The following is a 72,089-nucleotide window of genomic DNA, read 5'->3' on the forward strand; positions in this document are numbered from 1 at the left end:
TGCAGCGAAGCGTCCGCTGCTGGCGGCGCCGGCGGCGGCTGCGGCGGCGCGACGCCATGAGGCAAAATGGAAGGCATCGTCGGTAACACCTGGGGATGAGGCGAGCCAGTAGATGGGTCCCCAGGGCGCTGACCTGACGGCTCCGTCGCTGAAAGCAGACGGGGAGCGGCAGAACCCAGGCGACGACAGAGGCGCAGCTGATTGAGATGCCGACGCACCTCACCAGAGGCCCCCAAAACCAAATACATCGCGCGGCCGAGGCAGCGAAGAATGCGCCCTGCGAGCCAACGCCGTGAACCGCGATAGTTGCGATAATAGACAACGTCGCCAGGAGCAAAAGCAGGAGACTGCCGCTGCACAGGAACCTGATGTGGCGGATGCAGCAAAGACATCAGAGTTCGATGAGGACGACCATGGAGCAACTCAGCCGGCGAGCGACCATCGCGGGGCTGAGAGCGATATGAGGACAAAAAGAGCAACAAAGCGTCCTCCCGAGAATGCGACTCTTTCAACTTCAACATCTGCGACTTGAAAGTCCGGACCAATCGTTCCGCGGCACCGTGTGACTGAGGCGAAAACGGCGCGGATGTCAGATGTTGAATACCATTGGCTTTGCAGAATGACTGAAATTCTGCGGACATGAATTGTGGGCCATTGTCGGAAACAATAGTCTGCGGAAGACCTTCAATGCAAAAGATAGCAGACAAGGCTTGGATTGTGGCAGAAGACGTCGTGGAAGACATCCGGACAACAAAAGGAAAATTACTGAAAGCATCGACCACAACCAACCATCGAGCATTCCAGAATGGACCAGCAAAATCGATGTGCAAGCGTTGCCAAGGGGAAGCGGCTTTCGGCCATGCAAAGAATTTCCGCGGCGGTGCGGATTGTTGTTCGGCACACGCCACGCAAGAGGAGCACATATTCGTAATCGCAGCATCGATTCCGAACCAAGTACAGTGCTGTCGAGCAAGTTGTTTCGTTCGCACTATACCCCAATGTCCTTGGTGAAGAAGCTTTAAGACAGAGGACTGTAACGAACGTGGGACCACGACTCGGGATTGATCATTATCGGAACGCAACAACAAAACACCACGTCGTACAAAAAGTCTCTCCTTGTGAGCAAAAAATCTGCGAACCAAAGGATCCTCGATCCGTGACTTTGACAAGGACCATTGCGTAGCAACAAAACGCAAAACAGGAGCAAGGACAGGGTCAGCAGCTGTGGCTGTAGCTACACGACGAAAATCAATCGGAAACGATGCGACCACGTCATCGGCTTCCGAATCAATGAACATGCAAGCAAGTTCGGAAGAATCGAATGCTTTATCCTCAGCAACAGGCAAACGGGACAACGCATCAGCGTTGCCGTGCTTAGCAGTGGACCGATACAAGATATCGTAGCGGTACTGCGAGAGAAAAAGTGACCAGCGAATGAATTTCTGCGCTGTACGTGGAGGTACAGGCTTGTTCGGATGAAAAAGCGATGTCAAAGGCTTGTGGTCCGTGATGATTGTAAAGTGACGACCATACAAGAAATCGTGAAACTTTGTTACACCAAACACAAGAGCCAAAGCTTCCTTCTCTATTTGTGAATAATTTCTTTGCGCAGATGAGAGCAATTTGGACGCAAAGGCAATAGGGCGATCATGCGAGCCATCCTTGTGCGCAAGCACAGCACCGATCCCGAAATCCGATGCATCTACCATCAACAAAAGGGGTTTTCGGGGATCGAATGGCGTAAGGCAAGTATTTGAAAGTAACGCCGATTTCAACTGACGAAAGGCGCGTTCGCATTCCGTCGTCCAGACGAACGGAACACCTTTACGGCGTAAGCGATGAAGCGGAGCTGAAATGGAAGAAGCATTGCGCACAAATCGATGATAATAATTTACCTTACCCAGCACACTCTGTAGCTGTTTTAAGTTCTGCGGTGACGGCAAGTCCTGAATGGCACGAAGGTGCTCTGGACTCGGATGTATACCTTGGGCGTTAAGGACATGGCCCAGGTACGGTAAGTCACGAGCAAAAAACACACACTTGTCCTTTCTCAAGCGAAGACCATTCTGACGCAATACCTGAAATAATGTTCGGAGATTCTGCAAATGTTCGGCTTCTGTCTTTCCTGAGATCACAATATCGTCCAGATAGTTCGCAGCAGTAGGGACCGACGCACAAACAGTTTGTAAATATTGCTGAAACAAAGCAGGGGCGGATGCACACCCGAATGGCAGTCTTTTGAAGCGATACAAGCCAAGATGCGTGTTGACCACCAAGACGCGCTGGGATTCGTCGTCCACAGGTATTTGCAAGTACGCATCTGCTAGGTCCAATTTGGAAAAATATTTTCCCGGGCACAGTTTGTCAAAAAGATCTTCCGGGCGGGGCAAAGGAAAAGTAGCAGTCACAAGTTGTGGATTCACAGTGGCCTTGAAGTCCACACAAAGTCTCAATTTTCCGGAAGGTTTTGGCAAAATGACTAAGGGTGAGGCCCAGAGAGAAGCCTGCACACGTTCAATTACACCTTGAGATTCTAACGCGGCTAATGTTTTTGCGACCTCATCACGCAATGCGTGGGGAACATTGCGCGCTCTGAAAAATTTTGGTTGCGCGTTGTCTTTCAATTCCAAATGTGCAGCATAGTTCTTAGCGCAACCAAGGCCCGGTGCAAAAATGTCTGCAAATTCTTCACAAAGACTAGAAACACTGGCGGAAGGCACAGTCTGATTCACTGATAGGACCTGATTTACAATAGACATATTAAACAATTGAAACAAATCTAAACCAAACAAGTTCACTGCACTAGAGGAACGAAGAACATAAAATGATACAAGTTTTGTCTGTCCCTTGTATGTGGCAAGAAGGCTGCACTGTCCTAACACAGGTATATGCTGTCCTGAGTAACTAGTTAACGTAACATTTGCGGCACGCAATGGCGGTTTGCCCAGTTGTTTGTACGTGTCGTGATTGAGCAATGAAACAGCAGCTCCGGTATCGAGCTGGAATGGTATCACTTTTCCTGCAAAGTCTAAGTCCACAAAAAGTTTATTGTCTTGTTGACGACAAGAGCGACTGTCTCGTGCAATTTGAACTGATACAGGTCCAGAAGCACTTGCAACTTTACGGGATTTCCGGCGACGTCGACGCACACTTTGGGTGGGACGAACACAGTCACTGTTAGCTAAAGTGTCACTGGACGGGTGGGAATGAACTACATGAATGTCCATGGGCGAAGGTCCACGAGCCTGATTGTCCTGGGTTCGATTCCGGCGCGAAGCAAAGGGCCTGGAAGTTGTGTGATTGTCTGATCTGAACTTTTTCTGGCAAACACTTTGTACATGTCCTTTCTTGTGACAGTAAAAGCAAATAGCTTGGCGTGACGGGCAATTTTCACGCGAATGTCTAGTTGCACACCTCGGGCAAGATTTCACTGCATTTGCTTGCTTACGCGGCGCACGTGGTTGCAAGCGAGGCGGCCGCTGTGAAGTCGGGCGCGAGGGCCGCTTAGCGTCCCGTGCAGCGGGCCCGGCGGGCCGATTAATGTGACACACTGCTGGCGAAGTTTCAAATGATGCCCGAGCAAAGTCAAGTGTGTCTTGCCTGTCCAATATGTCTATCACTTGTTGCAGGGAGGGATTAACTAGCTTCAAAATCTGTTCCCTTATGCGAACATCAGAAACGTTCTGTGCAATTGCATCACGCACCATAGTATCTGAATATGGGAGGCCACATTCACAGGCAAACGCGCAGTCTCTAGTAAGTCCTTGCAAAGTTGCTACCCACTCCCTATTAGTCTGACCGGCCGTACGTTTTGTACGAAAAAACGTATACCGTTTTGCAACTACATTTACTGTTTCTTTGAAATAGGCATCTAAAGCCGACAAAATTTCCTCGTAGGACAGAGTTGCTACGTCGCGTCGGGGAAACAATTTCACTATCACCCGGTAGGTAGACACACCGACACAAGAAAGCAAAAACGGCTGCCGCTCTTTACCTTGAATTCCATAAGCAGTGAGGTGGAAGTTGAACTGATCGGCCCACTCAGTCCAGCTCTCGTTATGGGCCTCAAAGGGCCTAAATGGCGGTGCGACAGCGGTGTGTGGCTGCGGTAGCGATGAAACGGCTGCCGCCGCATCGGTTTGCAGCGCACGTTGACCCTGGACGAGCTGTCCAAGGGCTTCCAATAACGCCTGCGTCTGCTGATTCTGCAAGCGAAAAAATTCGGACAGTACATCTGGAGAATGCGGCGAAGCCATGACACAAGCAAATTAGAGCAAGTATAACACAAAGACTGCAACGTGGGCGCGGCACCACTCCTCGGCGCCAAAATATTGTTGTGTCGATTCCCTAAGGTCTCGACACAATGAGTGGCTAGGTGCACGCGAAACTAACGCAGACGGGCGTAAATTCTGAAACAGGAGACTGGATGAAAACTATAAAGAAAAGAACGTATTGGGTAGATTACTTAACTTTTAATGATGTTCTTCTTGTTGAAATACATCTCGTGAGTAGTAGTAAGCAATTAGCACTAATACAATTGGCGCCTTGCTAGGTAGTAGCGATGGACTAGCTGAAGGCTATTTAATCTGTCTCTCGGCAAATGAGAGGAAGACGTGATACGTCTTGTCGCAAGCTATGTCGTCCGTACAACTGGGGCGAGGTCAAGTCCGTGTCTTGTGACCTGCCCTGTGGTGGCGCTAGGTTTGCGAATACACAGTGGCGACACGCGGGTCCGACATGTACTACAGGACCGCGGCCGATTTAAGTTACCACCTAGCAAGTGTGGTGTCTAGCGGTGACACCACAAATAGTTTCTCGACAACGTCTCTGTTTACAAAAGTAACAGTTTTTATGTGAAAATGAAAGGTGCCGGCGATTACTGGAGGTATTCTCTATTAGTTGTTTCATTTTCACACTTACGTTCAGTTTTTACTCAAAGACTACACAAAGCCATGTTCTGAAATGGTATTTTGTTTCTCCACTAGGCAGTGCCACAGGTTACCGGCGAAGTCGTAACAAAACACACACATGTAATTTTAACACATATAAGAGGTTTAAGGTTTTGTGGATACGAATAAAGCATAACTGGCAGCGGTAAACCTGTTATTTTCTTCGTCAGTTTAATATATTGTACACTGACATTCTTTTATAAAAATGTGTGCAAAAATTCAGTTTTAGTAGTAATTTTGGTAAAATAATCTGTTATATATTTTACTTATGCATTTACGTGTGAAGGTTAATCACTTACACACAACTGACCGGATGGCAATATCTTTAAGATTTTGAAATATCTTATGCTACTGTACAAATAACACCATTTAAAACAAGTAGTACTACTGAATTTTGGGTAAACTGCTATAAATAAACCAAATTACGAAGAGTATTCGGATTCAGAAAACGAAGGTTCCAGGTTCGAGTCCCCGTCCAGCATACAGTTTTGATCTGCCAGGAAAATTCAAATCAGGGCACACTCCGCTGCAGAGTGAAGATTTCCTTCTGCTCTTTTAGTCGGTTGACTAATATTCCGTCTCGTGTGCTTAGGTACTTGCGACATTACACATTAACTGTAAATACAATAAGCTATAATTGAAACATTACGCAGTATAAGTGTTATTTGGCTGTGTATATACACTTGGTGTGGTGACACCTCTTAGAAATAACAGTCGTGCTAACCGTTGCGAAAAGCAGATAATTAATGAACCATGAGCGTCGATTCGATGAGTTTCCTTCTCGTTACTCGGAACACGCACTCACTTTTCTTGTGCTAATGATTACTCAAGAGATCGATATTGTCTGCGGGCAGCACGCCTCACAGATAAAAAGTGAACGTCACCTCGCTGTTACTAATGGAGCTGAGGAAGACATTCACTTAACCGATTAGTTCACGTAGTGACGAAGTTACTGTTTGTAGTTCAGATGTGACGCTAAGCAAGCGGTAAGGCAACAGCTTAGGACACAAGAGCACGCACTGTTACTTTAAATCTGTCCCAAGCTCCCAGTAGTTTTGCGGAATCGAAATCAACAGTGCGAAACAACATCATGAAATCACAGAAGTGTGGTCTGTGAAGTCAGTTAAGGCGGACAATCCCCTGTCGTTGGTTCCCAAGGACAGTCGCGTCCACTCGGCAGTTGTTGTTTAAAGTTATTAACTGGACACTCTGAGAGCGCTCTGCAGGAGACGTAAGCAGACCTCTTGATGAATGAAGGCTCTCTGCAGCCGGCGGTCATTTGGCAATCCTCTCAGAAGAAGCGGGAGTAAGTGCCCGGCGTGGGACATCTGGGACTCCGACAGAAAGGGGTCTCCCACGGCCTTTAGTGCAACCAGATTGTCGAGTTATGTCCGCAGGCGCAATGAGATCTCATTACAGAAAGGAAATTAAGGAGAAGAGTATTCGTCATGGCAGACGAGAGAACGAAATAGTTACTGTAGTGTTACGTAACTACAAGAACGTTCTAAAACTTCGCTTATAAACAGTAACAATGCCCACATAGTAATACGGACAGAAAACTCGCTGTAACTAAATGTTAATAGTTATTAAACACTTAATCCCGATGGAAATTTATATCACAAAGATTGGTTCAACGCCGGTGGTAGAGGTGTCTTTATAAGGGCAAAAAATAGGATAATATTTTGAGGGATAAATACAGCTTCCGAAAGCAAAATAAATTTTTTAGTGCTAGATATGGAGCAAACATGGAAAACGGATGCTTTTATGGACCCCTCCTCCCCTAGTGTGGAATATTTCACGAGGAACTTGGAGAAAAGTTTGTGTAAATATCCTTGTCGTGTTACAGCATTAGGTGTAGATCTCATCTGACCAGTAACAGTCTGGGAACCTCGAGTGATTTATGCGGTTAACAGAGACAGGGAATTACGTGAAATTGGTCTAAATGCCACATCCGAAAATTATCTTGTGCAGCCAGTCAGAGAAACGTCTTGAGAAGATAAAATAGCGGATCTGGTCTTCAACAGGGCGGAAATTTTCGGCTCAGCATATAACACGGAATACGCAGTATTGTACAAAACGCATTAGATAGACATGGGCCACCGAAGTTGCGCGATATGGGAAAGAACCGTCACGCTTCGACAGTCTTGATCTAAAGCTGCTACGAAAGCAAAGCGTAGCCAGAACCTCATAGACAAACTAAAACTGAATGACATTGAAATTAGTGTAAGGAGAGTTTTGTGGGAAGCATTCAACCAATTCGAAAGTAAAATTGTATGTGTCGACTTGACAGAAAATTGAAAGAAGTTTTGGTCTTATATTAAATCAGTAAACTGATAGAACCCATCTGTCCTGATGACACTGAAATGGAGGATAACAGACAGAAGACAGAAATAATGAACGTCTTTTTCCTAAACTTTGTCACTGGGGACGATCACATTATAGTTCCTCCTTTACAACCTCGCACATATGTCAGAACGATAGGCACTGAAATAAGTGACCATCGCATAGAAAAGCTCAATAAAGGAAATAGAAGAAATCTGCACAGAGAAAAGGCTACTGGACCTGATGGATACCATTTCGATTCTAAACAGAGACTGCGACTTGCTCCCTCTCTAACAGCAGTATGCGGTAGATCGCTGGATGAGCAAAGAGTGTAGATCATTCCCCTTTTCAAAAAGGATCGGCGAACTGAAATAAGGTTTATTGTAGGGTTGGAACATGTTTCTCGCACACGTAATATATTTCTGGAGACCGAAAATTTCCTCTGTGGGATTCACTATCGTATATTACATTTCTGGAGACAGAAAATTTCCTCTGTGGATATCCCTATGGATTCCGAAAACGACGATCGTTTATACCCCAGCCCGATCTGTCCGTCCATGAGACCCAGAAATCAGTAGCTATCGGCCATAAGGTAGACGCGGTGTTCCTTGACTTCCGGAAGGCGTTCAATACAGTTCCGCGTTGCTGCCTACTGATCAAGATACGAGCGTACGGAGTATCAGACCAGATGAGTGACTGGACTGAAGAATTTCTGGTAAACATAACAGCATATCACACTCAATGGAGAGAAATGTCCAGACGAAAAAAAAACTTTGGGCTTAACCCAAGGAAGTGTTATTGGATGATAACTTTTCACCGTATGATATGTAAATGAATCCAGCTGCTAACGCCGGAAGTTCCACGCGGATCTTTAGCGGATGCTGCTGCTGTATGCAGAGACGTTGCAAGTCTAGAAAATCGTAGAGAAACGCTGCAAGACCTGCAGAAGACCTACCCGTGGTGCAGGGATTCTCAATTGACTCTCCAGATGAACAATGTAACTTACTGCGTGTAAATAGACAGAAAGGCATGGTTCAAATGGCTCTGAGCACTATGGGACTTAACATCTGTGGTCATCAGTCCCCTAGAACTTAGAACTACTCAAACCTAACTAACCTAAGGACATCACACACATCCATGCCCGAGGGGAAAGGCATGTTAATATATGAATAAACGATTGCAAAACAATCATTGGAAACAGATACATCCATAACGTATCTAGGAGAGAGTTTACGTGGAATGGCCACATAAAATTAATGGCAAGTAGGGCAGACGCCATACTGAGATTCATCGGAAGAAGCGTCAAGAAATGTACTCTATCACCAAATGAAGTAGCTTACAAAACACTCGTTCGACCAACACTGAATATTTGTCGTCAGTATAGGATCCGTGGCAGATGGGACTGTTAGAGGAAATTAGATCCAGCGAAGAGTACCACTGTAAGTAGGCTGTTTAGGTTTTTATTTTGGTAACGCCACATAGCGCTCTGTATGAAAATCACTGACTGTGCTGTGTGCACTCTGTGGCTGGTTTACACTGTTGGAATATTTTCTATTGTAGTGTTGGGTAGTTTTATGTGAACAGCGCGTATCGTTGCGCAGTTGGAGGTGATTCTGTCATATTGCACCTGAATATCGCTGAGCTTATCACCATTTATTATGTGGAGAAAGTATCAAGAAGACTAGAAAGAGGCGGTTAATCTAAATAGCACATGATACATGCACACCGCTCTCAGGCGCCCCACAGCCCCACTACCCGGTTTCTCGGAGCAAAATTAACGTTAGCAGTTACAAATCGAAAGTAACAGTACGGATCAGAATTATGTGCCGAAGTTTGCGCACTATTTTCAAAGCATCGTAGACAGTAGATTGTTCACATAAATTTGTGTGTGCTTTTGAAGGTCTTAAGAATAAATTCGTCGTAATTCTACTTTGTTAATCCACATTTTTACCTTTTACAAATTTCAATATATTTTTATTTGCAAGTTATGCTTTCATCAGAATATTATTCATAGAAATCTTTTGCTTCAATTATTCACAAAGCTCGCATAAAAATCGCTTGTTAATATATAATCTCATCCAAGACAAAGATTCTCGCTCCAGATGATGTAGGTCGAAAAGTGAAATAGTCGAACAACGATAATAATCCCAATGTCTGAGAGTTATACGTTCTGATTAAAGTTAGTGATAATCGAGCTCCCTTAGTTCTGTGTTTGTGATTTTATTACCGGCCGCGGTGGCCGTGCGGTTCTAGGCGCTTCAGTCCGGAACCCCGCGACTGCTACTGTCGCAGGTTCGAATCCTGCATAGGGCATGGATGTGTGTGATGTCCTTAGGTTAGTTAGGTTTAAGTAGTTAAGTTCTAGGGGACTCACGACCTCAGATGTTAAGTCCCATAGTGATCAGAGCCATTTGAACCATTTGTGATTTTATTTTGTGTTTCTGTCAATAACTGTTAAGTCCTGGCAAACTGTACCTTTACGATATGTACGAGTATGTATACCATGTTTCAAGGTATTACTTTGAAGTTTTCGTCTTCTTCTTCTTCTACGGTTCATGGATCAGGCATTCTTGCACGTTCAAGCTTTACAGTTGTCTATAGCGTGTCCTGGGTCACCGTCTATTTCTTTTTTCTTCGGCTTGTGATCTAACACTGCCTTGGCAGGTGTGGTGTTTTTCATTCTGTGTAAGTGGTCGGCCAAATTCTGTCTATTACTTAGTATTTCATTGAGTACTGATCCTATATTTAATTTTCTGCTAATATCTCTATTTCCTAGCCTAGCCATGCCCGTACATCCTTTAACACTTCACAAATATCTCGTTTCTGTCGACTGTATTTCTTTCAATTGTTTTTGAGTCGGCACCCAGGCTTCATTGCCATAAAACAATGTAGGTACATCCACAACTTCTAAAGTTTCATTTTCGTTTCTTTCCCAATTGTTTCAAAAGTTATCTGAATAGTCCCACAGGCACCCCGAAATTTGCTTTTTCCTCTATGTCCTTGTCGTTATAAAGACCGAGGTGGCTTAGTGGTTACCACCCTGAACTAACATTAGGGAGGGCGCCGTTCAAACCCGTGTCCGGCCGTCCTGACTCGAGTTCCCTATATCGTTTCAGGTAAATACCGGGATGGTTCCTTTGAAAGGGCATGGCTGATCTCCTTCCCCATCCTTCCCTAATCCATCCCTAATGACCTCATTATCGACGGGGCGTTAAACACTAATCCCAACCTTCATCGTCCTCCACCTCTCCTACGTCATTATAAAAACTTATATCGTAGCCAAGATATTTAAAATTCTATGCCTTTTCTAAAAAGTAGTTTTATAGCAGTATCTTTGATCTAACTGTATCCTTTTCACTAAGAGCCACAATTCTCATTTTAATAACTGAGATTTTAAATTTACGAGATTTTTAAAGATTATTTAAAAGATACATGGATTTCTTCAACTATGTCTCACTTACTTGAATCATTATTTGATTGTCTGTAAATACATGACTGGTTGAACAGAAATTCTTTGACAATTTAATTCCTGTTGTAGTGGGACGCAAAATTGAAGCGTCACCCATCCACCAGTGTCAGCCCTGTTTGCTGGTGAATATAAGTTTAATTTAGTGTTTTGCTTATGTATTTTGTAATATTTGTAATGTTTGTGAATTATCTAAAGTTTTGTATTTATTTTTATGTTTCATGTACGGAGAGGGCGGCACAACGAACGGAGACAACATCTTCACTGCCGGGACCAGAGAGAAAATTGCTGGCCACTATAAGTCGCGGGTCGACAGCCAAAGAGCAACAGAAGATCCAGAAACCGAGTTGTTGCGTCGTGCTTCTAAAAACTGAAAAAATAAGAATTTTTAATGTTTCTACAACAATGATGTCATAGAAAGTTTAATCATGTTGTAAATGATCAGTCCTATCTTATCAAGGCTCATGTTCGCGTCTATATGTAGTATATATGAAGATAATAAACTAGTGTATACTACAAAAGTTTAAATACGTGTACCGAGAATTTATTTATAAAGAATTATATTAAGGAAGAAGTATTACTGATTTATTTGACAAGATTATTAATTTTTGACAACGTTCATCGCGAGTTTGAGTCTTAAAAGTTTATTCAATGTGGTTTTAATATTTATTAAAGCACATAACTTGCATTAATATAATTTCTGAGAAGAAACAAACGACATCTAAATTGAAAAACGGTTGCGCAAACCAATTGGACTGAGAGACGTAATTCTGCGCATACGACTCAAATGATGATGTTTTAATTACAGTTTCGTTCAAGAACCATTCAGAGACCACTTTAAAAAGAATTTAAATAATTTAGAAGTGTTTTGTAACTGACGTAGGTGACGAAGTCTGCACATGGTCACACGTCAAAAGAAAATCATTTATACAAAACTTAGGTCGTTACACTACACTGTATCTAGTGGCAATTTCCCTTTCCTTAAAACATTGTCATTATACACACACACACACACACACACAGAGATATATATATATATATATATATATATATATATATATATATATATATATATATGACTTCTGGAAATGACTTCTGATCTATGACGTATGACCTATGACTTCTGGAAATCAGAAATGGAAAGGTGCAGCATATATATATATATATATATATATATAACTGTAACAGCATATATATGCTGCTCCTTTCCATTTCTGATTTCCAGAAGTCATAGGTGCTTCAAGCTGAAATAACTGTTTAACATTAATAATATGACAAAAAATTGACCCAATAATAGTACTATCATACTGTATTCAACTAAGAACGCTTATGTGAACCATTATTATTTTAATAATTATCATTGGGGCAATAGGAGGTTTAAATCAAACACCATTACGACAACTTCTGGCAGACATATATATATATATATATATATATATATATATATATATATATATATATATAACCCTAGATCTGTATTTTCTATTATTGGCTCACTGCTTTTAATCCCCTTGTTTGTAATAAAATGATTATTTCTATATAGACTGCTTATTAGCAAAATTAGGTATGGTGGATTTTCCGCGTGATGGAGCGATTTGCACCATAGAATATGTGATGCATGTATTCTCCGTACTGCGCCACCCTACAGACTCGACCATCCTCGCAGAAATAACAAAACGATTAGATACTACGTAGTGACACGTAAGGGGAGAGCAACGTCGCACATCTAAAACCAACATCTTAGTTTCACTCAACTGCACTTTCCGCAGACCCAATACTATTGAAATTATTTAAAACATAGCACTCGAACGACAGGAGAGACAATCAATGTGTCCTCAATTACAATGCTTCTTGTCGTTTTGGGTTTTATAAGAAAAGCTACTAAATTCGAGACCGAGCGTGCAGATCTGCTACCAATTTAGATTGGTTCTCAGTAAGTCACATACACTGATATCCGAAAACATTATTACCACTGCCTACCGCGACGCCTGATGGCGTTGCGTCCACGTGACGCGTTTACCAAATTACGTAAGCGGAGCAGACGCAGAGCGGGGGATCACCCTGGCGAAGATATGAGTTGCAAATGGGGACATCATTTGAGGTAAGCAACTTTGACAAAGGGCAGACTATTATTACGTGGAGACTGTGAACGAGTACTTTGAAAACGGCAAAGCTGTTACAATGTTTCAGGTGCTATAGTCGTGAGCACCTACGGAAAGTGGTAGAAGGATAGTAAAAGTCCACTAGGTTGGATGCCAACGACTCTTCCCAGAACTTGGGGTTCTGAGGATTGTCTGTTTAGTAAAGTAGTAAAGATGGGGATCTGTAACCTCTCTGCCGAAAGGACATAATACTGGTGTACGCACAAGTATTTCGGAGAACTCCGTTCATCGAACCTAGTCGAACGTGGAGCTCCGCAGCAGACCACCTCTACATGGTCACATGTTGACGATATAACATCGTCAATTACGACTGTAGTGGGCACGGAACCGTAGTATTCGACCGTCGATCAACGGAAACGTGTCGGCTCTTCGGTTGAACCACATTTTTGCTACAACAGGTCGATGGTCGTCTTCACAAACGTCATCATCGAAGTGAACGGCGGCTCGAAACGTGTAGGCTGGTGGGAGTAGTATTATGCTATGGGAGATATTCTTCTGCGCTTTGGTCGAGATCCAATGACTGTTAGCAGAATATGGAAGCGGTAGGTTCAGGAGAGTAATACGGAAGTCCGTGCTGGATCCCAACGGCCTCGTATCACTAGCAGTCGAGATGACAGGCATCTTATCTGCATCGCTGTAACGGGTCGTGTAGCCACGTCTCGATCCCTGAGTCAACAGATGGGGACGTTTGCAGGACAACAACCATCTGCACGAACAGTTCGACGAAGTTTGCAGCAGCATGGACTATGAGCTCGAAGACCATGCCTGCGGTTACCCTTGACGCTGCATCACAGGAGCGCCTGCGATGGTGTACTCAACGACGAACCTGGGTGCACGAATGGCAAAACGTCATTTTTTCGGATGAATCCAGGTTCTGTTTAGAGCATCATGATGGTCGCATCCGTGTTTGGCGACATCGCGGTGAACGCACATTGGAAGCGTGTACTCGTCATCGCCATACTGGCGTATCACCTGGCGTGATGGTATGGGGTGGCATTGGTTACACGTCTCGGTCACCTCTTGTTCCCACTGACGGCACTGTGAACGGTGGACGTTACGTTTCACATGTGTTATGACCTGTGGCTCTACCCTTCATTCGATCCCTGCGAAACCCTACATTTCAGCAGGTTAATGCACGACCGCATGTTGCAGGTCCTGTACGGGCCCTTCGGGTTACAGAAAATGTTCGACTGCTGCCCTGGCCAGCACATTCTCCAGATCTCTCACCAACTGAAAACGTCTGGTCAATGGTGGCCGAGGAACTGGCTCGCCACAATACGCCAGTCAATACTCTTGATGAACTGTGGTATCATGTTGAAGCTGCATAGGCAGCTGTACCTGTACACGTCATCCAAGTTCTGTTTCACTCAATGACCAGGCATATCAAGGCCGTTATTACGGGCAGAGGTGGTTGTTCCGGGTACTGATTTCTCAGGATCTATGCACCCAAATTGCGTGAAAATGTAGTCACATGTCAGTTCCAGTATAATATATTTGTCCAGTGAATCCCCTTTTGTCATCTGCATTTCTTCTTGCTGTAGCAATTTTGATGGCCAGTAGTGTAAATCGTATGGAACCCACCTGGGTCGCTATCGGGGGCCATCACCGCGTTAGCAAATCAGAGGCCCTTTATTTAGGCGAATAACGTGACCTAATTTCACATACCTCCACAAACTACCAACGAATTATTGAATCGCCGATAAGCAGAATCAGTGGTGTATTTCGTTACAAAGACGGACAAACAAGATATTAAGCTGTTGGTCACATCAGTATAGGACAGTAGGATGACCATTCTCCTAATTATAAAGATAACACAGCCTGTGTATCCGTATAGAGATTTCCAGCCATTAACAAAAACACATCCACGCTCACGCTGAAGTTGCAAAATAAGCTCTAACACAATATCTCAGAGTCAGTATTTCCGTAGTGCTTGCTTTCACCTTCACATCCACTAATACAAGAACGCAGAGGAACTATTTCCTTATTGCGTACTTTCTCCACATTCAAATTCAAATATAGGCTTGACTTGATAATGTCGCTTATCCCCCACAACAAAGTGGAAAAACTCTAATCTAACCGAGATACAGATCGCCTACACACGGGTGGCTTTGAAGCTACACTTCTTCAGCAGTTTCTTTGGCATAAAATAACCAGTCCTGAATTACAATATACCGTAGCCATCACTGCTACCGATCGAGGTGCCCCAGTAGCACACCGGACTCGCATTCTGGAGGACGACGGTTCAAACACGCGTCCGGCCGTCCTGATTTAGGTTTTCCATGATTTCACTAAATCACTTCAGGCAGAAGCCGGGTGGTTCCTTTGAAAGGGCACGGTCGACTTCCTTCCCCGTTCTTCCGTAATCCGAAGGGACCGATGACCTCGCTGCTTGGCCCCTTCCCCCAAATCAACCAACCAACCATTACTGCTTTCGTAAAAGTCTATGTTCCCATACAAATCACTTGACGCTCTTAGCCCCACAAAGTGCGATCAGATTTATCACAGATCGGCGTAAATATCTTTCAAACAAGTCGATAACAATCTCACGGAATTTTCCTAAACGAGTGTAGCGTTTGCCGGCCGTTGTGACCGAGTGGTTCTAGGCGCTTCAGTCCGGAACCGCGCTGCTGCTAGGGTCGCAGGTTCGAATCCTGCCTCGGGCATGGATGCGTGTGATGTCCTTGGGTTAGTTAGGTTTAAGTAGTTCTAAGTCTAGGGGACTGATTACCTCAGATGTTATGCCGCATAGTGCTTAGAGCCATTTTTTGACTGTAGCGTTTGACTCAAAACCTGCCGTGTCAGTCCGGTTATCAACCAACAACGACTAACTAGTTTCTCATTGGACAAATCAAGAATAATCATGAACAGACCTAGCAAGCTTATTCTCCATTTTAACAATAGTTGGTTTTCCTTTACGACTGTCGTTGGATCCTTGTGGTAGCAAGCCGCAACTCTGCAGTCTTTCGTGCGTAGTAAACTTGACGGCCTTTTACCGGATTCTGCTGCTCAGATATTTTCAGACGACATTTTCTACATTTTACAAAAGTACATATAAGAACATTTCTCAAACAACTCATTAAACAACCGTTTCCTCTAATAATAGCAATTTTCGATAATAAGACGAGGTGACACCTACTAGTAATGCAGATTTAACACAACATAAATTTTAGCGCATTACATCGTTTGAAGTCTTCTTACTGATATGATGCGACACGACATGATTTCCTATCTTGGGAAATCTCTTTATTTCTTAACACTTTCAATAAAGTTTCTCTCTTGTATGATGGATTTATTCTACATATACTTCGTACTCTCTCATGCTCCCTCTAACAGCAAGATAAAGTGGAAATTACTCCCTCATGACACTTGCCATTTTATCCTGTATTTTCTACTCATTAGTGTTATCCACTTTATATTTCATCATTTAATCGGAGGACCTCATGTCAACGTACCTGGTTCTCCCACACTCGACGATTCACTTATATACAATAAAATACTTCACATGTTTGTCCTCAGGAATTCTTTCCTCAAATTTAGGGCCATTTTTGATGCTAGCACACATAATTCAGGGTGAAATTCCGTCTTCGCCCATCCTAGTCTACTCCTTACATACATATTGCTTCTTTCTTCATGCGTCACTTTTCTTCCAAAATAGCAAGACACTCTCACTTCGTCTACTTCATTGTCCCAAATTTTTATTTTACATTCATCCCTAAACTCATTTCTGAATCGCCTCATTTCTTCCTACTTTTTTGGTTTATTCTCCATCCGCTGTCTGCACACTTTACCTGTTAATCAAGCTTAACAGGTTACATAATTCTTTCTCATTTTCGCAGAGTCTCTTCAGCGAATTTTTATGCAAACTTTATTCGATATCCCTCGATGATAGCTTGAACAATAATGGAGAAATACTGTACCATTATCGTATGACTTATTTAGTTAGAGCTTTTCTCTTCTACTGTCATTGTTCCTAGCACCTAAATATATTACTCCTCTTTCCCTGTAACTTGCACCTATTTCTTTCAAACATCATCCGCTATTCTACTTTGCCAATTGCTTTTCCTAGATAAATGGATCTTATGATGGTGTCTTGTTTTTTTTACGTCTTGCCTCAGTTTTCAAGTGTAATTTCAGAACTCACTCCCCGCTGCCTCCACTTCCCCTATAGTGATACTGATCACCTTCTAAGACTTATTCAGTTTTCTTTTCCGTTCTTCTGTAGGTTATTATTGCCGGCAACTTGGAAGCATGACCTGATAAGCAGACTGTGCGACAGTTCTCTCATTTATTTTTGGGACTGTATTGATTATATTCCTCCGTAATCGTATACCTAATGTGACAGACGCTCTACACATTAACCTGAATAATAATTTGTCACTTTCCTCATATTTTAGGACTACTGAAGGGCTGAATGTTATCAATAATTCCTGTAGTGTTACTCTCCTAGTTCGTTTGTCCGGTGGCGCTGACAAATAACTTAGGAGGGTGTTTCAAGATAACTTAGGAGCTACTTTATTTGCAACGTTCTATATATTAAAACATCGATGGTGTCCCTGATACCGTTTGCCCTCAACTTTTTTTTATGTGGCGCCTACTTGACGTGGGTAGCCAATTAGTGCACGAGACTAAATTATACTGCTTGGTTTAGCTACCATGAAAGCAAGCAATGAATCTCTTAGAGTTCCACCAGCTGTGGGAACCAGATGGGCAGAAGTGCTAGAAATAGCGGCACTTGGCTCCCGTCGACAGGAAGTGCTGAGCGGAGCAGCAACGTAACGCCGCTTTCACACTATACGGTTTTGACCGTACGGCAAAAAGCCGTACGGCTGTAGGTGTGAAGAAATGTATGGCGCCTTTCACATTATACGGCGACGGCAAAATGCCGCTGCCGTGCCGTGCTGCAGCCGTGTCTTGCCACTACAACAGACGGTCGCCGTACGGCAAGTTCGACAACAGTGGCCTACGTGACTAAGTGCATGCTTTCACACTGGACGGTTTTGAGCCGTACGGCGTCGACTAGTTCGTTGTAGTGTCGTTTTATTCATTTGTGTTTATTCTTGTTTACTGAAAAGTGTAGAAGAATGGATGAAATTGATACTGAACTTTTGATAACCTTGGTGGAAGTAAGACCTGTTCTGTGGGACAAAACTCTAGATGCGTATAGAGATCGTATTGCTACAAAGAATGCTTGGCGGGAAGTTTGCGTAGCACTGAAGCAAGATTTTGATGAGATGGAAGACAAAGATAAAAATGCGTTTGGTAAGTATTTATTTAATATATTAATATTACATTTAATACGTTTTAAACAGTTTTTATTTAACGTTATAAATTTTATTCTAAAAGTAAATCGTTTGTTTATAAGTAAATTACTGCTACCAGTCACGTTTTTTTTGTTTTGTTTATATTTTGCACGACGCGTTTCGGGAAATAATTCCCATCCTTAAGTGCGTTTTTCTCTAAGTTTTCATCATGTGTGGTGTCTTTTTATGTGTCAGGTCTTGCATTCTGTTTTCTTTACTGTAATTTATAAGAGAAACACGCACAAGACCTCACAAATAAAAAAACACTACACATAATGAAAACTTAGAGAAAAAAACGCACTTGAAGATCGGAATTATTTCCCGAAACGCGTCGTGCAAAATATAAACAAAACGATTAAAAACGTGAGTGGTAGCAGTAATTTATTTATAAAGAAAACTATTTACTATACAGTCGCAGGCTTTCACAAACAATCTACAAAAAGGAAAAGGCTTGTTAATTTATATCTTTGACATCTGCCATGACACGCTTCCAGCATTTGTCATAAAATATTTACAAAGAGTGTTCCTTATGGCGTTGGCTGTCAGTCCTCCTCTTATGTTGGCATCTTGGGCTAAGTCTTCCAAACCAGTGAAGGATGTGGTGTCTTCAATTATAAATCCATCTCTCTGACGTACAAAATTGTGTAAAACAATGCAAGCTTTAACCATTTTTACTGCAAAATCTGGATGAACATTTAAAGGTCGGTGAAACAACCGCCACTTATTGGTGAGGATGCCAAAAGCACATTCCACATACCTCCTTGCTCTGCACAAACGGTAATTAAATACACGTTTCTCAACTGTCAAGTTTGTTCCCCCAAAAGGCCGGAGCAAATGCGTGTGTAGGCCAAATGCTGCGTCTCCCACGAAGAAGTAGGGTACTTTTGGACCTTCCGTACCAGGCAGACATTGGACGTCTGGAAATTCCAGGGAATTACTTTCTATTGACTTCCATAAACTGGACCGTCTGAACACTGAAGAGTCACAGTCTTTGCCATAACTTCCTACGTCGACATAAATGAACCTGTAGTTGGAATCCGCTACAGCCATCAGAACCACAGAAAAGTATTCTTTGTAATTGAAGTACATTGATCCGCTATTAAATGGGGCAGTAAGACGGATATGTTTTCCATCCACCGCTCCTAAGCAGTGGGGGAAATTAGCAGTACGTTCAAATCCAGCCGCTATTGATTCCCATACCTCTTTGGTCGGTCTTTGTATACATTCTTCCCGCAGTGATGACCAAATTGCTGTGCATACATCATTAACCACTTTACTTGCTGTAGAAATCCCAATTCTGTACTGGAAATGTAAGTCAGTGAAGGAACAACCGCTTGCCAGATACCTGAACAAAACGAAAAAAAATCAGTGACATTTAGTTTGCAGTGGACATTTTTTGTTACAGTTTTGCTTTTTTCTATACAAAATTAAAATGTTTTCATACAGTTTTGTTTTCTTTTGATGTAGGTATAGAAGTAATACGGAGGTGGACCAATCTACGAGACTCCTTTGTGAAGTCAAACATAAAAATTCAAGCTGCGAAAAAAAGTGGCTCAGCAGCAAAGAAAATGAAAAAGTATGTATATTCTGATCAGCTGCAGTTTCTAAAAAAGCTGTATGATGCTCGAGAGACGGAGGACAGTTTTCAATCGGAACGCACCGCCAGACTGGAAGAAGATATAGAAACGCAGGGCTCCGTCGAAAATACTGAGAATGTTTCTGGGCCATTTGATACAGCACCCACACAACAAACATCCAAAAGCGAGTGCCATACAAACAGAAAACATAGAAAACCTGATGCAATCGAAATGAAAATATTACGAGCTCTGGAAGAAGACAAACCTTGCAGCAAAATGTCATTTTTACTTAGTCTGAAGCCTCATCTGGAAAAATTTGATGAACAGGATTATCTTCAGTTTCAGATGGGAGTCCTCAAAGTTATAGAAAATATATATGAAAGGAGAAATATATTGACAGCTCAACCTCCTCCATTTACCCATTACACACCTCCCATGCCCTATAATAATAGATTTCAAGCTTATTCTTATTCACCTATGGAAAATGCTGCTCCAATATCCTCTTACCATACGCATCAGATTCGTCCTCCTCCAGCTGCACCAAACCCAACTACTTTTCTCGAACAACCATTACAGACTTCTCAAGGTCGCAGTTCTTATCAACGAATTAATAAAGTGCCACCACCATACCCTTCGCCTTCCACAAGTAGCCATGAAGGCCCACCATCAACAACGCAGTTCTACAACGTTTTTGCAGAGAGCCTGTCGCCACAAAGTGACAGTACAGTCAGTCCTGCTACAAACTCTTTGGTTTCAACTGCTGATATTGATATTGACTTTTCTACTTCATAATCTGAGCGTAATAAAAATGTAAAACACAAATAAATAAGTAAATAAACAGAACTAGTTTTTATGTATTAAATTACCTTAACGTGATAGCCAGCATTTGAACAGGTTGGATGCAATTGCGGAATTGTGTGTTTTGTCGTTGTAACACATCCTTTAGTTTTCTATGTAATTCGTCAAACGAGGTAATAGACATTCGGAAATAGTTAAAGAATTTATTTCCGTCGTTCCTCAAATCTTCAAAGAGTGTATAAAATAAACCCACTTCGTCTCTTCTCTGGTTAATGGGGTGTACCCACAAAAGACGACCTTTTCTTTTGCGGCGACGATGAAGCAACCACAAAGCAACAACTCGTTTACGGTTCATCTTGATACACACATTAAGCAAACTGAATAGACACCAACAACTGGTCACGTCAAAAAGCCGTGTAATGTGAAAGCAACACAGGCACGGCTAAAACTCGTACGGCTTTTTGCCGTACGGTCAAAACCGTATAGTGTGAAAGCGGCCTAAGACTCGTATGAGAAGCAGCTGGGAGCATCTGCTGTCTGTTGGCTTGGGATAGCCGCCAATGGCCCCTCTGCCTGCCAAAGCAGCGTCAGAAGAGGCACGGTTCCTGTCGTGACGGCACCGCAGCCCACTAAGGAGCAGCTGAATGGGCCACTCACACAGTCGCAGAGTTCTTTACCGTGTGGCGGCGTCATCTACACCACTTACCTTATGTTTCTCACTGACCATAATTTACTACTATTATGGAGCATTACTGTTCAGCTTAAAAAACTTTTGTGTGATGGAGAAAGGCATACAGCCTACGTACCATGCTGTTGTTGTTGTTGTTGTTGTTGTTGTGGTCTTCAGTCCTGAGACTGGTTTGATGCAGCTCTCCATGCCACTCTATCCTGTGCAAGCTTCTTCATCTCCCAGTACCTACTGCAACCTACATTTCGAAAGCTTCTATTCTCTTCTTGTCCAAACTAGTTATCGTCCATGTTTCACTTCCATACATGGCTACACTCCATACAATTACTTTCAGAAACGACTTCCTGACACTTAAATCTATACTCGATGTTAACAAATTTCTCTTCTTCAGAAACGATTTCCTTGCCATTGCCAGTCTACATTTTATATCCTCTCTACATCGACCATCATCAGTTATTTTACTCCCTAAATAGCAAAACTCCTTTACTACTTTAAGTGTCTCATTTCCTAATCTAATTCCCTCAGCATCACCCAATTTAATTTGACTGCATTCCATTATCCTCGTTTTGCTTTTGTTGATGTTCATCTTATATCCTCCTTTCAAGACACTGTCCATTCCGTTCAACTGCTCTTCCAAGTCCTTTGCTGTCTCTGACAGAATTACAATGTCATCGGCGAACCTCAAAGTTTTTACTTCTTCTCCATGAATTTTAATACCTACTCCGAATTTTTCTTTTGTTTCCTTTACTGCTTGCTCAATATACAGATTGAATAACATCGGGGAGCGGCTACAACCCTGTCTCACTCCTTTCCCAACCACTGCTTCCCTTTCATACCCCTCGACTCTTATAACTGCCATCTGGTTTCTGTACAAATTGTAAATAGCCTTTCGCTCCCTGTATTTTACCCCCACCACCTTCAGAATTTGAAAGAGAGTATTCCAGTTAACATTGTCAAAAGCTTTCTCTAAGTCTACAAATGCTAGAAACGTAGGTTTGCCTTTTCTTAATCTTTCTTCTAAGATAAGTCGTAAGGTTAGTATTGCCTCCCGTGTTCCAACATTTCTACGGAATCCAAACTGATCTTCCCCGAGGTCCGCTTCTACCAGTTTTTCCATGCTATAAAACAGTTAATTCATAAAGACTTGCATTCTTATAGCTTTTATTACGAACTAGTGTGTATACACTTGAGGTGACGGAAGTCAAAAGATAGCGGTAGTATCTCGTACACAAGGTGTAAAATGGTAGCGCATTGGCGCAGCTGTTAATTGTACTCACAAGGGAACCTCCCCATCGCACCCCCCTCAGATTTAGTTATAAGTTGGCACAGTGGATAGGCGTTGATAAACTGAACACAGATCAATTGAGAAAACAGGAAGAAGTTGTGTGGAACTGTGAAAAAATAAGCAAAATATACAAACTGAGTAGTCCAGGGGTTGCATAGGCAACATCATGGACAAAATGAACTCAGGAGCGTCGTGGTCCCGTGGTAGCGTGAGCAGCTGCTGAACGAGAGGTCCTTGGTTCAAGTCTTCCCTCGAGTGAAAATTTTATTTTCTTTATTTTTGCATAGTTATTATCTGTCCGTTCATTCATTGACGTCTTTGTTCACTGTAGTAAGTTTAGTGTCTGTATTTTGCGACCGCACCGCAAAACCGTGCGATTAGTAGACGAAAGGACGTTCCTCTCCAATGGGAACCGAAAACATTTGATCGCAAGGTCATAGGTCAACCGATTCCTCCACAGGAAAACACATCTGATATATTCTATACGACACTGGTGACGGCATGTGCGTCACATGACTGGAATATGTTGTCGACCCACCTAACTTGTACACTTGGCGAAGGGGTAAAAAGATACTTCTACCTTGCCCGATTTAGGTTTTCTTGTGGATGTGATAATCACTCCCAAAAAAGTGATGAAAACATAAGAGTTTGTCACATAAACTGAAAATAAAAAATTAAATTTTTCACTCGATTGAAGATTTGAACCAAGGACCTTTCGTTCCGCAGCTGCTCACGTTACCACGATACCACGGCGCTCCTGCGTACCCGGTGTCCTTGACGTTGCCTATCTTCCCGTGAACTACTCAGTTTGTACATTTTGCTTATTTTTTCACAGTTCCATACAACTTCTTCGATTTTTCTCAATTCATCTGTTTTCAGTTTTTCAAGGCTTATCCACTCTGCCAACTTATAACTAAATCTGAGGGGGGTGCGATGGGGAGGTTCCCTTGTCAGGTGATTCGTGTGAAAGTGTTTCCGGCGTGATTAGAGCTGAACGACGAAAATTAATAGACTTTGAACGTGGAATGGTAGTTGGAGCAATATGCATGGGGCATTTCATTTCGCAAATCGTTAGGAAATTCAATATTCCGAGATCCATAGTTTCAAGAGTGTGCCAAGAAATCAAATTTCAGGCGTTACCTCTCACCACGGACAACGCAGTGGCCAACGGTCTTCACTTAACGAACGAGAGCAGGGGAGTTATCAGTGGCAACAAAAATTGTGGGACGTAAGACAAACGTATCCGTCAGGACAGTGCGGCAAAATTTTCTTTATGGTCTAAGGCAGTAGAGGATCATTGCGAGTGCCTTTGCTAACAGCAGTACATCGCCTGCAGCGCCTCTCCTGGTCTCGCGACCATATCGGTTGTACCCTAGACGGCTGGAAAACCGTGGTCCGGCCAGACGAGTCCCAATTTCGGTTGGTAAGAGCTGGAGAGTGGCGTAAACGAAACCACGGACCCACGTTGTCAAAAAGACAGTGTGCAAGCTGGTGGTCGCTCGATAATGGTGTGGGCCGTGTTTACATGGAAAGGGCTGCATACTCTCGTCCTACTGAACCGATCACTGATCGATAATGACCGTTTACAGTCATTCATGGACTTCATGTTCCCAAACAACGATAGACTTTTTATGGTTGGAATTCCGCCACGTCACCGGACCACAATTGTTAGCAATTGCTTTGAAGAACATTCTGGACAATTCGAGCGAATGATTTGGCCGTCCAGATCACCCGAAATGTATCCCATCGATTATTTACGAGACGTAGTCGAGAAGTCAGTTCGTGCGCAACATTCTACACTGGCAACACTGTTGCAATTACGGACGGATATAGAGGCAGCATGGCTAAGTATTTCTACAGTGGATTTCCCACGACCTGTTGAGTCCCTCCCACTTCGAGCTGTTTCACTACAACGGGAAATAAAGAGGTCCGACATAATATTAGGAGCTTTCCCATGACTTTTGTCACCGCAGTGTACATGGCACTACGATAAACTCTATATTACACAGTGCTGCGGTTTGTCGCCCCCAACAGTTGTAAACCATCTTTGAATGTGACAGAAATGTGGACGTGGCCCCATCTTGATGAGGACCACTTTGATAATACACCAACCTCGTGTGATATGCACAAATTAGAAATACTTACATTCAGCTTCTGCAGTGAGGTTGTTATGCCGTTACCACCCCAAATAAAGATATACGGGTGTAGCCGGATTTATATCTGTACTTAATTCGTATGCATGTATACAAAGACAGAAATTTAAGTCGAATAGTCCAGTCATACGATAACTGAGCACAAAAACAAGTGCCTAACATGTACTTTAATCAAAGAAAACTGAAAGAAACTGTGTGTAATTTGTTTCCCAAAATAACACCCTTTACGAACAGTTGGATGCTAATGTGTTAAGTTTACTGAACAAAAGTAAAACTCGTGCGCTACAAAACTCATTTATAACAAGTTCACAACCGTGAAATCTTCTTTAATAACGGTAGAATATGCCCTCTACCGTGTGCAACGGTTTTTACATAATGCAAAGTAATTTGTTAACATACTGTATTTTCAACAATCAGTATTTGCATTACTTTTCCAATTTAACAGTGAAACCACACTTCATGGTTATTTACATTCATTTCCGCTGACCTAACTATTGCTGCTTGAAAACTAGGTCTTTTTAAATTATGTCAGTAAACGCACTAAATCCGAAAAATAAAGTCGGCAACTCTCAATATGAAAAGCAAACACAATGCAATATATTTATCAAATCAGAAGTACAAATAAATAAAAATCGTCAAATGTATTTGATACCACGATGTATCTTTCAATTGGATATTGGGAAACGGTACACTGCAAAACCTATATCCCCCATTACTTTCAGGCAATAAGTCAATTAACTGTTTATTTTTTTAACAAAACATTGGTCATTAGGATACTATACAACATTCAGGAAAAGCGAGTGAAATTATTAATATTGCGTACAAATACACAGCACTACAAGTACAGAATACTCGGAAATCAGTAGAAACAGATTTATGACCCCGACCAGATATTAACATCCTGGGTTTATGACAAGTTCGAATTACAGGTGAAGTTACACAAAATTAACCTTCTAAAATCGGAACTGTTGGTATGAACTTTCTGTAGCTCAATCTACCTATGATATTTTGTCTTACTATATATGACGCCACTGGTATGATGGCGGAGGTACCTAATCCTAGAATAGTGAAGTGTTAAGAATATCATAAAATGTTAGTATGAAAGACAGAATGCAGAACTGACACTGTGCAAAAAATTACTAAACGACATTTAGTATGCAAAAATATAAACATATCTGTTTGCAGTGGGACATTGTGTTATACCAAATACTGGCAAATCTTTGGGTTTTGCAGCCAATAATGTTCTTTTTGTTTTCTTACTTATTTAAGCATACGTAATCTACAGCTACATTTACGTGATTACTCTGCTATTCACAATAAAGTGCCTGACAGAGGGTTCAATGAATCACGTTCAAGCTGTCTCTCTGCCGTTCCTCTCTCGAACGGCGCGAGGGAAAAACGAGCACTGTAAAATTTCATAAGAAGATCCCGTCGCAACGAAAAACGCCTTTGTTTTAATGATTGCCACTCTAGTTCAAGTATCAGTCTGTGGCACTATCTTCCCTATTACGCGATAGTACAAAAAGAGCCACCCTTCTTGTACTTATTCGATGTCATCCGTCAGTCCCACCTGACGCGGATCCCACACCGCACAGCAATACCCCAGAATAAGGCGGACAAGCGTAGTGTAAGCAGTCTTTTTGGTAGACCTGTTGCACCTTCTAAGTGTTCTGCCAATGAATCGCAGTTTTTGGTTTGCTCTACCCACAACATTATCTATGTGAGCGTTCCAATTTAGGTTATTTGTAATTGTAATACCTAAGTATTTAGTTGAATTTACAGCCTTAATACTTGTGTGACGTACTGCGTAATCGAAATATAGAGAATTTCTTTTAGTAATCATGTGAATAACTTCACACTTTTCTTTAGTCAAGGAAAACTTCAAATGGTTCAAATGGTTCTGAGCACTATGGGACTTAACATCTGTGGTCATCAGTCCCCTAGAACCTAGAACTACGTAAACCTAACTAACCTAAGGACATCACACACACCCATGCCCGAGGCAGGATTCGAACCTGCGACCGTAGCAGTCGCCAAGGATAACTGTCGCAATTCGCACCGTACAGATACCTTATCTAAATCATTTTGCAATTCATTTTGGTCATCTGATGATTTTACAAGACGGTAAATGACAGCATCACCTGCTAACAATCTAATACCACTACTCAGATTGTCTCCTATGTCGGCAATATATATCAGGACCAACAGAGGGCCTATAACACTTCCTTGGGGAACGCCGGATATTACTTCTGTTTTACCCGATGAATTTCTGTCTATTACTGCGAACTGCGACCTCTCTGACAGGAAATCGAGAATCCAGTCGCACAGTTGAGGCGATATTACATAGGCACGCAGTTTCGTTAGAAGACGCTTGTGAGGAACGGTGTGGAAAGCCTTCTGGAAATCTTAAAATATGGAATCAATTTGACATCCCCTGTCGATAGCACTCATTATTCACGAGTATAAAGAGCTAGTTGTGTTTCACAAGAACGATGTTTTCAAAAAATGGTTCAAATGGCTCTGAGCACTATGGGACTTAACTTCTAAGGTCATCAGTCCCCTAGAACTTAGAACTACTTAATCCTAACTTAACCTAAGGACATCACACACATCCAAGCCCGAGGCAGGACTCGAACCTGCGACAGTAGCGGTCGCGCCGTTACAGACTGTAGCGCCTAGAGCCGCTCGGCCACCCCGGCTCGCCGATGTTTTCAGAATCAGTGCTAACTATGTGTCAATAAATCGTTTTCTTCGAGGTAATTCATAATATTCGAATACAATATATGTTCCAAGACCCTACTGCAAATCGACGTTATTGATATGGGCCTGTAATTCAGCGGTTTACTCCCATTTGCCTTTTTGGGTATTCGTGTGACTTGAGCAATTTTCAAGTCTTTAGGAACGGAACTTTCTGTGAGTGAGTGAGCGGTTGTATATAACTGCTAAATGTGGAGGTAATGTATCAGCATACTCTGAAAGGAAACTGACTGGTATACAATGTAGACCGGAGGACTTGCCTTTATTATGTGATTTAAGCTGCTTTGCTTCACTGAGATTATCTACTTCTATGTTTCTCATCTTGGCAGTTGTTCTAGATTCGTCTTCTTTGGTGATGGAGTTTCGGAAAAACGAGTTTAATAACTCTGCTTTAGTGGCACTGTCATCAGTGACTTCACCGTTGTTATCGCGCAGTGAAGGCATTGATTGCGTCTTGCCACTAGCGTGCTTTATGTGTGACCACAATCTCTTTTGGTTTTCTGTCAGATTCGAGACAGTTTGGTTGTGGAAATTATTAAAAGCATCTCGATTGAAGTACGTGCTATATTTTGAACTTCTGCAAAACTTTGGCAATCTCGGGGTTTTGCGTTCTTTTAATGTAGGCATGCTTTTTTCGTTGCTTCTGCAACCAAGATCTGACCCGTTTTGTGTTCCATGAGAGATCAGTACCATCACTTATTAATCTATGTGGTATATATCTCTCAATTGCTGTCGATACTATCTCTTTGAAATCATTCCACGTCTTTTCTACGCTTATGTGATCAGATCGGAAGAAGTGTAGACTGTCTGTTAAAAAGGCGTTAAGAGCATTTTTATCAGCCTTTTTAGATAGATATACTTTTCTTTTCTTTTTGATGGTTGCAGGTGTGACGGTATTCAGCCTTGTTTTCGCTAATCCCTGTATTCACAATGATACTCCCTACTTGTCCAGGATTATTTGCTGCTAAGAGGTCAAGTATGCAATTTGCAATCATTTACGCTTCGAGTGGCCTCATGAACTAACTGCTGAAAATAATTTTCTGAGAAAACATTTAGTTCAATTTCGGATGGCGTTTTATTTCTGGCGCCGACTTTAAACGTATAATTTTTTCAGCACGTCGAGGGTAGATTGAAGTTACCACCGACTACAAATGTATGAGTGGGGTACCTATTTGAAATGAGACTCAAGTTTTCTTTGAACTGTTCAGCAACTATAGCTTCTGAGTCAGCATTCGGTAAAGCGATCCAATTAATCGTTTAGTCCGATTGTCAAGTATAACCTCTACCCATACTATTTCACAGAAACTATCAGTTTCACTTCAAGGTAAACCACTTCTGACAGCAATAAATACTCCACCACCAACTGTGTTAAATCTATCCTTTCTGAACACTGTTAGGTCGTTTGAAAAAAATTCGGTACAACTTATTTGCGGCTTTAGCCAGCTTTCCGTACCTATAACTATTTGAGCTTCGGTGTTTTCTATTAGGGCTTGGAGCTCTCTCTCTTTCTTTCCCAACACAGCTGCGACAACTTACAACTACAATACCGATCGCTTCTACAACTACCTTACTCTGTTTTACCGGCCGCCTTTTAGACGGACGCCGTTTCTGTGTTTTCCTGAGACCCTCTAACCTAAAAAACCGCCCAGTCCCTTCCACACAGTCCCCGCTACCCGTGTAGCCGCTTCCTGTGTGTGGTGGACTCTTGACCTATTAAGCGGAACCCGGAACCCCACCACTCGATGACGCAAGTCAAGGAATCTACAGCATACACTGTCACAGAACCGCCTGAGCCTCTGATTCAGACCCTTCCACTCAGCTCTGCACCATAGGACCACAGTAGGTTCTGTCGACGATGCTGCAAGATGGTGAGCTCCGCCTTAATTTTGCAAGCAAGACTTGCAGTATTTAGCATTTCCGCTAACCGCTCGAACTAGAGAGAATCTTCTCCGATCCAAAACGACACATGCCATTGGTACCAACATGGGCCACCACCTGCAGTTGGCTGCACCCTGGACTCTTCATGGCACGCAGAAGCACCATTTCCACATCTGTAATGACTTCCCCCGGTATGCACACAGAATACATGCTGGCTTCCTTCCCCTTCTAGGTAGCCATGTTGTTAAGGGGCCACATCATGCGCCTAACATTGGAGCTCCCAACTACCAGCAAACCCACCTTTGTTAATGCCCAGACCTTGTGGGTCGATAACTTCCTCTGGAACATGGTGGACGACTACATACGGCTCAGACTGCGTTAGCCACAGATAAGGCCCGTAACATGTTCGGCCCCTCTGAATGTCTTTCGCTGCCTGCCCGACTTTGGAAGCCAGACTGGCAGTCTTTACCATTTACGCTAACCGCTCGAACCAGAAAGAATCTCCTCCGATCTCTCGACCACAGGTGAGGGACCAACCTCAGTGCAGGCAGTATCCGGGGCGGTTACAGCAGTGGACCAATTGGGGGACACGTGGGATGTGCTCGACGTCCCTCACATACCTGCGTCCGAGCCCCCCCCCCCCCCGCACCCCCCCCCCACACACACACACAGTGATGCCCCTTGGCAGCACCCTCAAGCTGTGTGAGGAAGCCAACACAGCTTTGAGCTGTGAGCGTAGGGTCAACAATTCAGCTCGCATCTGTACACAGCAATCACATTTCCTATCCGTTACTGAAGTCGCTAATGTTTGAAGCTCGTAAAAATGTGTAATAAATGGTGAACTAGTCTTGTTAGCAGCAGGAACTCGCGGTGCGCTCTCACTGACTGCCTAACTGACTCTGCAGGTTATGTTTACAATGTTTTTGTAATGATGATTTATGTGGGATTTTGTGTATTTCAGTGTGTCTAGCCGAACCCCGTCGAACTTCCCGATGCATCGTTTGTTTCATAGTTATTTTTTTTTTTTAGATTTTTGTCTCATTGTTTAGCCAGATGTGTGTATATCTTTCCCATACCTAAAAAGTTCTAATATTCTACTTTTTCCGACATGTGAAGAAAATAATAGCAACAGTGAAGTTATAGTTTCGATAAATTTATTGTCTCTTTCACACAACTTCTTTAGGTGTTCCAAGGAAAAAAAAAAAAACCTGCCCCTTCGTGTAAAAAATGTGAAACACGTCGCACAGCACCATTACCTTCTCTTACTTTTTAGCCATAACCCGTACATGTTTAATATTCCGAGTAATATCGCTTCCCAACACAGTGTTGTCATCCGTACTACGTAATTCACCTGTTCCGCACCTGTACCATATGCTGAATTTACGATGTTCTCACAGGTCTGCTTTTCTGAAAACAAGTTCTTCGAGATGCCGATAAATTAATGCTCCCCAATTGTGGGATGGAATTTTGCTACGCAGTTTATCAATATCCAGCGGTTCCCCTCGTGCGGTAAAATATAAAAATATCTCGTACCTTAAACAGATTTACCTTTTACGTAAAGGATGCAAAAGCAAGCACATGCTTCAGTGAACGCTTCATAGAAAATTGCACCCATCAAAACTCCGTTCAGCTCGGTTTTGTGCGATGTGTGCCGTAATTTAAATATTACAACAGCAGATCTGCAAATTCTGCATAGCTGACCGCATGAAGCTAGCGTAGACGTAGTAATACATTATTCTCGTAAGTAGTATACGTTCAGTTGCATCGTATCGAAAGCAAATGTCTGGCAGCATCTAGACTCTATGCAATCACTGTACACAACACGTCTATGAAAAAAATGTATGTCACATGAAATCGAAACTCTGTACTCTCCTCCAAACAATAGTAAATACTCTGAATTAAACATGTTAAGAACTCAAATGCACTCGTTGTCTATGGCTAGCGTCATTGATTAGTAATCAAAACGTCGTCGGTCCCGAATTCGTCACCCACCAGCCATTAAATTTTGATAAGTAATCGGCATCGGTGGCATAAGACTTCCGGCGTAAGAAGTCACACTCATTCAGCCAACGGCATTGACAAAGAGGGCGGAGGAGCGGAGAGATGTTCAGGGTGACTCTCTTGTTCTTGGGCTGCGAAACTGGCCCTAGAGGTGGAAGAATCAGCAGTGATCGACTGAATGAGAATGCAGAAGACAATGGAAACCACTGCATTAAAGACAGATAACGTTTATTCACAGGACATGTGCCCTGTAATTGAAAAAGTGTGATGATGATCTCTTCTTGGCAAAAGATTCCGGAATAGTGCCCCATTCAGATCTCCTGGAGGGGACTGCCAAGGGGGAGGAGACAATGAGAAAAATATTGAATGACCAACGAAAGGATAATGTTCTACGAGCCGGTGCGTGGAATGTCAGAAACTTGAAAGTGGCAGGGAAGCTAGAATATCTGAAAAGGGAAATGCAAGGGCTAAATCTAGATATAGAATGGATCAGTGAAGTTAAATCGAAAGAAGACAAGGATTACTGACCAGATGAGTTTTGGGTAGTATCAACAGCATCACAAAATGGTATAGCACGAGTAGGATTAGTTGTGAATAGAAGGTAGGCAAAGAGTGTGTTACTGTGAACAGTTCAGTGATAGCGATGTTCTTGTCAGAATGGATAGCAAACCATCACCGACAACGATCGGGTATACATGACGATGTCGTCGTAAGTTGAAGATAAGATAGAGAAAGTGTATGAGGATACTGAAAGGGTAATACAGCATGTACAGGGAGATGAATATCTAGTAGTCATTGGGGAGTGGAATGAAGTTGTAGGGGAAGGAGTAGAAGAAAGGGTTACGGGAGAATAAGCGCTTGAGACAAGGAATGAGAGATGAGAAACACTAATTGAGTTCTGTAATAAATTTCAGGTAGTAATAACGAATACTCTGTTGAAGAATCACAGGAGGAGTAGGTATACAAGCATGGAAAATGTAATGAACAATCTACTGAGTGGAGATTATGGATAGATAGTAAATGTAAAAAAGGCGAAAGTAATGAGAAGTAGTAGAAATGAGGACAGTGAGAAACTTAACATCAGAACTGCTGGTCACGAAGTAGATGAAGTAAAGGAATTCTACTATTTAGGTGGTAAAATAACTAATGACGGACAGAGCAAGGAGCACATCAAAAGCACTGGCGAAAAGGGCATTCCTGGCCGAAAGAAGTCTACTAGCATCAAACATAGGCCTTAATCTGAGGAAGAAATTTCTGAGATCGTACGACTGGAACGCAGCATTGTGTGGTAGTGAAAAATGGACTGCGGGAAAACCGGAACAGAAGAGAATCGAAGGATGTGAGACGTCGTGTTACTGACGAATGTAGAACATTAGGTTGATTGATAAGATAAGGAATGAGGAGGTTCTGCGTAGGGCTGGAGAAGAAAGGAATATGTGGGAAACACTGGCAAGGAGAAGGGACAGGATGATAGGATATCTGTTAAGGTATCACGGAATGACTTCCATGGTACTAGAGGTAGTTGTAGAGGGCAAAAACTGTAGACGAAGACAGAGATTAGAATACATCCAGAAAATAATTGAGGGCGTACGTTGCAAGTGTTAGTGTGCTATGAAGAGGTTGACACAGGAGAGAATTTCGTGGCGGGTTGCATCAAACCAATCACAAGACTGATGACTCAAAAACAGAAAAAGTAAACTATATTATAAACGTAAGAACGCACAATTCACTAGCGACAGACATGTTTCTGGGAACAAACGAGTAGCCTACAACGACAAGAGTTCAATATTTGTCAGACCGCTTGCTAGTACTAATATTCGGTGTGAGACTTTTTAGGACCAAATCATCTTCTTCGTCCCGAAATAGTTTACAGACTTCCCATGTAACCTTCAGATGGTTTCCATCTGACAAGATCGCCTTAAACTCGTTGAGGGTGTCCCATTATGGAAGTTTAATATTCAGAGTTATGACAGAAACGATCATTCGAGGCAAATGTGCCCAGTGAACATACTGTCTAAAACGTATACCTTACCAGCTGTGAGCTCTTCTTCACCTTCGATACTGCAAACAAATATCTGTTACTGGAACCTCTTTGCTATGAACCAAATTAAGAAAAAGTTGTCTAGAAAACATGAGCTCTAAAAAGCATACGTTAAGAGCAATGAGTACTTGTGTAATAGAAGAGATGTTTCACAGCAGCAAAGATGAACAAATACTCAGAGCTCTTAAGGTATGCACTCAAGAGCCCATGTTTACTGGACATATTTTTCTTGTTTTGGTCTATACTACATAATTATGACACATGGAAAACTATACAATAGAAGAGATCAGTTTCACAGTAACGAAAATGGAGAAGTGCTCCTATGAATTTTAGAGCCCATGTTTCCTACAATTTTTGCTTCCAATGATCGTTGCTGTCAATCCACGAATAGTGACCATTCGTCCTGACACACCCTTTATGTTTCTGACGGACAACAGAATTAATTAACGGAATTTGTATTCAAAACATTTAGACTAAGGCTGAAGTAATCGACTTCACAGCGTTTCTTACTCTCTCTTGCTTCACTATCGAAAAAATTATTTTAATTTATTTCCTTTGGAATTTAGAGTCTTTATTCGTTTTAGAAATACTTTCATTTATATTAATGGATCTTGGTACTCATTTGCTCCACGTTTCTTTCTCTTGTTCTCCAGGACCTGTAGTCCACCACTGCTTTGTTTTTAAATCTGACATCTGAAAACTGAAACGCTAACCGCCATGCGGCAATGCCGCAACGCTCGTTTTGTAGCATCTTTCATTGTTTTTTCTGGGCTTTGCATTTCCTCAGTTTTTTATGTATGGTGATGCATAATGGTTATTATTTCTTACGTTGTCATCTACATAATACCGTAACTAATTAATCATCCTAAGTAGGTGAGAGTTGGTAGTTGTTCGTAGACTATGTTTTTAACTATTGTAATCATGGTCATCTTCTCCTAACCTACGTTGATCTGTGTTCGTTTGACCTGAGTTCCGTATAACTTCACGCATTTCACTTACACATCTACTCCTGAAGCTAATCTAATTTACTTTTATCTTTTTCAAAACTGTAGCCATGCTATGAGAAATTGGTTTAGAGACGAATTTTATTCATCCCCGCCCATTTCAGTAGGACGTCGATAAGGTCATATTCCAAAGTTAGGGAATACAGAGCATCACTATCTCAATACTTTATTACTTGAGATGTGTTTTGGTCGTGTCCAAAATGGTTCAAATGGCTCTGAGCACTATGGGACTTAACACCTGAGGTTTCAGTCCCCTAGAACTTAGAACTACTTAAACCTAACTAACCTAAGGACATCACACACATCAATGCCCGAGGCAGGATTCGAACCAGCGACCGTAGTAGTCATGCGGTTCCGGACTGAGCGCCTAGAACCGCTAGTCTGCCGCGGCCGGCGTCTCCATTATAGTTGTGGAAGAAATGGTGTTCAGTTCATTTGCAAATATCACGACTTTCTTCCGTTTCAGGGTACAAGATTTTGCACGACTGACAAAGTATGGCATAACTGTTCGCACGTTATGTACCTCGTTTTAAAAATGTACATAATTTTACTCACCATGAAACTCTGTAACTGAAGAATTAACTGTATATGTTCATACATTATACAGCAGTTAAATATGAAGAACTCGTAATATTTCTAAACGCTGCACCAAACACAACCTCATATCTCACAACAACAGAATAGTACAAAATACCGGAAACTGCTCATGTGATTCTAAATCGGTCACTCGATTGAAACACTGACCAGAAACATCACGAGTACATAGGGACATCTTGTGTCCCTAGGTACACTATCTTTCAAGTAAAACCCTCTCAGCAGGTAATATGGCCCCACGCCGAACTATCTGGTTTGAATTCTTATTGTGAGAGAACTTTTCCGCAGTGAAGGGAGATCACATGTTATTGGCTATTGCAGTTATAGGACCTTCGTATAGGAATGTTCAGCTGGGCAGCCTGCTTTATGAGAGAGAACGTTTTATGTCGGCAATACATTTTAGCATCTGTCATCCCTTGATTTCACTCTCAAAACAGCAGTAAGTGAATCCACACATGACAGTGATCTACGCGGTATAGATAAGCACGTGAAATTTCATGATATGGCAGGATAAGGGAACAGTAAACCACATCCACTACAACATGGTTCAGGACGATCATGTGTTATTCTTACAATGGGACAAACACATTAGCCTTCCAACCTTAACACGGAAATAAGATATCCCATATTTAATGTATAGGAACATTTAACCCTGGTTTATGCAACAAACATTCGTACCTCTGTAATCCTTGAGACAATAACCCCGGTAGAAAAAGTTTCGGCACTGAATAGTGTAAGCAGAATGGCAGCGTGTACACAATGTGATATGCTATTATCTGATGGCACTGAGAGCCACACAGTACAGTTATCTCTTGTCCACTCCTGTGATCAGAACGCCCGACAAGGCATGTTATTTTCCGAAGGCCTGCTGTTACGCTGTGAACCGTATCGAGTGGCATCAATGCGGCCTGTTTGTTGAAACAGCTGTCCTATTTTGGCGGGTCGATTGCCTTCCGAGAACCGCGCGTGGCATTCCAGTTTATCCTACCAGTGACTGGGTCGATCGCGTGGACGCTATTTAAACCGCGACACAACTCTGCCTCAGTACGTAACGGTGGCTTCTGGGCTAACACAGTGGGAGCGTGACACTGACAAAGTCGGGATGTATGTCACCGTTTGCTGAATGGCTTATAAATGGTTAGCAGCATAACAGTCGCTGTAACGCAAGGAATTGTATAATATGATAAATACTATCCTAATGTAGCAGGAAAAGTGAAAATCAATAGACAACAGCGTATTGGCTTACTACCACATGAAAGTAATTGATACCAATTCGAGGTTTCCACTAATCTGGTATTGTCAGTATAGGTTGTAAAACGGGGCATTTTGTACTTATTTTTTATGTGATACACAGTTATAAATCTTATAACCGTAATTATCTACTGCACAAGCTACAATCTGTGGCTTCCTTTGAATAAAATATGGAGTAGTAAAAATTACGATGGATTAGCAACAATAGAACCACCCCTCCTCCCACCTTTAGTGTTCTATTGTTAATAACAGGAAGTATTTCAGAATAAAGCGTTGACCTTGCAGAGGACTGTGCACTTTTTGGAACTTCCTGACAGATCGAAACTATCTACCAAACCCTGACACGAATCTGGAACCTTGCCTTTCGCGGTACTCGCGTTTACCGACTGAGATACTCTGCTGCGCTATTCACGAGCGGTGTAGGCACAGGTAAATAAGCGGGACGGCGAATAATTGTAACTTACACCGAATTACACGAAGAGATCAATTTCTGTTCTGTTATACTGGAATCGATAAGCACTGGAAATAGTAATACGCTAAGGTACTATTGTGACGCCCCACAAAACACTTTGTTACGTCACATGGTTGACACACACGCTATGTTTCGTACAGAAGGTGAGTCACATGTAACAATAATAACAAAGTTCTACACTATTTTGTGTGAAATGCCAATACATAGGTTAATGTTCTGATGTAATATATCTCATGGGGCAGGCCAGGGTGGCCGAGCGGTTCAAGACACTACAGTCCGGAACCGCGCGACCGCTACGGTCGCAAGTTCGAATCCTGCCTCGGGCATGGATGTGTGTGATGTCCTTAGATTAGTTAGTTTTAAGTAGTTCTAGGGGACTGATGACCTCAGAAGTTCAGTCCAATAGTGCTCAGAGCCATTTGTTTTATCTCATGGGCTGAGGAATGAAAGCTGTGTACCACGCTTACACCTGATTTTATACTGCTAACACACAATATCGCCTGATATCGGCTTGCAGAAACAACATAAGAGTGCGAAGATATCAAATTACTCCCACTTACACTGAGGTGGCAAGGGTCATGGAAAAGCGATATGCACACGTACAGATGGAAGCATTATCACGTATACTCGTCATAAAAGAGCACTCCATTGACGGAGCTGTCATTTGTACTCACGTGATTCATGTTTTTGGTTATGAATTGTAGATTAAAACTGAAGAAACTGCAAAAAGGTGGGAATTTAAGGAGATGGGACCTGGATAAACTGACAAAACCAGAGGTTGTAGAGAGTTTCAGGGAGAGCATAAGGGAACAATTGACAAGAATGGGGGAAAGAAATACAGTAGAGGAGGATGGGTAGCTTTGAGGGATGAAGTAGTGAAGGCAGCAGAGAACCAAGTAGGAGAAAAGACGAGGGCTAGTAGAAATACTTGAGTAACAGAAGAAATTTTGAATTTAATTGATGAAAGGAGAAAATATAAAAATGCAGTAAAACGAATACAAACGTCTCAAAAATGAGATCGACAGGAAGTGCAAAATGGCTAAGCAGGGATGGCTAGAGGACAATTTAAGGATGTAGAGGCTTATCTCACTAGGGGTCAGATAGATACTGCCTACAGGAAAATTAAAGAGACCTTTGGAGAAAAGAGAACCACTTGTATGAATATCAAGCGCTCAGATGGAAACCCAGTTCTAAGCAAATGAAGGGAAAGCAGAAAGGTGGAAGGAGTATATAGAGGGTCTATACACGGGCGATGTCCTTGAGGACAATATTAAGGAAATGGAAAAGGATGTAGATGAAGATGAAATCGGAGATATGATACTGCGTGAAGAGTTCGACAGAGCACTGAAAGACCTGAGTCGAAACAAAGATCCCGGAGTCGACAACATTCCATTAGAACTACTGACAGCCTTGGGAGAGCCAGTCCTGACAAAACTCTACCATCTGGTGAGCAAGATGTATGAGACAGGCGAAATACCTTCAGACTTCAAGAAAAATACCCTTACACGTCAATCCGCTCGATACAATTTGAAACGAGATTCGTCTGAGCAGGCACCGTGGTTCCAGTCATCAACAGTACAATGTCACTGTTGACGGACCCAGTGACGCGTAAAGCTTTGTGTCGTGCAGTCATCAAAGGTACACGATTGGCCCTTCGGTTCCGAAAGTCCATATCGATGATCACAGAATGAAGGCTTTCACGGCAGGTGTTGTCATCCATCACTTAACACTTCCGGGCTGAGATGCTGTGGTCCATACGTAAGACTCTCCCCTGACGTTTCGCCTTCGACTGCGGAAGGCATCGTCCGAGGACAATCGGCGCACTGCGACAAGAGCGCGAGTGGGTGCCGTATATATAAGACATCCAGAGGGCGCCGCTGTCAATCACGTGACGTTGGCTGTGTTATGATCTCTGATATTGCCAACCCTCTCAATTGAAATTAATCGATTGTTGCTACAAAGTTGACATCCACATCTTATCCAGCTTAATGCCTTCATCTTTTCTATTAAAATTATTGCAGTGTTTGGCGATCTCAATGGCCTCTCTGTACATTCGCGCATAATAATGAGACGTCTTTGCTGTGACGGTCGTCTCACTAAACTATATTTCATGATCACCTTCCTGAAACACATGCTCCGCTACAGCCGATTTATCAGTATGTCCATATCGATGATGTTTCGTTGAATGGTTCGCACTCTGACGCTTGTTGATGGCTCAGCATTGAAATCTGCAGCAATCTGCGGAACGGTTGCACTTCTGTCACGTCGAACGATTATCATCAGTCGTCGTTGGTCCCGTTCATGCAAAATATTTTTCAGGCGCCGCGATGTCGAAGATTTGATGTTTTTCCGGATTCCTGATATTAACGGTACACTCGCGAAATTGTCGTACGGGAAAATCCCCACTTCACCTTCTCATCGCTCGTGCGCCGACTGTAACATCACGTTGAAACGCACTTAAATCGCAATAACCTGCCACTGTAGCAGCAGTAACCTATCTAACAATTGTGCCGGACACTTGTCTTATATAGGCGTTGTCGACCGCAGAGCGGTATTCTGCTTGTTTACATATCTCTGTATTTGACTACACATGCCTATACCAGTTTCTTTGGAGCTTCAATGTAAAATGACGTGTTCTTTCGTTATAAGCATTTGTTTGCGTATACCTCTACCTCTCACGCCTTGTACTTGATTCACTACTGAATGCACGAGGGTGAGCCAAATGAAAAGCTTAAATATTTTTTTAAATATTATTTATTGTGCAGAAGTGGTATAAAGCTGTATCACTTTTCAACATAATCTCCACCACGCTCAATGCAAGTCCTCCAGCGGTTATAGAGTTAAAATCCTTTAGAAGAAATTCTTTTGGTAGTCAGCGCAACCACTCATGCACCGCGTAGCGTACCTCTTCACCAGAACGTAACTTCTTTCCTCCCATTGCGTCTTTGAGTGCTCCAAACACATGGAAATCACTTGGGGCAAGGTCTGGTGAGTATGGTGGATGGCGAAGACACTCAAAATGCAGGTCTGTGATCGTTGCAACTGTTATACGGGCAGTGTGGGGTCTTGTATTGTCATGTTACAAAAGGACACCTGATGACAGCAATCCACGTCACTTTCATTTGATTGCAGGCCGCAGATGATTTTTTTTTTTTTTTTTTTTTGGGAGATCTGTGTATGATACACTGGTGATAGCGGTCCCTCTAGGCATGTAATGCTCCAAAATGACGCCTTTTTCGTCCCAAAAGGGAGTCAGCATAACCTTCCCTGCTGATGGTTCTGTTCGAAAGTTCTTTGGTTATGGTGATGAGGAATGGCGCCATTCCTTGCTCGCTCTCTTCGTTTCCGGTTGGTGAATCCAGGTTTCGTCCGCAATAAGAATTCTTGCAAGGAAGCCATCACCTTCTCGTTCAAAGCGCCGAAGAAGTTCTTCACAAGCATAAACACGTCGTTCTCTCATTTCAGGAGTCAGCTGCCGTGGCAACCATCTTGCAAACAGTTTGTGAAACTGGAGCACATCATGCACAATGTGGTGTGCTGACCCACGACTAATCGGTAAACATGCTGTAGTTTCATTCAGTGTCACTCGGCGGTTGTCCTTCGCTATGGCTTCAACTGCTGCACTGTTCTGAGGAGTCAAAACTCGTTGTGCCTGACCTGGACGAGGAGCATCTTCCACTGAAGTCACACCATTTTCCATCTTCCTACTCCATTCGTAGACCTGCTGCTGTGACAAACATGCATCACCGTATTCAACCTTCATTTGCCGATGAATTTCAATAGGTTTCACACCGTCACTACGCAAAAACCGAATAGCAGAACGCTGTTCTTCCCTTGTGCAAGTCGCAAGTGGGGCGGCCATTTTTGTGCTGATACTGCGGCGGTATGTGTGCATCTGCACTATGCTGCCACCTACAGGCCATTCTGCACGCTGTTGGTAGCACGCATACCAACTTACAGGATAGCGGCGCGGCATTTCGATTCGTTATTACAAATTTAAGGTTTGGATTTGACTCACCCTCGTATTGTGGTCATCGCTTCTCCGGTGTACAGTTTGGAAATAGAAACGCCTACGCCCGTTTTTAAGCCGAGCACACGCGGTACAAGTGCAGCGGCGACTGGCGGCGGAGTGGGAGCATAAAACGAGCCGCCGAGTCGCCTTGAGTGTGGGAGGCGCGCCGCGGCTGAGGTCAGCGGTGGGCGACCGTGAGGCGGGCGGCACCCGGACGGAGTGCGCAGCGGGTCGCGACCCGGACTCCAGACCCGGACTCCAGGCCCAGCTGCCTGCGTCCAGGCACCCGGCACCTGAGGGCGGCCGCGGCACAACGGCCAATACGCAAACTTAGCAACGCAGGGTTCCCCGACGGGCTCGTACGTCTCATACACTCATATCTCACGGACAGGAGTTTCAACACCGACGTGCATGGCAAACAATCGACACGACATGGTATCCAGGCAGGAGTACCCCAAGGAACCATCCTTGGGCCCTTAATGTTTAACCTCTACATGAACGACCTCCCAGCTACACACAACACGACGGTGGTAATCTACGCGGATGACACCGCCATCCTTGCGCAAGATTGGAAGCCGTCTAACATTAACTCACGACTACAGACTGCACTCAGAACGGCGGAGCCTTGGCTGGTGAAATGGCGTGTTAGAGTAAACGTCGACAAGTGCGAGGCCGTTCTGTTCACTAGAAGACCGAAGCAACTGCGCAAACATCAGCACTGCAACCCAATAACACTACACACACGCCCAATACGTTTCCGCGAGAAGGTCAAATACCTCGGTGTCTGGCTGGACAGGAAACTACTCTAAGGGGACCACATTCAACACGTGACCAACAAAGCTAACGCGAGGCTCAAACAACTCTAGCCTATGCTTAACAGGCGTAGCACACTGAACAGGAGGGTGTCTAGGTCCATGTACATGACACTTATTCGACCCCTGATGACGTACGTTGCCCCTGTCTGGGGATACGCTGCGCCAACTCGCCTACGCCGTCTGCAGCTCATACAGAACAAAGTACTCAGAATGATAAGCAACGCTCCGCACTACACACACATCGCGGACCTTCACCGGGAATACCGGCTAGATACTATCTTGCAGGTATTCCAAAAACTTTCCACACGACTGTACAATAACACGAGACACTCGCGCAACCCGTTTATCCTTTCTCTGGGTAACTACGACCACAACCATAGATGGAAGCATAACAGACCAAAGACACTACTGGCTAGGAACTTAACATCTGTGATCCATAGAACGCTAACACGACAGTACTGGCGAGCCCCTGCAACACAGTTATTACTGGAAACCCCCCAGATGTTCGACCAGCCGAAAAACAGGCAACCGCAGGGAAACCGTACTGTACGCAGCACGCAAACCAGCCACACATACCCCCTACACCGTCTGTGAGCCTATCTATGACCGATCGCCCACTAATCTACAACGACCTTGAACTGTTGCAGGGACGCAGCAACTGCAGCAAGCCCAGCAACGAGCTCCAACAACGACAAAGGTAACGATGCACGATACCTCGAACTAACATAACCACACCTTGCATGCACTGTCGCAGATAGCAAGCCGCTACTGCCCTTACTACCCATCCTACTGTCGCTGAGGTTTTTTTCCCTAGGCTCTTGCCTTGGCACTTTTTTTCCTCTGCCCTTACAACCGCTACCCTTCGATCGCTTTCGTCCACTTTCTATCTCCTGATGGACCATGTTAATGAGTAATTTTACCCAGACGCATGGATAACATCACAGCCCGCATCCTGTGACTCCTGATTCAAAAACTAACATATTATACGGAAGTGACAGTAGAACTTTTGGTTTGGTCACCACGTAGGTGTGGGCGTGGAGGGGCCCCATCCTATCTAAAAAAAAAAAAAAGAAAATGTAGGTCCTTTGAGGCCCACCCCGCCAATGTGCGGGTGTCTGACCGGCACAGCCGGTCACAATCATTCGTGGCAGTCAATAAGTCGCAGTAAGCTCATTGGACAAAGTAATGGGACCAACTTAAAAGGGCCAAGTTTTGGCCTTGCGTCGCTGTAAATGACGTACGAACAGTACCAGGCCGTCATGCGACGTCCATTGATGGCGTACATTTAGCTGTGACGTGGTGTGCGTGCGTCGGTTTGTTTGAATGGATTCTGCGCAATAATATCGATCGATGTGGCGACGTAACAGACTATCATAATGGAGCTACCGTGACCACAGCGTGAATCAGATGGCCGGTTTGTCGGTATATCAACTGTGAATGAGCAACCTGATTTCAGTATATCAAATAGACAACGAAACTGATATAGGGATGCGTATTCAAATACAGAGATACATAAAGAAGCAGGATACGACGCTACGGTCGGCAAAGCCTATACAAGACAAAGTGTCTGGAGCAGTTTTTAGATCGGTTACTGCTGCTACAATGGCATCCACGAGAGTACAGTGAATATTAGGAATCTCGTAAAACATCAAATCTCCGACAATTCTGTGGCTGGAAAAAATTCCCCTATGAACTGGACCAACGACGACTGAAGAGATTCGTTGAACATGACAGAAGTGCAACCCTTCCGCACATTGCTGCAGATTTCAGTGCTGGTCTATCAACAAGAGCCAGCGTGCTAACCATTAAACGAAACATCATCGCCGGCCGGAGTGCCCGAGCGGTTCAAGCCGTTACAGTTTGGAACCGCGCGACCGCTACGATCGCAGGTTCAAATCCTGCCTCGGGCATGGATGTGTGTGATGTCCATTGGGTAGTTATGTTTAAGTAGTTCTCAGTTCTACGGAAATGATGACCTCAGAAGTTAGTCCCATAGTGCTCAGAGCCATTTGAATCACTTTTTGAAACATCATCGACATGGTCTATCGGAAGGACCATTGATGTACCCTTGATAATCGCACGATACAAAACTTTACGTGTCGCCTGGGCCCGTCAACAACGACATTGGACTGTTGATGACTGGAAACAAGTTGCCTGATCGGACGAGTCTCGTTTCAAATTGTATCGAGCGGACGGACGTGTACGGGTTTGGAGACACCCTCATGACTTCATGGATCCTGTATGTCATCTGGGTACTATTATATCTGGTAGAGCCTCTGTAATGGAGTTGGGCAGGTGCAGTTGGAGTGACATGGGTCCCCTGGTATGTCTAGATAAGACTTACACCTAAAACGTACGTAACCATCCTGTCTGATCACCTGCATCCATCCAGCAATGTCCATTGTGCATTCCAACGGACTAGGGCAATTCCAGCAGGGCAATGTTACTCCTCACACTTCCGGAATACTTACAGAGTGGCTCCAGGAACACTCTTCTGAGTTTAAACTCTTCCACTGGCCACCAGACTCCGCAGACACGAACATTATTGAGTATATCTGGATGCCTTGCAACGTGATGTTCGGTAGAGATCTCCAGTCCCCACGTAAATATTGGTTCAAATGGCTCTCAGCACTAAGGGACTTAACATCTGAGATTATCAGACCGCTAGAACTTAGAACTACTTAAACCTAACTAACCTAAGGACATCACACACATCCATGCCTGAGGCAGGATTCGAACATGCGATCGTAGCAGTCGCGCGGTTCTGGTCTGAAGCAACTAGAACCGCTCGGTCACAACGTCCGGCACCCCCCTCTTACTCATACGGATTTATGGACAGCCCTGCAGCGTTCATGGTGTTAATTCGCTCCAGCACTACTTCAGACATTAGTCGAGTCCATGCCACATCGTGTTGAGGCACTTCTTAGTGCTCGGGGGAGGGGGGGGGGGGGAGGGAGGGGCTACACGATATTATTCACGTGTACCAGTTTCTTTGGCTATTAAATGTAAATTTTCGAAGATATTGTTCTGACTCCCGTAGTATACAAAACTGGTCAAATTTGTTAAAAACTATTCAAAAGTCAAGACAGCACTAAATATTTTTTATTCAAGGCAGTCTTAGCTGTCATCTTTAGGTCTTAATAATTTTTTTAGTAAAAAATGTTCGTTATACGCTGACTGTAAGCACAAGATGTCAAGTGGATGAAAATCTCTGCACATTATAAACGCTTGTAATCTCCATAATGTTTAAAAACACACAGCATCTTCTTCAAAAGACAATGCCCATACACATTGCTCACAGATGCTTGTTACATGATACAAATACATACACAATAGCACATTTGTTTACGTATGCTATATTGTCCAGCATCCACTGTCCACTTGACATGTTGTGCATGAGGTCAGCGTAAAACGAACATGTTTCACCACAAAATGAATGTTTTAGACCTGAAGATGTTAGCTAAGAGTTTTAAAACCTGTTGTCTTGAATAAAAAATATTTTGTGCGAACTTGACTTTTGAAAGGTTTTTAACAATTAAAACAGATCGTCCTTCAATATTCTCTTAATGAGAAAATTCAAAGGGGTCAAAATTCCTCTTGCATAAGCAACGAAAAAGGCATGCCACATTTAAAAGAAAGCAAAACCCCCAAGATTAGCAAATTTTTACAGAAACTTGAAATTTAGCGCGAACTTCAGTGTAGGATGCTGGTAACAAACCGAACCTCCGTCTCGAAAACCCAAAAGAGATTCTGATCGTATGTAAAGCACACCAGTTGCAAGACGCAGTCAATATCTGTACTATCTGATAACAATGGTGATCTTAACTGATGACAGTGCCAATAAAGAGTTACTAAACAGTTTTCAGAAATTCCTTCACCAAAGAAGAAGAAGTAAATATACCAAAATTCAAATCAAGAATAGCTACCAACATGAGTAACACGAAGTAGATATTCTTGGTGTAGCAAACCAGCGTAAAACACTTCAGAAAGACAAGCCTTCTCGTCCAGATTTAATAATAGTCTCGTTCCTTTCAGAATATGCTGATACAATAGATCCATACCTAGCAATCATATACATCCGTGCTCTCGTCGAAAGATCCGTACCTGTACAAGTCAAACCAATACCCAAGAAAGGAAATAGGAGAAATCCGCTGAATTACACACCCACATCGTTAACGTCTATTTGCAGTAGAATTTTGGAACCAAACCTGTATTCTAACCTTATGAAATGTCTCGAACTCAGCAATTTCTTGACAAACAGCCAACATGGATTCAGAATATATCGTTCCTGTGAAAAGCAACTAGCTCTTTATTCTCACGAAGTACCTGAATGCTGTCGACAGGGGATGTCAAATTGTTTACAGATTTTTAGATTCCCACAAGGCGTCTGACACCGTTTACCCCAAGCGACGTCTAATCAGACTGTGTGTCTATGGAGTATCGACTTAATTGTGTGAGTCGATTCCTGATTTACTGTCAGAAAGCTCAAAGTTCGTAGTAACTGACGGAAAGTCGTCGAGTAAAACAGAAGAAATATCTGGCGTTCCCCAAATAAGTGTTATAGGCCATCTGCTGTTCGTGATCTATATAACCTATTTAGGAGACAATATGAGCAGCCCTCTTAGTTTGCAGATGATGCTGCCGTTTATCGTCCTGTAAAGTCATCAGATGATCGAAACCAGTTGCAAAATGATTTTTACAAAATATCTGTGTGGAGCGAAAAGTGGTAATTTACTTTAAATAATGTAAAGTATGAAGTCACATAGGTACTAAAAGGAATCCGCTAAATTTTTGTTACGCGTTAAATCATACGTATCTAAAGGCTCTAAATTCAACAGAATGCTTAGGGGAATTACAACTAAGAAATAACTTAAACAGAAAATAAACCAAAGACTGCGGTTTATTTGCAGAACACTTAGAGAATGCAACAGGTCTACTACAGACATTACGCTTTGTCCTCCCTGTTCTGCAGTAGTTGTGCAGTGTGTGATCCGCATCGGATAGGATTGACGGAGGACATCCAAAAAGTAGCATTCATTAAAACGAAGGTCCAGAATGAGATTTTCACTCTGCAGCGGAGTGTGCGCTAATATGAAACTTCCTGACAGATTAAAACTGTGTGCCGGACCGAGACTCGAACTCGTTTCAAAACGAAGGTGTTTTTCATTCTGCCAGGATCTTCAAACGAATCTTCAGAGTATGAAAATATTTTCTTAGTGCCCACCTACATTGGGAGAAATGATCACTATAATAAAATAAGGGAAATCAGAGCTCGGAAAGAGGGATTTAGGTGTTTGATTTTCCTGCGTGCTGTTAGAGAATGGAAAGATAAATAGCTTGAAGGTGGTTTGACGAACCCTCTGCGGGCCTTAATTGCGAATTACTGAGTAATCATGTAGTTGTACATGTAGAATGATACATCATTCACATCGATGTATCACGGCCTAGGAAAAATAGTCTAAATACGTCAAAGCCAACGGGGACTGGAGACAAGTGGCACGGCTGGTCAATGACGTATGTAGCAAATTCAACAGTAAGTGATGATCTTAGAGAATGCAGGTCCATCTCAAGCAGTTTCCGAGCCACCGCTGCGTATGGAACTGCATTCAATAGACATCTGGCAAAACGCCATGGACGCCATGGACCACAGCTGCGTTAAGTATCTGTCGGTGCCTCTACATTTCGTATAACCGCAGTAACCTTATTTATCAACATGAACATGTACTTTTATATATTCCATCGTTTGGTGCTGTAATAGTTTATTACACATTTGAGTAGTGGAAGTGTCAAAAGTTCTCAGTGCCTAATCTCGCGTTTGTCTGGAGAACAAAACGAAAAATGTACCTAAATTACTTGTAATAAAGAAGTTATTATGATACTCGTGGATTATACCGCCCACTTCATCACTGAAAAAAATAATGAGACAAATTATTAAGAACCTAGGTAACATTACAGGGAGATAATTTTCTTTAACAAGAGAGTAACAAAATTAAATTCAAGAACAAAATATCCCCGTACTGAATTTTGTTCTTACACAACTCATGCATGGTGCTCATGCATGGTTACTTACATCTTTATGCTGGTTTAGTGGCATCTCTGAACAGTCAAAGCTACTGTGTCTGTGATACAATATTCACAGTCAACGTCTATCTTCAGGAGTTCTGGGAACCAGGGTGGTGCAGAACTTCCTTTGATGTGTGTATAACTGCACTTGCAGGAAACCTAAAGCATTAATATGAACTACATTGTGGAAACTGCCCCAGATAATTCACAGTGATAAGTGAATTTAAATATTAAATGTGAGACCAAGACTACTATTTTCAATATATTAGGCGAGTGAAGTAAATTCTGAAAGCTTATGACATACTAATTTCATTGTTCTGTGACAGTTTTATCAAGGACTCTATCTCTTGGCTTTCTCTTTTCATAACGTTTTCCATCGACACGCTGTTATGTCTGTTCCCAACTCTATTTTTAACACCCACATTATCCCCTTCCATCACACAGACAGTTTACTATATAAACAACAGATTATTGTATTATGCCCACCACACAAACTGTGTGTCAAATAAGTGAATCGCATTTGGAACTCCAGACTGAAGCACTGTTCCGCATAAAAACCAGGAACCATTTAGTAAGGAATATTTAAAAGATTTTCTACATAATTTGGCATATAGAAAAGGTCTATGAATATGCAACAGAGAAGACAATAGCACTGAAAACGGGTTTTGTGTAAAAATTGCACTTAAAAGGCTTGATTTTTCCACTCTTGATTTGTCCAAACCTACTAGTAGAACGCTTCCTTCATCCGATATATGTTCATATTTCTCACACTAACTACACTCCTGGAAATTGAAATAAGAACACCGTGAATTCATTGTCCCAGGAAGGGGAGACTTTATTGACACATTCCTGGGGTCAGATACATCACATGATCACACTGACAGAACCACAGGCACATAGACACAGGCAACAGAGCATGCACAATGTCGGCACTAGTACAGTGTATATCCACCTTTCGCAGCAATGCAGGCTGCTATTCTCCCATGGAGACGATCGTAGAGATGCTGGATGTAGTCCTGTGGAACGGCTTGCCATGCCATTTCCACCTGGCGCCTCAGTTGGACCAGCGTTCGTGCTGGACGTGCAGACCGCGTGAGACGACGCTTCATCCAGTCCCAAACATGCTCAATGGGGGACAGATCCGGAGATCTTGCTGGCCAGGGTAGTTGACTTACACCTTCTAGAGCACGTTGGGTGGCACGGGATACATGCGGACGTGCATTGTCCTGTTGGAACAGCAAGTTCCCTTGCCGGTCTAGGAATGGTAGAACGACGGGTTCGATGACGGTTTGGATGTACCGTGCACTATTCAGTGTCCCCTCGACGATCACCAGTGGTGTACGGCCAGTGTAGGAGATCGCTTCCCACACCATGATGCCGGGTGTTGGCCCTGTGTGCCTCGGTCGTATGCAGTCCTGATTGTGGCGCTCACCTGCACGGCGCCAAACACGCATACGACCATCATTGGCACCAAGGCAGAAGCGATTCTCATCGCTGAAGACGACACGTCTCCATTCGTCCCTCCATTCACGCCTGTCGCGACACCACTGGAGGCGGGCTGCACGATGTTGGGGCGTGAGCGGAAGACGGCCTAACGGTGTGTGGGACCGTAGCCCAGCTTCATGGAGACGGTTGCGAATGGTCCTCGCCGATACCCCAGGAGCAACAGTGTCCCTAATTTGCTGGGAAGTAGCGGTGCGGTCCCCTACGGCACTGCGTAGGATCCTACGGTCTTGGCGTGCATCCGTGCGTCGCTGCGGTCCGGTCCCAGGTCGACGGGCACGTGCACCTTCCGCCGACCACTGGCGACAACATCGATGTACTGTGGAGACGTCACGCCCCACGTGTTGAGCAATTCGGCGGTACGTCCACCCGGCCTCCCGCATGCCCACTATACGCCCTCGCTCAAAGTCCGTCAACTGCACATACGGTTCACGTCCACGCTGTCACGGCATGCTACCAGTTTTAAAGACTGCGATGGAGCTCCGTATGCCACGGCAAACTGGCTGACACTGACGGCGGCGGTGCACAAATGCTGCGCAGCTAGCGCCATTCGACGGCCAACACCGCGGGTCTTGGTGTGTCCGCTGTGCCGTGCGTGTGATCATTGCTTGTACAGCCCTCTCGCAGTGTCCGGAGCAAGTATGGTGGGTCTGACACACCGGTGTCAATGTGTTCTTTTTTCCATTTCCAGGAGTGTATAACTGGATAATTGATTTAAGAGGAAATGTGTGTAGTCCGTAAGGCATCTCTCAAAGAACTGAAAATCTGTTGCACTGAATAAACAATGCGCCTCACAATTCAATTCTAAACAAAGCAATAGTCTTTCACGTTAATGATAAATTAGTACACACGAACAATGGAAATTTGAGGTAACAGAGCACTATTTTCTTTATGAACTTTGGTATGGATTCATTTCGGAATGTACAGCTTGTGCTGGAATTTGGGGCTTTGAAATCTAACATTCTCGGCCATAAACTAAAATATGAAGTCAGAATGTATACCGAATGTGAAGAATATGAAAAACAATTTTTTCCAAAAATGTGAGAGTTATTATTGGGTGTAGGTCCATAACTCTTTTCATTTCCTAAATGGAAAGCATTCGGTTTCGTGTGCAATTGCATGGTGATGTGACGGACATGTTATATGGGTGCCTCTATGGAACAGATCAGGTGTTGTGTAAGGTTGTTTTTACGAGTACATTGTTGATCTCGCAAGCAGATGGCATAATACGGTACCATAACATCTCGGGTATCACCAAGAATGTTGTTGACCCTAACGTCCCCACCTGATGGACGGATGACCATAAACCACGTATATATGCATCCACAACGTTATACGTTTTATGCTCGGGCTGTCGTAACAATCCGATTCAGTTGTTCATAAATCACCTAGTTCGTGTTCCTTATCATCATTTCTCCTTGTAGATTAAATTGGAGATATTGTTTTTTCTGTGAACACATCCTTCACGCCGTTCGATAAACTAAGTTATATGTCGTCATTTTTTCTGTTCTCCGTCATTCCTTAGCCGCTTCAAAATTCGTGGAGGTACGTTCCGTCTATGCAACTAATTGAAGCCAATTTGTTTACTGCTATACGCGTTTCGCTTCTTTTATTTTCGAAGCATCTTCAGTGCCCTTTAATACATGTCCCTTTTATATACGTAATAAATGTGTTATGCCGTAGTTACAGTATGTTGCTATGTTACATTTTGTCATGTTTTTCTCTAGTTTTTTAGGTTAGAATCAACTTTTGTAGCACAATTTTCGTGATGTGAAACATTCTTTCGGTTATACTTACGATTTCCAGTATGTTAACCCTTGTGTGTGGTCCTGGAGATGTGTTCATTAGTCTCAACGCTCCAGTTTATCGAGTTCCGGCGATCTTCCACCCACATTTGTTCAACACACCCCATAAATCACTTGTACTTTACATTTAACTATCAGCTGATCATAAAAACGTCAACACACATTAAGAGCTTGTCAAGGGCGTAGTTTTCCTGCTCAGTAACAAACAAAATTACTTGCAGAGACAGTTAAATTTTTACATGTGTTTAATTTTGATTCACGTTGGTGAATTTGGGCATGAACTAAGGAAGTTGGCCACTTACATCAGGGGCAGAGGGGTAAGTAGAGCAGCCATTGAAAGGTTAGAGGGTCCTATAGGGGGAATATTGTATTGTTTTTATTACACTGCTGAGAAATCATGAGGATGTGTGACACATCAGCAGATATTGCATAAATTGTGACGCGAAAGTGACATGCGTTCGTGAATGGGCATTATACTGTTGGTCTTCTTCCTATGTGGTGTATACTTGCTAAAAGTAACATAAAATTATACGAGGACTGTTGAAAAATAAGTAGAAAAAACAATGACAGTGACAACCTTTGGTAAAGATTTATGATCGCGTCTCACATTGCATAATAGATTGAAATGTAAGTACACAGTCGACACTAAGTTTTCCGAATTGTGCCAACTTCTAACGATCAGTACCGTACGCGGGGGCCGGTGGCCATCTTATTGCACCCCTACTATAGTTAATCCATAGGGCGCTCATAATGTACTAATTTGATGTAGGTTTTAAGCTAATAATAAGATATATACATATGCGGCACGAGATGTCGGCGAATAATGTCAGTATGGTCTCTTGAGCAAAAAAGAAAAAGAAAAAATTTTTTATCTCGTTGGGAGAAATGTGTTCGTGGCCAGGGGAACTGTGCTAAGAAATAAATATGTAGACATCAGAAGTAAAGATGTAGAGTGTTAACAATGATTGTTTTTTTTTTAAAAAAAGCCTTAAGATTTATCACATAAAAAATGAGAGGCATTACTTTTCAGCGCGCCCTCGTATTTCGTACTACATGGTTTTGAGCTTGGAAAACATGGCTTTTTTATTTTTACTTCTTGTACATTTTAGAACATTCACGTAGCAGATGAGCATTTCAGAGATTGTGTTGAAATCTCCTCGGAACTGAATTTATTATCAAGTCGTAATTCCTTATATGTAGCACTGCCAAGATTTATCTGATAGTGAATTAGTACCACCTGAACCTTCTGAATTGCATACAGTGCTCTTTTTCAAACTTTAATGGCTATAAATTGCCTAAAACCTTTCTCTAATTACCACCAAAATTTACGTAACAGATATTTCTTAAACTGCATTTTATTTACAATGTATGCAGTGTTCATATAACCTGCCAGCAAGATAATCTTAGGAAATGGCAACGCTACTGGTGATATGTTATTGGCAACATTATCATCATCCCTTGCGGTCTTACCGAGCGAGGTGGCGCAGTGGTTAGACACTGGACTCGCATTCGGGAGGACGACGGTTCAATCCCGCGTCCGGCCACCCTGATTTAGGTTTTCCGTAATTTCCCTAAATCGCTCCAGGCAAATGCCGGGATGGTTCCTTTCAAAGGGCACGGCCGACTTCCTTCCCCATCCTTCCCTAATCCGATGAGACCGATGACCTCGCTGTCTGGTCTCCTTCCCCAAAACAACCCCCCCCTCCCCCCCAACCACCAACCTTGCGGTCTTAACGTTCATCACGATAACCGATATGTGACCGAGCGAGGTGGCGCACTGGTTAGACACTGGACTCGCATTCGGGAGGACGACGGTTCAATCCCGCGTCCGGCCATCCTGATTTAGGTTTTCCGTGATTTCCCTAAATCACTCCAGGCAAATGCCGGGATGGTTCCTCTGAAAGGGCACGGCCGACTTCCTTCCCCATCCTTCCCTAATCCGATGAGACCGATGACCACGCTGTCTGGTCTCCTTCCCCAAACCAACCAACCAACCAACCAACCGATATGTTTCTAGATAGTCATTCTGTTTTGGTGAACGGTTCATGTCCTTATCAGGATTTTGATAGATTATCGTCTGTGAAAAAGAGACCACCATGAGTCTCTCTTCGGTCAACGCTAAATTCGTCGTTAGTGCTATCTGCCAAAACTAGTCTTTCATGATGATCTGCCGGCCGCGGTGGTCTAGCGGTTCTAGGCGCGCAGTCCGGAACCGCGCGACTGCTACGGTCGCAGGTTCGAATCCTGCCTCGGGCATGGATGTGTGTGATGTCCTTAGGTTAGTTCGGTTTAAGTAGTTCTAAGTTCTAGGGGACTTACGACCACAGCAGTTGAGTCCCATAGTGCTCAGAGCCATTAGAACCATGATGATCTGTTTTTGGAAGCCGCTATTTCATAGTGTGGCATTCCATGAATGAGTAGATATTGCTTACAGATACAGTCCCAAATAATTTGCAGTACACATTCTAATAGCCATCCTTCCATTTCTCCACCTTGCGGACACTAACAGAATTTACTCAAACACAGTTTTTCTTGTCAAAATACGTCTTTTTTAGTCATAGAGGTTTCTCCGGCACATTTTTTTTTTTGTTTCTTGTGGGTGGTTCTCGACATAGTTGACCTGACTTTTGCTACTACCTACGCAATGGAAAACAGTGTGCTCCTAAATGGGTACAGCCGATGCACTATTACTAAGCCAACAATGGAAACCATTGTTAGTCTTGTTTATTTCGTACATAACATGCATTTTTGCATTGGTTTAAATTTATTATTAACTAGCAAACCCGGCAATTACTAGATATGTATGGGAATTGGATATGCGTCCTAATCTCCTTCTCCTCTCCACTCTACCCCTCTACTACTACGTCCCTCGCTTAGTCCGGCTCCTAATATCTGTACAGCAACTTCCACTTGCTCCGTCTACATCTCTTATCCCACACTCTCTCTATCCACCTCCTCCTCCTCCCACAGCTCTCTGTCCACATGCTCCTCCTTCCCCTTCTTTATATCCATTTCATCTCCCCTCTTTCTGACCTTATTTATTGTTATTACATACGGTACCTGCTTTCGAATAAAAGTCAAAATGGTTGGGTAAATCGCTTGGAATCGTTTGTGGTCTATAAGAGACGCCTTTGCAGTTGCTGTATCTGTAAGGGTAGTATCTTTGATGATAGTATTTCGCATAGTTTTAATCTACGGACAGACAGGATTATTAAGTTAGCCGTAAACACAACTTTCCCGATTCCTGTTAAGAAAGAATGCGAAAAGGAAAGCAAAACCACGCATTTTCACAGCACAACGTAGCATGTTCTTTCCCGTAGCCAGTTTAAAAGAAAGTGACTATTGTATAACATGTCTGTCAGTCAGTCGTTTATGTGAACTGCTACAAAACAATTTCAGTAAGATAATGAATTTAGTGGAATAGAATACAACAGAATTCATTGTTTTAGTGTCATAATGGATAGCGCTTGAGAAATCCTTATTCGATACGCCTCCAAACGTTGTCAGCGCTCTTCATCAGTTTCATTGACTGACGATGAAGGAGCTGGCCTGCGTTGCGCATACGCCGACCGATATTTCGACGCCTAACTAATGGCATTTTACAAAAGAAGTAAACCACGAACTGAAATCAATTCAGTGTTTATAACACACCAGATAATCACGAACCGACATAAATTCAGTCTTTTCAGTACACCAAAGATATGATCACCACCGATAACACACTGAAATGCCGCTTTCATTTTTATTCGTTTTCGCAAAATATCAGTACTCATTGCGGAATTAGTTGTTGTTACGAAAACCTGCGACAGCAGAACTGTGAAGATGAACGTCACAATTTCGTTTTTGTTGTGAAAACATATGAAAGCAGAACTGTTAAATGGACAGTCACATCTCTTTCATACAAAAATTCCGCCAAAAATCTGATTTTTCCGGTGGATTTTCCAAAAATTTCTTCCATAAAAACCTTGTCCTCACAATTCTGAACAAAAAGAGAAAAAAAGAATGAAACAATTCGGTAGAGCCGTTCTCAAATGGTGAAGTTCCATAAATCCCGTAACTTATTTTTAATTATATAGATATCTTGGTTTATAATGTCTGAAGAATGGGGGGTACTTTATCCCACCAAATTTCGCAAATCTTTTACTCGTCGCGTAGAGAACGAAAATACTCTTGGCGGTCTACCAGGTTATTCAGCTAGTTGAAACACGCCCACAAGAAGTGACCATCTTAAATGCTAGAACAAACGTGCAGCAACATGTGCAGTGTGACGCTATCCAGAATAACAGACCTGGCAAAAGCGGGTCAGCTATAAACAGGGAGCTGAAAGAGCCCTGGCAAGCGTCTCTCCCCAGTCTGTTCTCTTGTTTCCGAATAACCGGGTGGCTGGGATGGACACCATTGCTGATACACTTGTAGGCAGTTCTTCAAGCCGCCTTGGTGTTCGGCTCGCCGCGTCAGACTGCGTACCGTGTCTGTCTGCCACTATGCATAGTGTCTAATCTCCAAATACGTGTTACATAATAGTCAAGTACATTTGAATTCCTAACTTTCGACGAGTGGCTGTGTGTATTACCCGTCGGCTGACTTCCAGGAGATATCCTACGTTACTGCTTTCCTTTTCCGCTACTTCTGTAGATGGACACGATTGAGTATAAAAAAATAAATTAGTTTGCTTACATTATGAATTAAGTCCAAAAAGCTGCTTCTTTTTTTGAGATGTTTATTTAATCACGACAGGCCTGTTTCAGCACTATTGCCATCATCAGGCCATCTGAAAGTAATGGTTTTATTATACACTATTTACTAGGGCAGACGATAGACTACTTGTCATATATGAGATTGACAACCATACATTTATGGAATCGTTAGCTTACCTATAACATCCCTGGTTAGTCACCTAAGTGTTTTTCTTACGTCTTTTAAAGCTTTTTTACGACGTAGCTTTCATAGGCTATATTTGTTGGAAGTTAAGGCTGAATTTTATTTGTTGTGTGTGACAATTTTTTGTTTGACGTTTAACCAATGATGTTATAAGTGTACATCACAGCAGTTACTTAATCGGTTTCCCTAAGCTAAACCAATCACATATTTACAGATAGAAATAAACAACATGGTAACTAAGGGTAATCGATAAGTAACTGCTCTGATGTAAACTTTTAACATCGGTGGTTAAACGTCAAACAAAAAATTGTCACACATAACAAATAAAATTCAAGCAATAACTTCCAACAAATACAGTCTATGAAAGCTACATCATAAAATAACTTTAAAAGACGTAATAAGAACGCTTAGGTGACTAACCAGGGATGTTGTAGGTAAGTTAAGAATTCCATAAATGTATGATTGTCAATCTCATATATGACAAGAGGCTACCGTCTGCCTAGAAATTAGTATATAATAAAACCATTACTTTCAGATCGCCTGATGAAGGCAATAGTGCTAAAACAGGCCCGTCGTGATTAAATATATATCTCAAAAAAAAGAAGCACTTTTTTGGACTTAATTCATAATGCCTTTACACGACTTATATCGAGCTGCGGGCCCATTGGAAACAAAATTAGTTTGCCTACGTTGTGAAGCAAGTATCGATACTAAAAAATTCTTTACTCAGGAGACCCCATTGCTACGTTTATTCGTAGCATCAAGTTCCGCTACATTTATTGAAATAAATATGGCAAACGACAAAAAAATCTTCCTTTGTCCGAGGTATTTGTCTGTTATGATTGATAGCGCAGGTATCTGACCACAACGTTTACATTAAACGTAAAAAAAATTACAGTTCCTATGAAGTCTAATGTTGGTTTATCGTTATGAATGAAACAGATCCACCATCATGATCCTGAGCACAAACAATAATCAAGACTCTCTGGAAGTTCACCAAGGAAACCGTGGACAATTTTATATGGTGGGAATAGGATACGTTTAGAGATTGTGTTGATTTAAACCTATTACTTCATAGAGACAAAGAAATATCACTGCTCACCGTTTTGTTTTGTTACTGGATAGAATGAATCGGTAGCTGGAGAACTACATATATTAGACCATAAGATAGTGCTATATCACTGCTGCCGACATTGCATGTTAAGTTTACAATTAGTTCCACTCTATTTTCAAGATTCAGTGAGACTGCTTGACGTGAATCGTGATTGATACGGCAGGATTTTCTTGAAATACAACTAATGCAATATAACTCAACATTTTGTAGAGTTTGCGGTGCTTAATTTTACAATGGGATGAAGAAACTGAAATTTTGCAGTGACGTGTATTGGCGCGAAATGAAACTATACTAAAAAAATGTGTTTTCCAATTCTTCTTGCTTTTCAACATATCTCATTAAGCTATCTCCAAATCAAGAGAGAACGGTGGTCAACTCATCGTCCGCCCACCCACGGTTAACATTTGTCGACTTCCACCAGTCTCTTTTAGCGGACGACAAATTACTTCATCAGAAGCCACAACTGATTTCTTCCCAACATCTTTCTCATGCTGACACTTTGTCACTTGCAGTCCACATAGTCGTTAGGAGGTTAAACTGAATCCACATATCCTTTCACAGAAGGAGACGTTTAAAATCGACAGGTTGCACATCCTCGAAAGAAGAATACAGGTTAGGGATTAATTTCCCGTTCAAGACACTGTCCTTGGAGAATTAGCGTAAACTTGGATAGAAATAGGAGGGGAAGGAGATCCTTTTTACAGGAACAGGCTCAGCATTCAGATTCATCTTAATCGGCCTAGGGAAACTACCGGAACCCTAACTCAGGAAGACCGGGCGGGAATTTCCGCCGTTTCACTTCCAATTACAAGTATAGTGTGTTAATCTCTCTGCACATCGATTGCTTCATTTCCCTCAGTATCCTCAATTGACAACGCTGTATGTGCCACGACACGGCTACTGTTGTATTTCAAGGACAAGATAGGAGTCAGTTACCTTAGTGCGCCATATTTTATTGATTACGACCTATAGAGTTGCAGACTTGAATATTTATGCCTCCGCCGAGACGACTGATTGCCTTGGAGAGCTTTTTGAAATGGTGTTTCATAATCATTATTTATACGTCGTAGCTCTTCCTGCTTTCCGTGGTTGTAAGAAAAACCGAAGAGAAATTCTGTCTCACGAAAAACTACGCTTGTTTATCTTTGCTTTGCCCAAACATTTACCAGCACTCTCTGAGCTACCTTCAGCGGATTTTTAAAATTATTCTGTCTGAAAATTATTATGGTATGATAACATATTGTGCATCCTATATCGCCCTAAAGTACATACACAAAAGAAGTGATAATCAAGAGTTAAATTTTACTCGTAGTTGGATTACAAACAGATACGTGTTACATAGTTGAGCCACTGGAAGTTGTACCTTTATGCTGCGCTGAAAATTAGGCCCAGAATATTGATTCAGTTTTTAAAACTAGATAACTTAGAATTTAGCAGACATAAAGAATCGTTTATGGACCTCCACTATGATGCAGGAAGAACGGGTAGGCAACATAAAATTATTAAAAAGTACTAGCTGAAAACCCAACATTGCCAGAGTATTGGTTTTGCCAGCTTTCTAGTAGAAACAAAAAAGTGAATTGCGGTTGTAGTGTAACATAGAGAAATTGCATTTCCACATATTCGTAAAAACACTTTTTAAATTATGAAACAATCTCACAAAGAATAACGCGTAACGCACACATGTGCAAGTACAGTATCCATTTCTTTTGTATACGTTTTAATGGCAAAGTCTCGTGACAGCTCTATAGACGCAACTGTTTTCGTCTACAGCCATTTGCACTTCCCAGTTGGGAGCTATCGAACGCGCTTCCTGGTATTAGGGAGTTCTCTAATTTGACTCGACTGTAGTAGTGTCTTAGTAGTAAAGGACAAATGAACTAAAACCTCTTCTATGATGCGGAATATTTTTACTCATCAAAGTGTTTATAACGTTATATCTCCTAACGTACTCGTCTCACAATGATACATTTGGTTAGGTACAATGTGCGACATATGTAGATTCACTCTGCGAAGCATGTTGTGCAAAGAGTTAGTAGCAAAAAATAAACAAATTTAAACGTCATGCGGTATGCGGCAGGTTTTCACGCATTTCAGCATTTATAATGTCACATATCCTGACATATGACTTACAGTGACGTAATGTAGTACGTGCATTCAGCAGTATACGTGGATACTATCTGAAAAATGTGTTGCGAATAGAGATAATAGTCAGTAAGTAATGATTTTAAACGTCATGCACAATGCCGTAGTTTTTCACGCATGTCAGTGTTTATAACGTCATATTTTCTGAACTATGTGTGGTATCGTGATACAATTTCGTAGGAGCATTTAAGGGCATCCGTGGATACTGTCTGCGATACTGATTGCCAATAGAATTAGCAGCTCAAAAGTAATAAAGTTAAGCATCATGCAATGTGCTGTAGTTTTCCGCTCATTTCGTTGTTTATGGCGACATATCTTCTTAACTATGACAGGTAGGTGGTTCTTTTCCTTATAGCAATTGTTGTCTGACAGCAGGGGATGTGTGTGCCAAGTTTGGTTGAAAGCGGTTCTGTGGATTGCGAAGAGATATGGAACATACATAAATACATCCAGTTTTGTATGTGTGGATTATTTGTAGCTCTGTCGAAATTGTGGTGATAAACACCCTTTACGTACGGTGACTACATTCGGACATGACTTGGATTATCAAACTATTATCATCATCGTAAGTATAGACTCTCAGTACAACCAGTACCTTTGCTGCTACACACAATCGGCAATCATGAGTAACATGTACAAACTCATCTACAGTGTATTATCAGACAACACTAGAACAACTCAGTTTTACTGATTTTCTGGTTGCATTACGTATCAACATAGACAAATGTAATGTGTTGCGAATACATAGAAAGAAGGATCCTTTATTGTATGATTATATGATAGCGGAACAAAACCTGGTAGCAGTTACTTCTGTAAAATATCTGGGAGTATGCGTGCGGAACGATTTGAAGTGGAATGATCATATAAAATTAATTGTTGGTAAGGCGGGTACCAGGTTGAGATTCATTGGGAGAGTGCTTAGAAAATGTAGTCCAACAACAAAGGAGGTGGCTTACAAAACACTCGTTCGACCTATACTTGAGTATTGCTCATCAGTGTGGGATCCGTACCAGATCGGGTTGACGGAGGAGATGGAGAAGATCCAAAGAAGAGCGGCGCGTTTCGTCACAGGGTTATTTGGTAACCGTGATAGCGTTACGGAGATGTTTAATAAACTCAAGTGGCAGACTGCAAGAGAGGCGCTCTGCATCGCGGTGTAGCTTGCTCGCCAGGTTTCGAGAGGGTGCGTTTCTGGAGGAGGTATCGAATATATTGCTTCCCCCTACTTATACCTCCCGAGGAGATCACGAATGTAAAATTAGAGAGATTAGAGCGCGCACGGAGGCTTTCAGACAGTCGTTCTTCCCGCGAACCATACGCGACTGGAACAGGAAAGGGAGGTAATGACAGTGGCACGTAAAGTGCCCTCCGCCACACACCGTTGGGTGGCTTGCGGAGTATAAATGTAGATGTAGAATACTTACGATGCAGGCAATGATTTCATTACGGACATAATGTACTGACTAGTCACCGCAAGTGAAGGATTTTTCTCACCGTAACTTCGGCAGAACTGCAAACAATAGTTTTCATAAAATATTTAACTGGCCTAAACGTTTCCTTCCTCTCTTTCCTATTTCGTCTGTAACAAATTTCATTTGGCGAGTACCAAAATGGCCACAGACCAGGAGAAGAAGTAACGTGTCATCTGGCATGTAGAATCCTATCTGTGACAACGGTATTACTGAAGTATTGACACTAATACCTGAGGACACCACCAGGAAATACATACATATTGAGGTGATTCAAAAACTGTAAAGAAACAAGCAGTTGTCAAAGGCCATCCGAAGTGGACGCCCCCTCTGTTTGAAGAACATGATGCCAGAGTGAAAGCTGCAGTTCAGCGCAACTCCCAGAGTTCACTACGTCGTGCAACACGTCAACTGCAGGGAGCAAGAGAAACTGTCCATAAAGCATTACATGAGCGGTTAAGCTTTTTTTCGTACAAAAGTGCAAATGGTCCAAGCATTGCAGCTTAACGAGCGTCCTCTGCAGTATGCATTTACGTTTTCCATGCTTGCCACCATAGATGCTGACGAAGTCTACTTGAAAATGTGCCTGCGTTTCAGATGAAGGATCGTTCCCACACTTCTGGACGTGTGAATCGAAACAACCTTAGGATTTGGACATCAAAAAAATCCACACGATACGTTTAAACACATCCTTTATAGCCCAAGACTTTATGTTTGGTGTGACCTAATGCACGAGAGGGTGATAGGCCAATTTTTCTATGCAAAGAAAGCCATATCGCAAAAACTTTGCCTGGACACTCTCTAAGATTTCCTGCTACCACAGATCGAAGAGTTGCAGATGTTCATCAGCTTCGAACTTGATTGTTCACTCCCAGGTTGTGGTCTGAATATTGTGTATGTTATGAGTGACAAGTAGTGTACACTCATAAAATTACTTTAGTTTTCCTCTTCTCATGCTCTTTGCCCACAATATCAGATTTTGATATGCAAGTATTCTCTTTCATTTCTCTTTTATTTGCGCCGGACCGGCGACGTGAGAAAAAAAGAAGTTTTAAGGAGATTGCAACTCTTGAGAGCAGGCTTGGAAGACGAAACTTTGCTGTTAGCCGACGGAAGGCAGAATGTGACTTGTAATGTTAATTAGCGATATAAGTAATAAGACAGCGATCTCTATGCTCCAAACAAATATCGGGATGGCTCCTTTGAAAAAGGAGCTTGTGTTCCGTCTCTAATTACCTCGATGGTCTGGAACCGCGAGACCGCTACGGTCGCAGGTTCGAATCCTGCCTCGGGCATGAATGTGTGTGATGTCCTTAGGTTAGTTAGGTTTAAGTAGTTCTAAGTTCTATGGGACTGATGACCTCAGATGTTAAGTCCCATAGTGCTCAGAGCCATTTGAACCATCATTTACCTCGATGCGTAGTGACGTTCAACCCGGTCCTCCTTGCTTCTTCCAATTCCTATGCTATATGGATGTCAAACTCTAGCTGTCTGAACGTGCCGGCCAAAGATGCTCGTATTTCGTTTCTTGCCTAATTACAACATGGCTATCTCAAAGTGTCGCTACAAAGGAAAATTAAAATAGTTTTCGAATCTGCTCCAACATCAGCCTGTTGACAGCATGTTGATACAAATATCAAAACCAGACGTAAATAAGATTTATTTGTCACTTATAGATTGGTGGAATTTTTTTTCTGTAATAACAACATGGTGGACTGCGCAGATGACAACAATATGTACGCACGTCGAAATTCCATGCTCTCTGATCAGAGATGTACATCCAGGCAGTTTAGATATCACTGCGGTAAAAGGAATAAATTGTACTCCGATAAAATGGATAATTTATGTTTGGTGGACATCAATCGGTGAAAAGGAAAAAAAGGAGATTAAATAAAATAATGGACCTTGCGGTGTTTTGTATTTGAGTCCCTCATTTAATCTTATGTAAGGAGGTACCGGTATGTAATTACATTAATTACGTTTCGATGGAGACACGCATAGAAGATATAGTTCAAGAGTATAATTTCTTTTTAAATCAAATATCTTTCTGACACACGATTATTGTTATATTATTTGAGTGTAAAATGTAGTACATCGAATAGACATTACGGTTCTGAGTTGCGTTTGCAGCAATGTTATCGCAAATTTTAGTTCGAGATAAAGATTAAGTCAGACGACTGTATAATATATCGTGGCGGTACACAGCTTTTTATCTTCATACATAAAAAACATCAAGCCTTTTCCACGTTGCACATTCGTTCCAAAACGACTATTTTAATTGCTGAGAAGAATTATTGCACTGGTAAAGTGTAGCTACATAAAGCCTCTCATGAAAAAAGTACATAGAACTGAAGTTCATTATACATTTTTACTGCGTTTATACACAAATGAGACTCTCACCTAGAGCTCAAGATTAAATCTAAAACTTCAGACTATCTCCTAGCAGAATTATTAAACATTTTGCTTCCAGTGAACACAACAGACGACAAGTCAGAACTAAACTGGCGCTGTCGTTTGTGAGTGTTCAAGGATAGATCGGTTAATATGGTCAGTCACTTATTTCATGAGATGTGTATGAGTTGTGAAGGTCACACTCTATGTCCCCACGCTTTCTCAATGTCACGCTATGAGACTTCTTTTTACAGGGTCACGTCAAGGATCAAGTGCACACATCAGTCAATGACACTGTTACTCTTCGTATACGAATCAATGAAGCAGTCAAAACTGTTGATACTACTATGCTGACTAGTTCATGATATCGATTATCGCGTTGGTGTGCTATGAGTGACCAGTAGGCAACACATTCAAATTCTGCCGTAACAGGAATAAAACTTCAAGAGCTGCTAAACGTTCTACAACAAACCACGATTGTTTATCTCTAATGAATTCCAATTGTTTGAAATGATTGTGGGACGTTGTGGACACCGTATACAGTTGTTCATATAGTGCTATCAATTACTTTAGATCTACCATACATTCTATACTTTGTCATCTACAAATATTAAAACAGAAAAGTGGAAAACGTTTTGTTATTTGCAGATGACAAACTGTAGAATGTATGGTACATATGAAATACCTGCTCTAAATGACAGAGTCCTTTGAGATATGTGAACAACTTATTTTCCAAATTATTATTCCAGATCTAATTTTCAGTGTTACGTTGGTGCATAAGTTGGTAGCATATTACCACATGTTTAATAAATACAGTAGATAAACATAATAGAGACTTTATTCGCTAATAATACATTCTTCTTCACTATTATATTCTCCTTCGCTATTGTCAACAGTCTGCCAATGCCGGGGTAACTTCCCGATTCCGTGACTGTAGAATTCATGTGGTTTTGAGGCGAAGAACTCATCGAGGCACTTTCGGAGCGCATTTTCATCCGGAAAGGAAGTTCATCGAAATTTGTTCGATAGAGAGCGGAAAAAGATGAAAATTTGAGAGTGCAAGATGAGTTGAATATGGTGGATGAGGAATTGCTTATCAACCGAACTCCTGTATACTGTTTTTTGTCAGTCTAGCAGAATGTGGATGAGCGTTATCGTGGATTAGCATCACTTCTCGCAGTCTTCCAATTCGTTGTATTTGAAATGCATCAACAAGACTTCTAATTTGTTGACAATGAATATCAACAGCGACTGTTACTCCTCGCGGGAGAAGTTCTTAGTACACCACACCGTCGCTGTTCCATCATTATCTTTGGTGGATGCAGGCAGGTCTTTGTATGGGGAGTTGCTGCTTTCTTTGCGCTCACCCATTTCTTGCTTTTCCTTACGTTAGCGTAAAGACATCATTTCTCGTCTCCAGTAACGACACAGGATAGGAAAAGTCTGTGCTGTTGGCGAGCCAACTCAAGCCGTGCAAGTAGAGGGTTGGGTTGTTTGGGGAAGGAGACCAGACAGCGAGGTCATCGGTCTCATCGGATTAGGAAAGGATGGGGAAGGAAGTCGGCCGTGCCCTTTCAAAGGAACCATCCCGGCATTTGCCTGGAGCGATTTAGGGAAATCGCGGAAAACCTAATTCAGGATGGCCAGACGCGGGATTGAACCGTCGTCCTCCCGAATGCGAGTCCAGTGTCTAACCACTGCGCCACCTCGGTCGGTTGCAAGTAGAGATACACAAATGGCCACCCGCATATTGTTATTGACTTATTTGATTTAGAGCATTCGGTACCCACACACCCGATTTTTGAAGCTTCGCCATTGCATGCAAATGTCGCACTATGTCGCACTATGTTTGAATGACCCCAGTTCGTCACATTTCCCAGTTTTCAAATACACTGACGTGGATAATTGTGGATTAACGTGCCTTCATTAAACCCCCAAGGATCGTCCTGAACGTTGGGAGTCGCTGACGTCAAAACGATTCTCCTTAAGATGACAAAGCCAGTTTCTTTCCAGGTCTGTCCAATGGAACATGGTGCCAATGTTTGTGGCTGCCCCGACTGCTGTCACCCCTCTACTGAACTCAAACAGGTATATGTGCAGGAAACATTCCTATTTCTTCCCTTCACACTCCATTTTCTAGCGCCCACAGCTCCACTCACACTCTCCAAATGAAAAACCGACAATGTGTAAACTCAGATAGTAACGATGAACTACAAATAAAAAATTACAATCGATAAATAAACCCATAGCAACCGGAAAACCAACATGCAAAATGAAAACGCTACAAACTTATGCATCCACCTAAAATAATGGCTGAACTGTGTAATATGTGTCTTTGTCTACATTTGTTAATCAGTATAAACACTAAGCTGTCATTCCTTGTCTATGTAAACAGCTCTGAGCTGGAACTCTACACAAGATTCTATCATGTACTATTAGACAGATAATAAAACTCCGATAGAAATACAAGCACTGATATTTCGGTAAAGGAAAAATAAACTGCCCATGCCTTGCATAAGGCGTAATCTCTCTCCAATGGGGTTCCATTAACTGAGGACGTTGAACAGGCTCAGCACATTGCCGAGTTGAGGTAGGCTTGAGCCATTAATACTCTCCACATCTCGACATGTGAGAGGACAGAGGCCGCTGTCCATCGCAGACGTGATGACGTCCGGTATCACTCACGTGTCCATCAGCACCGTAAGTCAGTGAGTAATGCCCCTCCGGATGGGTGTAGCAGCGGTGACGGGCGCATAGCTTCCTGGGGGGGCCGCCGTAATAGAGCACTTGGCGGCAGGCGTCCGTCAGCCCCGGAAGAATAACGCCGGCGGCCGAGGCGAGTGAGTCCTTCCGGCGGCGCTGGCTGGTTTATTTTGGCGCCGGAATCTGGAGAGCGCGGTCCCCTAAGGCGGCGGCCGCTGACAGCCGCCCACACACACACGCACACACACACACACACACACACACACACACACACACACACACCGAGGGGCGGGGACACAAAGTATGCAGCGCGCTCCGTGGTCCTGGCAGGTAATAGCTCGCGACCGAGGACTCGTCGAGTCTCCTTGGAACGTGAATTCCCGCCAACAGCAATGTATATAAACCCTCTTTATGGCCACTCTTGGATAAAATTATGTTCTCGTAATCCGCCCATACAGCGACCCTACTCTAAAATTGGTCCGCTGTTTATCGCTGCAGTTGTGAAGTAAGATCTCACGAGCGGGAAAAAGTAGCCGACATTTTCGAGCTGTTTACCTTGAGCCGAGGTGCGACTGCGACAAGATAGATGGCGAACACGACTGAATGTCAACGATTGTAGTCAACAAAATAAATCATGGAGGTCTGTTACGACAAAATGAATTCTACATCCTCAACATACCTCTACATTTGAATAGGTGTCAGTGTTATTAAAACAGCCAAGTTTTTCAGTTGTATGATAAACGGAAGTAAATTACTACACAATTAATAACGACTGCCAGTTTTGAACATGGGTCATCTATGATACACAAATAAGTGAGAGGGACATTGAGGGTGTATGGAGATGAAGTGGAACGATCACGTAGTTCGATTGTACGTAAAGGAGGTGGGCGGTATCGATTTATTGGACGAACTGCGGTGAATCTACGAAGTGGGTTGGCGGTAAATTAAATACTTCGACGGCTTCTATGATACTACTGCTCAAGTCATAGGTAATTACAGGGTGACTCCGAAATAACTTTGCAAACTTCGAGGGAATGGCTTCTTCTACTCAAATTCCGCTGTAGCTCCACTCAGCACTCGAACCAAGAGCTCCAATTAACGAACCCTCATCAAGACGTACATAATTCCCGCTGAAAGCTTTCCAGTACCTTCAGATAATTACTCCTGTCAATGGACTAGTGACGGCGCACGCAGCTTACGTCCGAGAGACCGAAAATCTAAAGTATACGGAATATTATTAATGAATTCCATTTGCCAACGCAAGTTCCACAAACTGCTACATTTACAACAGATGTGGATGACATCGGAAGTTCACTGAAGCTTTTTGCGGATGATGCTGTGGTATATCGAGAGATTGCAACAATGGAAAACTGTACTGAAATGCAGGAGGATCTGCAGCGAATTGACGCATGCTGCAGGGAATGGCAATTGAATCTCAATGTAGACAAGTGTAATGTGCCGCGAATATACAGAAAGGAAGATCCCCTATCATTTAGCTACAATATAGAAGGTCAGCAACTGGAAGCAGTTAATTCCATAAATTATCTGGGAGAATGCATTAGGAGTGATTTACAATGGAATGATCATGTAAAGTTGATCGTCGGTAAAGCAGATGCCAGACTGAGATTCGTTGCAAGAATCCTAAGGAAATGCAATCCGAAAACAAAGGAAGTAGGTTACAGTACGCTTGTTAGCCCACTGCTTGAATACTGCTCAGCAGTGTGGGATCCGTACTAGATAGGGTTGATACAAGAGATAGAGAAGGTCCAATGGAGAGCAGCGCGCTTCGTTACAGGATCATTTAGTAATCGCGAAAGCGTTACGGAGATAATAGATAAACTCCAGTGGAAGACTCTGCAGGAGACACGCTCAGTAGCTCGGTATGGGCTTTTGTTGATGTTTCGAGAACATACCTTCACCGAGCAGTCAAGCAGTATATTGCTCACTCCTACGTATATCTTGCGAAGAGATCATGAGGATAAAATCAGAGAAATTAGAGCCCACACACAGGCATACCGACAATCCTTCTTTCCACGAACAATACGAGACTCGAATAGAAGGGAGAACCGATAGAGGTACTCAAGGTACCCTCCGCCACACATCGTCAGGTGCCTTGCGGAGTATGGATATAGATGTAGATGTAGATGTTCAAAATGGCGCCCGTCAGAGTCAGTGCAGGAATGGCGTCGTCGCACAAAGTTCTGCCGTACCAATTGAATCGCTGGTGTCGCTTGAACCGTGTCAAAAATGGTTCAAATGGCTCTGAGCACTATGGGACTCAACTGCTGTGGTCATAAGTCCCCTAGAACTTAGAACTACTTAAACCTAACTAACCTAAGGACAGCACACAACACCCATGAACCGTGTCGCAGGCAGCAAGAACTCTTGCCAGGAGATCCTCTTCGGTCTCGATAGGCGTCTCGTACACAACGCTTTTCATATGGCCGCTCAAGAAGAGATCAAGTCAAGTACGGTGAGACTCGGCGAACGTTATGGCTACGAAACAGGACATCCTCTGCCTGTCCACTTTCCAGGAAGTTCCTGATTTTCACGGACTCCCAGTCCAAATTGAGGTGGGATGTTCTAACCATATCCACTGACGAATAACATGTGTGATATATGAGTGGTACGTCTCAAATAAACACGATGTATATCGAGCATTTAAGCGGGGAGATGGAAGAAACGGGCTCAATACATAGCGACTGAAGTTGCATGCCCACTCGCTGACTGATAATCCTTGTTTATAGCTCTTCGTAACTGTAACGTGGGGATTCTCATAGGTCCAGCTGGGGATTCTTAGCCGGCCAGGGTGGCCGGGGCGCTACAGTCTGGAACCGCGCGACCGCTACGGCCGCAGGCTCGAATCCTGCCTTGGGCATGGATGTGTGTGATGTCCTTAGGTTAGTTAGGTTTAAATAGTTCAAAGTTCTAGGAGACTGATGACCTCAGAAGTTAAGTCCCATAGTGCTCAGAACCATTTTTTTGGATGATTCTTGTCGACCAATACCATGACTACACGACCATTTAGCATTCTACAACTTTGATACAGGCTTCGTCCTTGAAACGTAGATACGAACGGAAAAGTGAGGATCGACTGAAGGTGCAGCAAGAACCATTGGCTGAACACGTCACTAAGTCTGAAGTCAGCAGGAGTCAAAGTATATGCTTTCTGCGGATGGTAGGGATTTAGCTGCAGTTCCCGTAGTACTGCAGAACATTTATTTCACATGCAACTGATCGAGTACTTATTACAGGCGTCTTGTCCACTCGCTCAAGTACTGAATCTTATAAGTCGGGGAGTCCGTGTTGTCCGTCATCCTGCCCTGTCGTTTTATTACCCTGACTGACAAAATGGTTAGAATAGTCTTGGATACTTGGTGTCAAACACGGTGTCTGTGTGGATATTTGGTGCCGTAAAACCTTTCCGCGTCCCTGCTGTATCCGTTTGCTTCTCCAGATTTGAAAACCATGCCGATCACTGGCACTTCAGCGATGTAATGCATGCTTGACGCTCTGCGGTGGCATCAGCGCTGGCTGAAATTGGGAAGCTTGCGGACCTTGGTGTGGCTAGACCGTTTGTGTCAATTGGGTATATGCGGTGCTGCCGGTTCCGAAGTTTTGTCTGGTGAACGGCAGTGAGTCTGGTGGGATACGTCAGGGCTTACCCGGATTTGGTCACCTAATCTGCTTGTGGAGCTGCTTCGTAAATGTAGTGTGAGGCGGAGATTACTGAACTTCCATACTGGAGTAATATGGCGACGCACCTACGCCCAGCAAAGTACTGGTGCCGTACGTCAACTTGTGTGTTTCTACACCACATAGTTCTGCTGTCATTAATGGCACTCTGCATTTCCGGTCGCTCAAGTCACAGTGTGTACTAGTGTTGACAAATTATACCATTTTTATAATTCTTGCTAGTGAAAGGTTGTGATTTAACCTCGGAATTTACTGTATTAGTAGCAGGTGTTATTCGTGTGCTAGCCCAGATCGGTTCTCATTCCGCAATAGCATTTTTGAGCATTATAAATGACACAGGCCTCGTCTTGGTGGCACTGTTTTTGTGTGTGGCACAAAGACCGTGAGCCTGACAGTTTGGGTTGCATTGGAAAGCATACTATGCCGACGTACATACAAACTTGTTTTTGTGTATACCAAAGTGGAGGCTTCACTAACAGTAACTATACTGAAGGGATTGCTATTAGCATCCGTTGTCTGTTGATTAAATTTTGTATGCTAATGCACTTAGGACCTTATAAATTCTCGTAGTATGGTTGCTTAATGTGACGTGAGAGGGCTTTGTTATCATTATGGGAAATTAACATAAGAATGAGGTTGTTCTCATTAACGCTGTCTTGCGTCGTTGGTAATTCCTGAGTCTATCAGCTGTTAGTGGCGTCGATTCTAGTAACTAATTATGGTAGCTTTGTGATCACCTGCGGGAATGTGTCTGATATATGATATTCTTTAATGGGTGTTAAATGTCCAGTAAACGGAGTCAGTAGAACGAAACCGACGCCATTTGCAACTGTGTGGTAAGTGACAGCACTTAACTTTGCCGGCTCTGCAACTGACGGAGGCATCTCGATTGCATTCGAGCTTGTGCCATAGGAAAATACATTACTGTTTGTTAAGCCATCTCTGTTACACGAGTGTAAAATAGTTTTAAATACTTGCAAACCCTTGTTTGCGAAGTTGTAAATAATGTTAAATTCTTTATTTTAATCAATACCTTTTAGATTACAGAACTTTATGTCTATTATACTAACTGAATTTGTGTAAAACCATTATTGTTGTTTTTAAATTCTCCTCACCAAGGAATTTTGAGACGCTCAAAACTTTAAGGTATAATCTTTAGTTTTAATTTCAAGATCTTTGTAGATTGTTTTAATTTGATGTTTCCTTAATTCGTCCGCTTAAATACAAAGCTGAGAAGAAGGTGCTTACAATTGATGGTTAATAATTTAATAGTCTCTGATTAACTTGGGAAGTTTAGTTTTAATAAATGTTTCATAGCGTAAGTCTGCCTTTTTAACACCAAGTCCTCGCTCCATCTAGCCATTGGGTACGGGATACAACTCTATTTGGTTAGAACTCATAGACGTTCGTACTTCATTTTGTAAACAGACTGTAGACTGTAGTATACTACATTATAGGATTGTTCAAATCAGTACGCTGTGCACCATATGCACTGGATTAGTTGGGTTACTATCCCAACCTCTGCACGTAAGTATTCGCTGGGATTGCCTACCGTGTAGTCCTAGCGCCAACAGTAACGGTACGTGTATTTCACTAACAAAGGTATCAGAATAATTTTCGGTTATAGTTTTCGACTCGGTCGTTTTATGACCAGAGTCCCTTTCCCCAAACTAATGCAGTTAATCTTCAACGTCATCCCTGAAAATTTTTAACATCATCAGGAAATCACCCTGTATAGTCGGTTGGACTAACAGGGAACGTTACATCACTCTATCGTTTAGTAAGCATGAGAGCATTACAGAGAAACTCAGACACCAGTGGCTACGAGGTACCACTACACAAGATGAAGAGATTTACCGTTAAAATTCTGATTGCATACATTCGAAGAAGAGTTGGACAGCATATGACAGCCTTCCAAATACGTCTCGCGAAATGACAGCGACGAGGAAATTAGAGAAATAGAAGTTTTACAAAGATTCACCGATAGTCGTCCTTCTCACGCTTAATGTTCGAATGCAATAGGTGGCAGAAAGACGACTTTTAAAAAGTTGTGAGGTTCATTCTGATAAACAGAAATTATAACGGAGCCTCCTAACGATCCAGCCAATTAATCTTATCAGTAGGTACTGGTTGGTGAGTAAACCAACTATGAACATTTTAATGGTATTTATTGTAAGGACCACTTATATACCACACTTACGTACCACACTTTGAACTTGTGGTGCCGTAAACCAGAAATATGAATGCAATGACATGACCTTTATTAATTAAATTAAAACATGCTATTGTGAATAAATTGGTAGCGGGGAGCACATTGTACTTTCCACAATAACAAATCATACATTTCAGGTGTGGATAGGAAAGTAAGATGTGGTTGTCAGGTACAACTCTTAATCAACTGGAATAGTTTGGAGAAACGACAGCCGACCGTTGTGGCCGAGTGGTTCTAGGCGCTTCAGTCTGGAACCACGCGACCGCTACGGTTGCAGGTTCGAATCCTGCCTCGTGGATGGATGTGTGTGATGTCCTTAGGTTAGTTAGATTTAAGTAGTTATAAGTTCTAGGGGACTGATGACCTGAGATGTTAAGTCCCATAGTGCTCAGAGCCATTTGAACCATTTGAGAAACGACAATTTGTTTACTGCTAAATAATATAGAATCGTGAATAACTGAATGTGTTGCACCCACAAGAAATACAAAACCTTCACTCGAATCAAAGTATAGGCCAAATTAAACTATGTACACAAGGTTCAATACGCAAAGAAATGTAACACGAAATTACACAATAAAATCG

At 42.6% G+C, this 72,089-nt stretch overlaps 1 protein-coding gene across 1 annotated transcript; it reads left to right on the top strand.

The window, feature by feature from the left end:
- The first annotated feature begins 17,980 nt into the window (after positions 1-17,980).
- LOC126234856 (uncharacterized) lies at positions 17,981-41,044 on the top strand. The gene is made up of 3 exons (XM_049943597.1): positions 17,981-18,158; positions 19,667-20,502; positions 40,811-41,044. The coding sequence occupies exons 1-3, from the start codon at positions 17,981-17,983 to the stop codon at positions 41,042-41,044; spliced, it is 1,248 nt and encodes a 415-aa protein (XP_049799554.1).
- The last annotated feature ends 31,045 nt before the right edge of the window (positions 41,045-72,089 follow it).

Source organism: Schistocerca nitens, chromosome 2 (genome assembly GCF_023898315.1).
Source record: "Schistocerca nitens isolate TAMUIC-IGC-003100 chromosome 2, iqSchNite1.1, whole genome shotgun sequence".
NCBI lineage: Eukaryota > Metazoa > Arthropoda > Insecta > Orthoptera > Acrididae > Schistocerca > Schistocerca nitens.

Coding starts and splice junctions, on each gene's coding strand:
- LOC126234856 (XM_049943597.1), top strand. CDS start 17,981: ATGGATGAAATTGATACTGAACTTTTGATAACCTTGGTGGAAGTAAGA. Junction 18,159..19,666: donor CAAAGATAAAAATGCGTTTG/GTAAGTATTTAT, acceptor CTTTTGATGTAG/GTATAGAAGTAATACGGAGG. Junction 20,503..40,810: donor CGCCACAAAGTGACAGTACA/GTCAGTCCTGCT, acceptor GTACAAGTGCAG/CGGCGACTGGCGGCGGAGTG.